The 69005-nt window shown below is 34.4% G+C and overlaps 11 protein-coding genes across 22 annotated transcripts; 7 read left to right on the forward strand and 4 right to left on the reverse strand.

Annotated features, from left to right (window-relative positions):
- Positions 1–510: 510 nt before the first annotated feature.
- On the forward strand, positions 511–4743 carry LOC107635494 (uncharacterized). Of its 2 annotated transcripts, none has more exons than XM_088483794.1 (6): positions 511–1204; positions 1538–1574; positions 2226–2462; positions 2553–2600; positions 3784–4226; positions 4318–4743. In XM_088483794.1, the coding sequence occupies exons 1-6, from the start codon at positions 903–905 to the stop codon at positions 4388–4390; spliced, it is 1140 nt and encodes a 379-aa protein (XP_088339920.1). In that variant the 5' UTR covers positions 511–902; the 3' UTR covers positions 4391–4743. The 2 variants fall into 2 exon arrangements, with proteins under 2 accessions (XP_088339920.1, XP_088339919.1); XM_088483793.1 differs by having other exon boundaries at positions 758–1210.
- Positions 4744–7463: 2720 nt separating this feature from the next.
- On the forward strand, positions 7464–18220 carry LOC107635492 (DNA-directed RNA polymerase 2B, chloroplastic/mitochondrial). Its single transcript, XM_088483792.1, has 19 exons — positions 7464–8660; positions 9113–9331; positions 9425–9558; positions 9656–9722; positions 10797–10855; positions 11231–11348; positions 11500–11613; positions 11716–11847; positions 11935–12351; positions 12790–12840; positions 12963–13033; positions 15332–15416; positions 15619–15771; positions 15860–15934; positions 16052–16141; positions 16462–16509; positions 16786–16900; positions 16988–17091; positions 17469–18220. The coding sequence occupies exons 1-19, from the start codon at positions 7761–7763 to the stop codon at positions 17577–17579; spliced, it is 3063 nt and encodes a 1020-aa protein (XP_088339918.1). The 5' UTR covers positions 7464–7760; the 3' UTR covers positions 17580–18220.
- Positions 18221–18227: 7 nt separating this feature from the next.
- LOC107635493 (SMAD/FHA domain-containing protein) lies at positions 18228–23901 on the reverse strand. Its single transcript, XM_016338978.3, has 12 exons — positions 23371–23901; positions 23041–23126; positions 22331–22410; positions 22176–22231; positions 21607–21655; positions 21280–21426; positions 21028–21123; positions 20760–20873; positions 20460–20590; positions 19953–20197; positions 18899–19735; positions 18228–18810 (listed from the first exon to the last, which is right to left on the reverse strand). Exons 1-12 carry the CDS (start codon positions 23745–23747, stop codon positions 18761–18763), a joined length of 2268 nt encoding a protein of 755 aa, XP_016194464.1. The 5' UTR covers positions 23748–23901; the 3' UTR covers positions 18228–18760.
- A 1146-nt stretch (positions 23902–25047) lies between these two features.
- Positions 25048–28864, forward strand: GUN1 (s uncoupled 1). Its single transcript, XM_088483874.1, has 5 exons — positions 25048–27479; positions 27573–27789; positions 27930–28114; positions 28214–28485; positions 28565–28864. The coding sequence occupies exons 1-4, from the start codon at positions 25432–25434 to the stop codon at positions 28470–28472; spliced, it is 2709 nt and encodes a 902-aa protein (XP_088340000.1). The 5' UTR covers positions 25048–25431; the 3' UTR covers positions 28473–28485; positions 28565–28864.
- Positions 28865–29034: 170 nt separating this feature from the next.
- EMB2076 (Pentatricopeptide repeat (PPR) superfamily protein) lies at positions 29035–32832 on the reverse strand. 4 transcript variants are annotated; one of them, XM_088483877.1, is made up of 6 exons: positions 32671–32803; positions 32513–32594; positions 30750–32404; positions 30299–30548; positions 29915–30120; positions 29035–29446 (listed from the first exon to the last, which is right to left on the reverse strand). In XM_088483877.1, the coding sequence occupies exons 2-4, from the start codon at positions 32574–32576 to the stop codon at positions 30387–30389; spliced, it is 1881 nt and encodes a 626-aa protein (XP_088340003.1). In that variant the 5' UTR covers positions 32577–32594; positions 32671–32803; the 3' UTR covers positions 29035–29446; positions 29915–30120; positions 30299–30386. The 4 variants fall into 4 exon arrangements, with proteins under 4 accessions (XP_088340003.1, XP_088340001.1, XP_088340002.1 ...); XM_088483875.1 differs by having other exon boundaries at positions 30750–32594; positions 32671–32832; XM_088483876.1 differs by having other exon boundaries at positions 30750–32594; positions 32745–32831.
- Positions 32833–33433: 601 nt separating this feature from the next.
- Positions 33434–35098, forward strand: LOC107637367 (putative UPF0481 protein At3g02645). Its single transcript, XM_016340789.3, has one exon. It carries the CDS (start codon positions 33434–33436, stop codon positions 35096–35098), a length of 1665 nt encoding a protein of 554 aa, XP_016196275.2.
- A 1442-nt stretch (positions 35099–36540) lies between these two features.
- LOC107635497 (ATP sulfurylase 2) lies at positions 36541–40248 on the forward strand. The gene is made up of 5 exons (XM_016338984.3): positions 36541–37346; positions 37636–38041; positions 38325–38585; positions 38701–38787; positions 39875–40248. Exons 1-5 carry the CDS (start codon positions 36793–36795, stop codon positions 40010–40012), a joined length of 1446 nt encoding a protein of 481 aa, XP_016194470.1. The 5' UTR covers positions 36541–36792; the 3' UTR covers positions 40013–40248.
- A 3209-nt stretch (positions 40249–43457) lies between these two features.
- LOC107635499 (WPP domain-interacting tail-anchored protein 1) lies at positions 43458–47342 on the forward strand. 2 transcript variants are annotated; one of them, XM_088485248.1, is made up of 5 exons: positions 43458–43626; positions 43787–44303; positions 44718–45781; positions 46421–46525; positions 47026–47342. In XM_088485248.1, the coding sequence occupies exons 2-5, from the start codon at positions 43835–43837 to the stop codon at positions 47224–47226; spliced, it is 1839 nt and encodes a 612-aa protein (XP_088341374.1). In that variant the 5' UTR covers positions 43458–43626; positions 43787–43834; the 3' UTR covers positions 47227–47342. The 2 variants fall into 2 exon arrangements, with proteins under 2 accessions (XP_088341374.1, XP_016194471.1); XM_016338985.3 differs by having other exon boundaries at positions 43497–43626; positions 43776–44303.
- Positions 47343–47897: 555 nt separating this feature from the next.
- Positions 47898–50002, reverse strand: LOC107637369 (F-box protein At5g49610-like). Its single transcript, XM_021122124.2, has 2 exons — positions 49813–50002; positions 47898–49050 (listed from the first exon to the last, which is right to left on the reverse strand). The coding sequence occupies exons 1-2, from the start codon at positions 49972–49974 to the stop codon at positions 47965–47967; spliced, it is 1248 nt and encodes a 415-aa protein (XP_020977783.1). The 5' UTR covers positions 49975–50002; the 3' UTR covers positions 47898–47964.
- Positions 50003–54034: 4032 nt separating this feature from the next.
- Positions 54035–55523, forward strand: LOC107638168 (F-box/kelch-repeat protein At3g23880-like). The gene is made up of 2 exons (XM_021122125.2): positions 54035–55191; positions 55412–55523. The coding sequence occupies exons 1-2, from the start codon at positions 54081–54083 to the stop codon at positions 55483–55485; spliced, it is 1185 nt and encodes a 394-aa protein (XP_020977784.1). The 5' UTR covers positions 54035–54080; the 3' UTR covers positions 55486–55523.
- An 828-nt stretch (positions 55524–56351) lies between these two features.
- LOC107635500 (pentatricopeptide repeat-containing protein At3g02330, mitochondrial-like) lies at positions 56352–63220 on the reverse strand. Of its 7 annotated transcripts, none has more exons than XM_088485481.1 (3): positions 61664–63220; positions 57066–60070; positions 56352–56934 (listed from the first exon to the last, which is right to left on the reverse strand). In XM_088485481.1, the coding sequence occupies exon 2, from the start codon at positions 59839–59841 to the stop codon at positions 57277–57279; it is 2565 nt and encodes an 854-aa protein (XP_088341607.1). In that variant the 5' UTR covers positions 59842–60070; positions 61664–63220; the 3' UTR covers positions 56352–56934; positions 57066–57276. The 7 variants fall into 7 exon arrangements, with proteins under 7 accessions (XP_088341607.1, XP_088341605.1, XP_088341603.1 ...); XM_088485479.1 differs by having other exon boundaries at positions 57066–60515; XM_088485477.1 differs by having other exon boundaries at positions 57066–61010.
- Positions 63221–69005: the final 5785 nt, after the last annotated feature.

Consider the following 69005-nt stretch of genomic DNA (forward strand, 5'->3'; position numbering starts at 1 on the left):
ATTGGTTTTTCCAAAAAAACATCTCATAAAAGCAATATTAGCATTTAGTGAATAAATATTTATTAGATTGAGCTAAATATTTTAATAAAAACATTATTTAATAAGAGTATAAAAGAGAAAAACCTCAGGCTAAAATTTTAATTTTTTCAATACATTAAATGTGTAAACAATTTAAGAATATAATATTTAGTTTGCATTTTTATTAAATTTTTCATTTATAACACCCATAACCAAAAGAATTTAATTTTAATATATTAATAATATAAAATATTTTATATAATTATATAATTATATTTATTTTTTTAAATAAATATTTATATAATTAATATAAAAAATAATTATTTTAACTGATGTAATATTATATATTAAATTTTTATTAAACAAAAACATAAATTTTTATTTATTTGTGTTAATTTACTTTTTTTTAATGAAAATAAAAAAATTTAAATTTATAATTTTTTATGTGAGTATGAAAAGACTATACAATTTGAGTGGGATAGATATCAAATTATGAATAGAATGATGGATGTTGATGAAATTGACTAATCCACAACATTGAAATTTGAGATCAGCAAAAGAAAAAGGTTCAACACAACCCCTATAGGGACACGTGTCAAGCAGTAAGCAGGGTAAGTATCTTCCAAAAACACTCACTTGAGAGCCATGATCACCACCACTCTCTCTCTCTCTCTCACACGTGCTGCCTCCTTTTCCACGCCGCTCCTAACTCTCTTCACAGTTGGCCCCAACACACACTCACACCAAACCTCAGATATCCAAATTTCAAATACTATCAAATTCCCAAATTCGCCAAACCCTAACAAATCTAACATAACATAACATCACATCACAATCATCACGCACCAAAGCGCTTCACTGTAATTAGCTACCTACTTTCGTAAATGGGGGCGGTCACGTCATCGATGGCGGCCAAGTTCGCGTTCTTTCCGCCGAATCCGCCGTCGTATGAGGTGGTGGTGGAGGAGTCGACGGGGAAGGCGACGATGAGCGGAGTGTCGGCCAGGGAAAACGTCGATGTTTTGAAGCTCATGACGCGGAGAGGGAACAGCATCGTCGCCGTTTACATAAGGAACCCTTCCGCCGCACTTACGCTCCTTTACTCTCACGGCAACGCCGCCGATCTCGGCCAGATGTACGACCTCTTTTGCGAGCTCAGCCTCCACCTCCGGGTCAACCTCTTGGGGTCTGTGTATGCTCTTCTCTTCTCTTCCTCCCACGTGCCCTTCACGTGATCCTCCAATTATTATGCATCGTGAATTTGTGATGTGATGGGAATTTGAATTATTGTTGTTATTGTTGTGGTTGTTTATGAAATTGTTTTGGATTTTTGTTTGATTTTTTTAAAAAAAAGTTTCATTTTTATGTTTCTGCTTGCCATGTGAAGTTGTTTGATGTAGTGTGCTTATTTGATGTGATGTGATGCGAATTGAATGCTTGTTGCTTGAATTGGAATTATTATTATTATTATTATGGCCAATTCATGATTTGTTTTTTCTTTTCTTTTTTGTGGTTGTAGTTATGATTATTCTGGATATGGCCAGTCATCTGGGAAGGTATGCTGTTATTGTTGCTGTCGTTGTTGTTGATGTTGTTGTTATTATAATAATATTATTATTATTATTTGTGTTGTTGTTTTGTTGTTGGATTAGCTGCTTGTTTATATCTTAGCTGGATGTATTTTTTCTATTTTTGGGATTGACTTGGTTTTAATTAACCATTCTATTTAATGACGTGAGGTTATTGTGTATTTGGAAGTTTTGACCCTTGAGGCTCGAAGTACTTCCTCTTAGTTGACTGGAATTTCAAATATGTTAGCTAAATTGGATGGAGAAATTATTTACTTTTATTTTACGTTACCCTCTTTTTTTAGTTTACTTTTCTTAAAGGAAGAAATAATGGGAAAATTATAGAGAGTGATCACCCCCCACCCCCCGCCCCCCCCTTTTTTTTTCAATAAGCATCCTCTATTTAGAAACCAAAATTATTAAATTATAGAAGAAAGAAAAAGAGGATTCCTTCTTACAATCCTAACTTGATGGATTATTGGACATTATGTATATATATATTTCCGAAGTTGAAAGTAATAACAATGGAAAAAAGAAACAGGTGGATTAATCAGTGATCATTATGTGTAGTATAATAGCTTGATATTTGTTTTATGTGAATGGGAGAGTCAGTTCAACAATGTGCTATTTTCTGGACAGCCCAGTGAGCAGAACACTTATGCAGATATAGAAGCTGCTTATAAGTGCCTGATTGAGAACTATGGAGCAAAAGAGGAAGATATTATCCTGTATGGGCAATCTGTTGGTAGCGGACCTACCACCGATTTGGCTACCCGTTTACCAAACCTTAGGGCTGTTATTCTCCACAGTCCAATATTATCTGGCCTTCGAGTCATGTATCCTGTGAAGCGGACATACTGGTTTGACATTTATAAGGTTTTATCTCTATCAATGCTGAATTGATTATTCACAATGTTCAATCAAGTTTGCAACTTAGTTTTAATGATGTTTGGATGTTTGGTGCAGAACATTGACAAAATTCCCTTGGTAAATTGTCCAGTTTTGGTCATTCATGTGAGTATACTTGTTTTCCTAATTAAAAATTTAGTTGTGTTGTTGTGTTGCATTGTTATATTGTACGCATGAACTTACTATTATGTAGTAATTTTTCAAATGGTAATATTGATCCTTACGTTTAACCTTCTTTTGGTGACTCATCCTTTATGAGAATCTTTTCTTCTGCTATCTAAGTTGTAGGCCCTCCCCTTTTCGACTAACAAACTTTATGAGATTCTTTTCTTTTGCAATATGAGTTGTGGGCCCTCTCTGATTAAAACTAATATAAATTGTGTAACTTTTTTGTACATACATTCATCTTTTTTGATAATCAATTGCTTGAACCAAATCCAGCTGTATGGCTTTGTTCGTTAATATATTCCTGGTAGCCATGCTGATTACAAAGTTCATTTACCATGTTGTGGATATCCATTACTCCATTTGAGCTTTGTATTAATATTTCTCAATCATTATTAATGTAGTTACGGCAGTTGTGCTATATTTCTTTGATAGGACATGAAAGTGGAACACTATTATAATTTAAGAAATCTAAGAGTTATTTCTGGTGCTGAATAGTGTTCATATCAATGTGTTATCTGTATCAGTCCATCGGTTTAGTATTTAGTACAAAATACTAATGACCGATACTTGTAACATAAATGGAAAATGACAAAATCACTGCAGTATTGCATATCAATCTCCAGGGGAAAATGTGCTTTCTTTACTTTCCTCCGTTCCCAATCCTCACCTAAAACCTTCTTATTTTTCCTTCCTCATTCTCCTTCTTATCTCATCACCAACAGAATCAGATTCCTGCGTGCCTGCCATATTCTTTGTTTCAAAATATACTACCCTAATTGATTCCTACCCTATTAATGTCCCATCAACATGGTAATATGCTTAGTTGAGGTTCTATTACACATTGGCACGTTGATGCACATTTTGGAATGTACTTGTAGCCAACCTGAGCAAGTTTGGTACCAGTAAAACATGTTTTTCCTTCCATTCCTTATTAATAAGTCATGAAAAATTTCTTAATGTATCTGAAGTGAAAATGACTTTGTCAATATAGAATTAATGTAGTAATGAGTTAGAACACTCGTGTCATTGGTCAGCTGTTTTTAAATGTGTCTACTATTTGGATAACGCTATCAGTGTTTCAAGAATGTATATATATTAAGATGTACTGTTTATCTTTCAGGGAACTGCTGATGATGTAGTGGATTGCTCCCATGGGAAGCAACTTTGGGAACATTGTAAACAAAAATATGAACCCTTGTGGGTTAAGGGAGGAAACCATTGTGACCTGGAACTTTACCCTCAATACATAAAGCATCTCAAGAAATTCATTGCAGCTATTGAGAAGTCATCGCGACAAAACTCTGGATTGGGATCTATATCAGATCAACTAGATAAACCTCGGACCAGCACAGATTTTAGGGAGAAACCTAGATCCAGCATGGATCAAAGGGAGAATTCTAGACGCAGTGTTGACTTCAAAGAAAAGCCTAGGGCAAGCACAGACCATAAAGAGAGGTCAAGAACTGCAGATAAGAGAGATAAATCAAGAAAGAGTGTAGACCGTCCTGATAGGCCGTGTAATGGAGCTGAGTTGCCTGAGAAAGCTAGGAATAGCATTGACCGGTTAGTTTTGAATTATATTCAATGTTGCGAAGTCATTTTCTTTACCCTGATTCTGTTTTTGACACTGTTTTCTCTGAGTTATGGTTTGCAGTTTCGGAGAGATGGTGAGATCAGTTGGATTGTGCAATATTGATTGTTTCAGGCCCACGGCAACTCATGCATAAAAGATGGTGATAAAGCTTACACATTGAGGTTGTAATTTTCTCATTAATTATTTTATTGGTTGAAGGGTATGTATTGATGGGAAAATGTTCCATAATGTCCAATTTATTTTTCTAATGAAATAGATCAGAAAAGAAAAGAAAAAAAAAGGTAACTTAGCCAAGTAGATATTGTGCCACTAAGTCTTCCTTCTAGTTCATAATCTAACACCTCTGTTTTTGGCATTCTACCATGGACCTAAACGTAGTGAATTGTATTCTTTGGTGTTGATGAATGATGAAGCTATATAGAACAACGCTTCCCTCGTACAAAAGTGTAATTTTTTTAAATAATATTTGCTTGTTCGGCTTTTGCATATAATCAGAGTTACATCAACATTTTTCCTCATGTAAAACACATTGAAATCTGAAAACAACGCTTTACGCAATCATTTTCGGTGTATCCAAAAGTATTGTTTAATATAGTAGTATTTTCTATGAGCTTGTTAACTGATCGGTGTCAATATAACTTACCAGCTAATTGTATAGCAATTGACCAACTGTGGCTCTCTTCATTTTCTGTCTTTTGTTTTTTTGGTTATATGTTCATTTTCTGTTTAAACGATGCTAACAAGATAATCTTGAACAAAATATATTAACGTGCAAAGTGCAAAGGCTAATCTTAATGTTGTATTCACCGAACATTAATTCTTGTACATTTTATGAAAAATAAAACAAAATAAAATGGCTTGCAATTGTTTGTGATCTAAAATTTAATGTATAGTTTTTATCTGAAAAAAAGGAATAAAGAGGGAATTTAAGGTGAAGATTTACATATACTTGTCTTTATGTGAAGTTAATAGTTGATAATTGTTTGTGAAGTTTATAGTTGATAATCATTAGATGATTTGATATATTTGACTAAATTATCATCTAATAGTTTTTAACTATTAACTTCAAATGAAGATAACTGTATGTGAGTTTTTACCAGAATTTAAATCCAAGGAAGCAAACACGAAGGAAACAACAGATGAGAACAAATATAATACTAAATATTGCTTGTTCTTACTTGATAAACATTGTTTTGGGGATAAATTACTCGAGAACATTTAACAATTATGGTATATATAATTCCAAGATTAACATTTTTCAATTAACAATTATAACTCGGAAAAAATATAATTCTAGTAGGGGGCCTATGCCCTCATGCACCATAACTTTGGTCCATCCGTGGTTGGACCTTGTTTGAATTTCATTCAATGATCAATATTCAATAATATTCAATACAAATACACAATATTGTGTATTCTCATGGATTATGATTGAACACAGTACTGCATATTAAATGAGTACAAATACCTTTTTTATTTCTCTACAGGGATCCCATAAACTTTCTAGTTAATTGAGAATTGGACCAAAAAACAAATGTATTAAGAGCATATATGAACCAACCTATAACATATATAATGAAGTTATTGCCTTGGAAAACCATGCAAAGGAAGAGAGTGCTTCGATCAACAATTTATAGAAAGCAACTTAGCTTTATATAAAAGTACGTCTTAACAAATTGTTGTTTCTTCCTTTTTTTTTGGGCAAGTTACACCCTTACACACACATACTCTCTTTCCCTTCTCCATGAGTTCCATATATCAACTTTCTAATTATGGCGAGAACTTAAATTCGGTGCACCTTTTAGCAACGCAAACATAGTTGCCACTAAACCAAGCCTTGCGGTGCACAAATTGTTGTTTCTATATTAGTATTATCATTGATAAAGAGGCAAAACAAACAAGAAGTTGGAGTATTAATGGTAATGTGTGTGTCTTTTTTATTTTTTTGGGGGTCTAGTAGGGGTGTGTATGGCCCCGTCCGACCCGAAGATTCGGCCTGGTCTCGAATATTTTAGGGGTTAATTTGGTGTGATTTCACCAGGTCTGGGGTCGAGTAAGAGTCTCAAAAATAGACCCGGTCATTATTTCGGGCTGGATCCGGGTCAAGACGAACCTGACTTCGCCCGACCCATGTACACCCTAAAGGAACTAAAATAGATATATATGTTTTAAATTAATTTTAATATCATGTTATATTAATTATAAGTTTATTGTTTTATTTTTAATCACACTTGTTGAATAAAAAAATAGATCAAAGAAGCATCAAATTAGAATTTATGGATAAATTTAAATTCAAATATAGATATCAATTTTTCGGTAACAAATTCTTTCTTTATAAATAAGTGCATCATAAATAAGTTTCTTTATAAATTATTGTTAAAGCTTTTAAGACTCGGTTTTCACCCGATTTAGATCCAGTATAGTTGTGGCCCGAAAATATATGGGTTTCATCGGATTTAGGACCGGATTAGGATCTAAAAGATAGACCCGATATATATTTAGAGTCGAATCTGGATCAGAACAAATCCAATTTTATCCGATCTATAAACACTCCTAAAATCTAATAACAGTCAATGACAATGATTAGTTCCTCTTAAGAGCTTTATGCCCAATGATTGTTTTTGCACTGGTTTGGGCTACTTGCTTGATCCAATCGATTTTTTTGCTCAAAGTGACTCACACACAAGAATACAATTTATCCATTAAAATTAACTTTTTTTTAATCTATTTTTTTTAATCAAAATCTGTTACCCATTGATCTAGTAGTTAGTTTACTAGTCCGCTTAAATAAATGTCTGAAGTTCGAATTTTGTCCCTAAAAAAAACAACTACCAATATATTTGTATATAATAATATATATTATTTAATTTATTTTTAATATATATTTATATTTCATATTATTAGTTAATTTTTCTAGTTGATTTTAGGGGATATCTAATATGATTATAAAACTAATATATAGTTTAGTAGTAAATAATTATGTATTAATAATTTTTGTAGCTTAAAAATATTAAGTACAATTCTCTTATTGTAAAATGGTTTCAAAAGGTAATTCACATTATAAAATGTATAAATTAATATATAAATTACTTATAAGCATTTTTTTATTTTTTTTTGAAGTATTAAAAGAATTTGAATTTTGAAGGGATGAATTTTTAAGTAAAATAATTTCCTAAAATAAAAACTCCGTGTGATTCTAAAACCCCAAAGCCACAAAGGGTTTTTCCCAAGCACTAAAGAAAAAAAAAAAAAAAAAAATCAACGTCTTCCTCAAAATCTTCCGAACAGGACGAACTCAGAAACAAAGAACGAAGAATCAAGCTTTTAGCCTTTGAAGGCGGCGGCACTTTATATTCTCTCTCTCATTTGATATCTCCTATGAATTTCGAACCTCCTTTATACTTGTTCCTTCGAACTTCACCTGTTTCATCAACCCCGTCTTTTTCTCTTCACTTCAATTCCCATTCCCCTTCGCTTCTTCTATTCTTCTTCCCAGCAATTTGATGTGCAGCACCACCACAAGTTCCCTCAACAAGGGTCTCGATTTTAAATACCCTTTTGAAAAACACGTTGTTTTCCAGCCTGCCCATTTGAGCATTTCGTCGAACATGTGGCGGAACGTCGCCAAGCACGCACTTTCCGCTACTTTCAGGGGGTTCCACCTTCGCTTCCACCCTCCCAATAGCCCTGTGAATTCAATCTTCCAAAAAAGGATGGGAATTTTGAGTTTTGCAAGGAAACCAAATGATGTTGGATATGGCAAGTTGTATAAAGGGTATGCTAGTGTTGCTGAGGCGGTTTCTTCTTCCACTGATGTGGAAGATGATTCTCCAGTTCCATTTGGTGTCAAAGAATATGGTAGTGTTGCCGAGACAGTATCTTCAACTTATGTTGAGGAAGATGCCAGTGTGGTGGATGAAATTCGAGAATTGTTGGAGGAGATGAAGAAGGAAGAGCAGAGACATGTTGCTTCTTTTAGGTGGAAGCGTGATAATTCGAATAGGAGGGGCAGTATGACACAGTACAAGTTACAGGAGTTGAGAAGGAGGCAGGTTAAGATTGAGACCGAAGTGTGGGAGGAGGCGGCAAAGGAGTATAGAGAGCTCTTGTTGGATATGTGTGAGCAGAAGCTTGCACCCAATTTGCCGTACATGAAGTCTCTGTTTCTTGGTTGGTTTGAGCCGTTGCGTGATGCCATTACCAAGGAGCAGGAATTGTTCAGGCAGGGGAAGAACAAGTCAGCTTTCGCTCCTTACTTTGATCAGTTGCCGGCCGATAAGATGGCTGTTATCACAATGCATAAGTTGATGGGGTTATTGATGACTGGAAGTGAACGTGGAACCCTTGGCACTGCCAGGGTTGTGCAGGTTGTCTGCAGCATAGGTGATGCCATTGAACAAGAGGTAGGCATATTGCCTTTCTCTTGATAGTTGCATTGTCCTTTTATTTTGAACTGATTGCACAGATATCATGACCTATATAGTTTGAACTGTTTATTCATAATATTATGATTTCCTTTTAAAATGTTTGATAGTGTTGCTATATGTTAGTTCAAAGATAGAAACTCAGGCCTTTTGTAACACCCTTAGAAACCTATGGTAGTGTGGAGGAGGTGCAAAAGGGGATTTATTTAGTATTTTTTGGGGTTGGGGTTGTTGAAGCACTTCTAACTTTGTCAGGTAACTGCTGGCTTTTTTATCTAATTGGAGAAGGATGTGGGGTTTGTAAGTAGTATAGAGTTTGGATGGTGTCTGAACGATTAACTTCCTTAGGCCTCTACTTCTATTTCTGAACAACTGTCTTCCTATGGCCTATGAGTGTAACCTTATTCACTGCTTACTAATTTCTGGTTCAGGTTAAAATACACAAGTTTTTGGAGAAAACCCAGAAGAAAAAAGGTCGTAAAGGGAAGAAAAATGAAGCAGATGATCAGTCTGCTGTTGACCACAAAGAAGGGGAAAAGCTGCGGAAAAAAGTCCTTGATTTGATGAAAAAGCAGAAGCTTGTCGCAGTGAAGGGGATAGTGAAGAGCCAGGATGATGCAAAGCCATGGGGACCAATCATTAAGTCAAAGGTTTGAATAGCCTCACCTACATTCTCTAAATGTTCATTTTGCTCTTTTTTTTCCCCTTTTTCACAAGGTGGTATCCACCCATCCACTTCACAGGTAGGAAGCCGTTTAGTTGAGCTTTTGGTGCAGACAGCCTATATACAACCACCATCAGATCAATTAGTGGATTGTCCACCTGATATCCGACCTGCATTTGTCCATTCATTTAAAACAATGACACATGAGTCAATGTGAGGTTTAATCTCTGCTTCACATGCTTAAATTTAAAATTTCCAGCAGTACTTTATATTGATGCCCTAACTGTTTTTTAAAAAATAATTTACATAGGAAAACAAGCAAAAAATATGGTGTTATTGAATGCGACCCTATAGTTCTTAAAGGTCTCGAAAGAACTGTAAGTATATTCATCATCTTCTGTTTGTTTGGAAATCTTGAACTCAATAGTTCACCACTAGCGATATATTTAGCAGCATTTTTGTTATTGTCATTTGGTAGGTTGTAGAGCCTTTAGTTTTTAAAGGAGAGTTTTGTCATTAGATTTCTTTTTGACTAATAATTTAGTTCCTGAATTGGACTTGGGCTAGAAAAACTTTAAACATGTAATAATGGCAATGCCGGACAGGAATAACCATAAGGTGCAGATGAAGATAGGTAAAGACATATTAGGGTAGTAGAACTGTAGAAGAATGGAGGATATAAGTGAGAATCCAGCTACAGAAAAATCTTTCCAATTCATTGATTTAATGCATGATAATTTCATAAATAATGTTATACAGATAAACTGAGGTGCACATTCGATCCTCTTTGTAAGAAGGCTGTATAGCGAATTACCATGTTAGTACCTTAAATATCATCCTAAAATAAACTAAATCCCTGCTTCTGGAAAGATCCCAAACCTTTGGTTATCGAAAGTAATAGAGTAAGTGTGATTCTGATGAAAAGCTTTTATGGAGATTTGCAGCTTTTTCTGCCGTGTGGTTTTTTTGGTTTAATCATATGGCATATCTTTATCTTTTATGATAGGTCTTTATCTTTAACTCCACAAGTGTCATTCCTTGATTTGCCCACTAAGGGAGATCCCTCAAACATGATGGCTTTATGGCAAGCTTTGTGGTAGCCTCTTTGTGTTGGCACTTTGCTCAATGCACTTGGCATATCAGAAGTTTCTGTTTTAAGATATATTTTTCTTTATGTTTTGGCCCGTGGTTATGACCTATGATCCTTATTATATTCAGATGTGATTGGGTTTACTTCAGTAGAAAACTCACTTACTACTATACTACAGCTCTACTATATGTAGATTTTATTTCAACGAGTTCACAATAGTTTCTTGTGTTTTACATTGTGCGCATACTTTTGTTTGAATAACGCATCCTCTCCCTTCCTTGGGTTTTACATTCATTATTATTATTATTATTATTATTATTATTATTATTATTATTATTATTATTATTTGCTTTTTCAACAGGCAAAAAATATGGTCATTCCCTACATGCCTATGTTGGTTCCACCAATCAACTGGACAGGGTATGGTGACTTGCATCTTATTGTTGCCTTGCTTCCATTTTGTTTTTTCAATTCTATGATTGGTATATGATTTTGAAACCTTTTCTTTAAGGTAATAAATTGGCACCAAAAGATGGTTCAACTCCAACCAATGTAAAAACAATAATTAGCATGCTATTTGGTTTTCCTTTTGATGATTTTTTATGAGAAAATATAGCTCCATAAGCAACTGTCTTTTGCAGTTGGCTTCAAAATGCGGATCAAGATTTTTCCTTATGCATTATCAAGTTACAATTTCAATGTTCATAATAAGTAGGATTTACTGTTTTTCTTCGTTTGGCTGAAGGGCACACTTAGTTTTTGACACTTAGATTTTCCATTTTCTGTACTCAACAGTTATGACAAAGGTGGGTATTTGTTCTTACCCTCCTATGTCATGCGTACCCATGGAGTCAGGCAACAACGTGAGGCAGTTAGGAGGGCCCCTAGGAAGCAACTTGAGCCTGTATTTGAGGTCTGAATTATATGTACTACATCACCCCACCCAGCCACACCAGCACACACAAATGCACGATTGCTCGCATGCACAGTTACTCTCTCACTTTCCTTTTGTCTTGGTATTGTAGTATCTCTTAATGGATTTCCATACAAAACATTTTGTTTAGGCTCTGGATACACTTGGGAACACAAAATGGAGAGTAAATAAGAGGGTACTGAGTGTTATAGACAGGATATGGGCTAGTGGAGGACGACTTGCTGATTTGGTGGACCGAAATGATGTAAGTTAATCTGGTTTCTTCTTTTTGCATTTGGACTTGTGCTAATAAAAGTGTGTGGAGGTTGACTACAGTTTGGGATGGTTTATCAACTTTCTTTTGTAGGTTCCTTTACCTGAGGAACCAGATACTGATGATGAAGCTACGATTAAGAAATGGAGATGGAAGGCCAAATCTGTGAGGAAAGAGAATAGGGAGAGATATTCACAACGCTGTGATGTTGAGCTTAAACTGGCCGTAAGCTTGGTTGAACTTTATGTACCGATCAATTATGAATCCCCATTTATTTTGTGGTAACACAGCCATTTATTCCCGTGAGTGCAGGTAGCACGGAAAATGAAGGATGAAGAAGGTTTTTACTACCCCCACAACGTTGATTTCAGAGGACGTGCATACCCCATGCACCCACACTTGAATCACCTAGGTTCAGATTTATGTCGTGGTATATTAGAATTTGCCGAGGGACGCCCTCTTGGAAAGTCTGGCCTCCACTGGCTGAAGATACACTTGGCAAATCTGTATGCCGGCGGTGTTGATAAACTATCTCATGAGGGTCGTATTGCATTCACTGAAAATCATTTGGATGACATATTTGATTCAGCTGACAAACCTCTTGAAGGTAGTCGGTGGTGGTTGAATGCAGAAGATCCATTGCAGTGTTTGGCTGCATGCATAACTTTAGCCGATGCTTTAAGAAGCTCTTCCCCAGAAACATTCATTTCACATACTCCAATACATCAGGTATTTTCTTTGTGTAAATATAAGTTTGGGATATTGAAATATGCTAGGGATGTCATACCCGTGCTCAAACTGACCCCATTACTTAATTTTCCATTCTACAAACTCATGATAAATAATTGTGATTCATGGTTGAGTTATGGTGTGGGAATTATCCTAACTATTACAAAAGCTATCTTGATTGTTTGCCCAGCTGTTGCGGGAGATAAGACAGGATGCTTTTATATTGCTAGAGTAGAATTCATTTGCAGATTTAATTTGTTGATTGGTCCTCTTTATATGGGCGTACACTTAATTAGTTCATATAAAAATCATTATCTTTTTATGCTGATTCTTTGATGTTTGATATCCATCACCATTTACACTGTAATGCTCACAGTTATCATTATATGTATAATTTATTATGATTATGATGTGTTATACCATGATTTTCTGTATTAGGATGGCTCTTGTAATGGCTTACAACATTATGCTGCCTTGGGAAGAGACAAGGTAATAGGGCTTTGTGGCTTTGGCACTTTGTTTTTTTCGCTCTTCTAAGTTCTTTAGTCCCAAATATTTAATATCAAGTTGGAGATGTCTTCATTGTAATTTACAATTTTATCCCCTTCCAGTTAGGGGCTGCTGCTGTCAATCTAGTTGCTGGAGAGAAACCCGCAGATGTTTACTCCGGAATTGCTACTAGGTGAGTATTTCTGTGCAGTGTAATTGTAATTTACATGTAGATTCAAATTCAAAATGCTGAAGTGGGCATACATGTTTTTTGGATTGCGTTAGGGACTTAGGTATTATGGCGCCCCCAAAGTTCCAATTGAGTAGTACAATATGCTTGATGTTGTATTTAAGTGGAGTGCTTCTTCTTCCTTAACAGCTAGCTTTTAAGGTGTATTTATCCACTTTCCTTGGGTACTTAACAATGGTATTTAGTGCTTAGGTTGTCGGCAGCATGGAAAAGGCTACCTATAAGCTAGATTAAGATAAAACTAGAATGAGACCCGCGCGATGGACGGGACGGTAAATTAATGATAGTATATAATAAATATTAAAAATTGTTATGTTTTGTAGAAATAAATTAAATTGTGTAAATTGAAGTTAAATTTAAAAGGTGTTTTATTTTAAATAATTTGTAGTACAAAAGATTTGGATGTTGGAGTTATACAAAGTGACATTTTTATTTGGTGGTTTGATTTTTGCATTTGTTTTAGTTGATGGACTTAGTCATCTTATGTGGCGCTCGTCCTCCTTTTTTTGTTGGTTGTTAGAGTTGCTGCTTTCTTCTTTTTGTCGTAGGTTCTTGTGAAGACATGTTCTTTATGAATTGTTGAGTTTGATGCACTTTCTATTGTGTTATTTGGTTCCATCTTTGTATGTATGTTCTTCTTCCGAAGATGTGTCTTGAATTTATATGGTTTTCTTTCTCCTTAATCTCTTGATGGGGTGGTGCTTCAATGTCATTATTTTTTTTGAAATGTCATTAGATTTGAAACAGTTGTGCCCAATAAGTTTTTTGCGTCGCCATCAAATAGTACAAAAGAAGTTGTAACACTTTGATCTGAAACCTCTAATCGAATTCTGAACCTAAAATAAGTATCGAGTTAGCAACTAATAATTTGATAGATGAGATTATGAAAAGTATATAGAGTTACCTTATTGTTGGATATTGTGGTGTTTGATTACATATGCCACAAATGTAGTTTTTTTTTTTTTTAATATGCTTTCTTCCGACACTTTTTACATTTAACATAGTTTCATCCTAATTTGTCATCAATTTCGTTTATAGTTGCTAAAATTGTGAAGATCTTTTCGTATTCCAATATTCAATTTATGTTATCATTAGGTATATGGTATTTGACTAAGTATGAATGTATGATGCATGTTGTGATTTTTTTTGTCATACCTGATCATCAGATTCTCATTGCATGGCCATTAGATCTTGGATAGTTATTCGATTTCTAATCGTTCTGCTCTGAAAGAATGATGCTCTATTGAGTAAGTTTGAAACGTGCAGTTCGGAAATAAATTTTGTGCTAAATTTGATGTTATGTGAAGGAATAGTGATAAGAGACTTATATATGTAGTTTAAATAGTATGGAATTTAAATACTTATAATGTAAAATTTATTATGATTAATAATATTATTATGACATTTGTAATATGGATATTTATTACCTTTAGTGAGTTATTTATAAAAATTAATAAATTAATTGTTGCGGTTATAAATTTATTGTATTGTTTATAACGGTAAGATATAATAAATATAGGAATATGAATTCAATGTATTTGTAGGTTACAAATTTATTGGATTCTATTTTAGTTTTTTATTTGTATATTTTATTTTTTTGCTGATTTGGAAATAATAGTTGATTTGGCAAGAATTGAGTGGTTGATTCTAAAGTTGTGCCAAGTAAGCAATATTGCTGACATGGCATCAGAAGGAGGAAAGAAATATCTCAAAAGTAATGTATCTACTTTTATATATTAAGAATAGAAGAATAGATACTGAACACTAATAGCCGACAGCCACTTGGCTATGGGTCAGTGTGAAAAAAGTAAAGCCGCTGTGGATGTCGGGTCTCTAGGGCCGGTGAATTGTTAGGGACTTGTGTATTATGGGGTGTCCAATGTCCCACATCAAGTAATATGGAATGTTTGATGTTGTATTTAAGGAGAGTGATTCTTTTCCTTAACAACTAGCCTTTTTAAGGTGCAGTTCCCCACTTTCCTTAGGTACTTAACATATTGTCATAATTTACCTCTCCTCATTACTCTCTTCCGATAGACAACCTCTACTCCATACTACATTTGTTATGCTCTTTCTTAATCTGCATTTTATTTGTGTATATTGATCATATTCTGATATTTGCAGAGCTTAAAAAGAACAAAAAAAGGTTAAATTAATTTAAGTTTCGGGCTTGAAATTCCTCAGGGAAGAGAGGAAATGCCCAATAAACAACTCAGTCTTACAAATGTCATTTTCATGCAGAGTATTGCACATTATGCAAAGGGATGCTCAGGAAGATCCTGCAATATTTCCCGATGCCCTACATGCAAGGAAACTAGTTAATCAGGTTCTATGCCATCCTTTTGGTGTTACTTGGTGCATAAATGCAATCTCGTGTTTTTTGAAAGAATAAGTTACAATTTCATCTGGAATCTTAGGTTCTTAAGGCATTTGAAAATAAATTTTCTAATTAGCAATTATGGTTCATTTATTTATGTTTTTTGTTCTCGTGTAGAAGCTGATTTTGATCTGATCTCGTATACTGTTAGGTGGATAGAAAATTGGTTAAGCAGACAGTGATGACATCAGTATATGGTGTCACTTACATTGGTGCGCGGGAGCAGATAAAGAGGAGGTTGAAAGAAAGAGAATCTGGTTTAGATGATGACGAACTCTTTGGCGCTTCTTGTTATGCTGCAAAGGTGAGAGGGTGAAAATAACTCTGTATTATAGATATATATTATCCTTGTAGCATAACATGTATTGCTTGTTTAATCTCATTTCCTTCAGGTCACCTTAACTGCCTTGGAGGAGATGTTTCAAGGTGCACGGAATATTATGAAATGGCTTGGTGACTGTGCAAAAGTATGTTACAATCTTCCTTCTACCTAAATGTGTGATGCACATTCTGATTCTTGTTTCGTCCTTTTGTTGTCGTCGTCGTATTAGTAACAGAATTGGTATGACAATGACCTTGAATAGGTAATTGCATCTGAAAATCAGCCAGTCCGCTGGACCACTCCTCTTGGACTTCCTGTTGTGCAACCTTACCGGAAACTTGGAAGGCATATTGTAAGTATAGTAGAATTTCCATGAAATATACTTCTCAGGATATGTTTGGATGGAGGATTTCGGAAAGAAACAGAAAAAGAGTTTAGTTTTTTTTTTTTGGGGGGGGGGGGGGGAATTTAGGGAGTTACTCGATTTAATAAAGTTTCTACCATAATCCATCGTTTTATTCTTTCAATTTTTAAAAAAAGAACTTCAAAATATTGTTTACTTTAAACCTCAATTCGTCATCCCTTACAAAATCCTCCATGCCAAATATACCCTCAAATTCTGAGTTTATGGTTTTATATAGGTTAATGCTATTATTATGTGATGGGTTACAGGTCAAAACTTCACTTCAGATGTTGACATTGCAACGAGAAACAGATAAGGTAAGCTTAACATCATGTATAGATATTTGGATCATTTACTTCGGAGGCAATTAGATTTTATCTATTAACTATTTTATCCTTTGCCCAAGGCATCCCTATTGATTATAATTTATAAGAAGTTATGATATGAAAATAACACCAAGATTCAAAACATAGGGAAGCTAAATAACATTGAAACTATTCAGAAATTTGTACTCCTTCAATGACCTAAATAACAGCTTAGGATTTAAATTTTTAACAATAATATGAAATTGTTTTGTTCTATGAATGTTCTAGGTCATGACAAAGAGGCAGAGGACAGCATTCCCCCCAAATTTTGTTCACTCACTTGATGGTACTCATATGATGATGACTGCGGTGGCCTGCAAAAAAGAAGGCTTGAATTTTGCAGGTTTTTGCTAGTTAGGTTCTTTTCATTCAGATTTGATTTATAATGATTAAAATGCTTACAAGGAATGATTTCTGTTCATACATTTAGGGGTTCATGACTCATATTGGACGCATGCATGTGATGTGGATAGAATGAACAGAATACTCAGAGAGAAGTTTGTTGAACTCTATGAGACCCCAGTACTGGAAAATGTATGGTTTAGATGTTAACGTCATTTACACGATATGCTATTATTTTTAATCTCTGGTATTCTTGGGAATATTTGAGGGGAAATTGATTTTATTATCTTTAGTTTCGTTGGTATTTTCATACTTGCTTGTGTAATTAAATAGTGGATACTTCTTTTGGTTTTGTGCTTTGTTTTCTGAAACCTGAAATCTGGTTTGAATTTCTCAAAAAAAAAAATGACGGGAAAAACCATTCTATGTTTTTAGTAGATGGGGAAACTTATGTGACGAGATGCAAAGGTTGATATTAATGGTTAATTTATTTTATATTTGTATAAATAGCCTCTTTGTAGTTTCTAGGTTACTACTAGATCTGTTAACCTGTTTTTATTTGTGAGCAGTTACTGGAGAGCTTCCAGGGGTCTTTCTCAACATTAATGTTCCCCCCATTACCGGATCGGGGAGACTTCGACCTAAGGGAAGTTTTAGAATCACCATATTTCTTCAACTGATCTTTCTGCAGCCCTCTGTAGGGCATGGACTCTTTCTTTAGGGCTTATTGACTGCATTCTGAGTTATTTCGGCATGTGCATAGTAGCAGACAACAGTTCTTCCGAATGTGCTCGCGATACAGGCCGTTCCTCAGTGGCATTATATATCTTTGAAGGCATCCAGGGTCTTGAGGAGGACTCTTGTCTGGTATGATAATATAAATTCACCCGTTCCACTGGAATTTTTGAGGGTATATACCTTAACACCAGATAGAAGCTTTCGTAGCTTTTGCAACAACCATGATGCTTTAAAGAAAAAAATAGCCAAGGGATAAAGCTTGGCATTGCTAGTTAGTGAGTGTAGTAGTTATTGATTTCAAGAATTTGGGAAGAGATCTGCGAATAAGTTCAGCTCACAAGTCTCCATGAAAACTATGCCAGGGATAGTTGCAAGACCGTCTTTGATATCAAGAGAATAGCGAATGTGTACCTTAGATAAGGTTTTACATGTGTATTTTGTACCAGCTTTCTTTTGTAAATAACTAAATATAAAAGAAACATTCTTTTTTATTATTTTATAACATGTTTAAGATAATTTATTGTAGACATTATATGCACCAAAAATAGAAAAAGAATATATGAGCCCTTTTTAGCTCATGAAATTTCAGAGACCAGATGAAATACTAATCTTTCCTTCCTTAAATAAACATCTTCATGGATATGGGAAAACAATGAAGATTTTTCATAAGCATCTACATTTGTAAACCACCTTTAACATGATGAAATATTGAAATGTCATTTCCCTATCACAATGGAGCCCTCCATTAATCCTCTTAACACCACACACCTACTTCAAATAAACCTTTACAGTGGCAGCAACAAAATTGTTTTCCAAATGACTCCATTCTATACTTAAAAAAAAAAAAAGAAAGAAAGTCACTTGTTAGTAGCATTCTGATATCCTGTGGCTGTACCAATGGTAAAGTGCATCTCAACTTGCCATGTCTGCTAAATACACTACTGTTGTAACTTAAACACCAAGTAACCTCATCGTCATCCTTCCACTTCCAGTTGATAAAAGGACGCAGGTCAATGAGTTGTCCAACCAACTCTGCAGGTTCAATGACTCTTACCAGGTTCTTCCGAATCCTCCATCGATATCCATTATTTCTCGAAATCGGCAACGTTATGCACAAATCTGCTCAGTAGCCATATTTGTCATTCAAAGAAGTTCGTCCATCACCTGATTGTCCTGCACACACGATACAGGAAAATATGAACATTCTGAAAAAATGACAATCCAATCATATAGTAAGGACATTGAAACCAATTATGCTTACCTTCAGGGGGAACCCATGTGTCATCTGTCTGATCGTTCAAAAATGATGGTTTCTCAGGCCCAAGCACTCTTTTAGGCTTCCTCTTCTCCTCATCTTGGTTTTCCACATCATCAGTTGCATACAATCCCCTTTTGTGCTTTAATAATAAAGCCACAGCATCCTCAGCCATTTTTTCACCCACAGGAGCAGAAGTCGATTGCCGAGTGACATCATTACTATTTGCACCCGTCATCTCAACTTGTTTTCTTTTCCTTAAAATCAGACCAGGAGCAGCAGACTGAATATTAGATTCTCTAGTCTTTGCATCATCACCTGAACCCAAAATTTTGTTCCTGTCCTTGTAGTCAACGAACTGGTTGGACTCGTCCGTATCATGCAAAGGGGCTATTGGTTGTTGGTTATCATCTGTAACCCTGTCCTCTACAGCCCCAAGCCACTGGGGCTTTGGAACCGTGTATACAACATTCTCACCCTCCACTTTGTCACTTCCAGGTTCTGACTTGTCCAAATCCATAGTTGCATCTCCAGGTTTCCCTTCTTGTATGGAGTTATCTGCCTTTGCACAAGTGTCACTGATTTTCTGGGTTTCCACAAGTGGTTTCTTGTTATCGACCTTAATACAAGGTTCACTGATTTTCTGGGTTTTTGCTTGTGGTTTCTTTTTTATGTTAGAGGCAACTTCCTGAGATTTGTTTGATTTGGGTTCTTGTGCTTTCAACTCCCTTTTCTTGACAGCTTCGCCTGTTGGGTCAGCAATCTTCAATAAGTAGCAAATCCTATCCAACTCGGACTGAAGAGTTGACAATTCCTTCTCAAGCTGCACACTTTTGTCTTGAACTGACAGCAACAAAGAAATCAGCAAGGATAAGCTAACGTGTGCTAATGAAATGTCCAATTTAAGACTTGTAATTGCACATAAAGTTAGAGTTTGAAGGAACGAGACAACTCATTTTCTAGTATTACTTCCAAACACATCAAAGCACACAATTGCATACAATGAATATGTGCAAATATAAGCAAGCAACCAGAAAAAGCAAACAAATATAACTCTTACCAAGTTGGGATGAAAGTCCAGACATGTAAGCATCAAGGGAATCATCAACTTCATCTTGTTTGGCAGACTCTGATGACATTTTATTCTTTTCAATTATAAGCAACTCTTTCTTCTCATTCATCTCCTGGATAATGGCATCTTTTTTATCCAGAAGAGTATCAGCAGTCTCAATAGATTGGTTGTCACCAGGCTTCTGGCGAGAAGACGTTTTCTTTGTGCGGTCAAAAAATTCATCGTCACCGTCGCTATTCAATGCAAGTAATAGCCATAGTGCTTTTAGTTTTAGTGCATCACTTTATACATATGGTATACATAAACCAAGATAGCACATGAAATATCAGATTTGCTCCACAGTCTAAAAGAGCAGCTTCTCAAAAAGGAGATAAAAGCATGTAAATAGCATTAAGCAGTTCAGATTATGAGTATATCCTCTGTCAAAATTTCAAAAATGAAATCCTCAATAAATCTCACTTTCCTGGGAATTTCCTTCTATTGGTGATATCATACCTGAGATATTCATCTTCATCTTCCACAACACCTTTCTTCTTTCCACGAGATATTTTTCCTGTACGAGCACCTATGCTTTCTCGTATACTGTCATTCAGTGTCTCTTCCAAGTTTTCAAGTTCTTCCAATACCTGCCAAAAAAAAAAAAAAATCAGCTTACAATTGACATGCTTAGACATTAGAATGTACTCAATTAACAAGAAGGGTTGATGAGAACCAACATCTAATTTTAAAAACTCAGGCAATCACAGAATATTTGTGAGATGGTTTCTTGTCTTATTTATTTTTCTACAACATTACCTGTGTTATTCTTTGCTCATTCCTAGCAATTTGAGTCTGTTGGCCTTGAGTCAGCCCACCCTGAGAAATGTCTTTAACTCGTATAGAGTTGATTTCTTTCTTCATGTTTGAAATCTGCACAAAGAAAATCGGCATGAGTATAGGAGAAAGATTAAATCAGCATGGTTAATACAGAGCTGAATTATTCTGGCAAGGTAGCTGAGTTAAGCTCTTCATGAATTATATAATTCAAAAGAAAGATTGTAGTAACAAAATTAACTCTGATCACCTTTTCCATCCTTTTTAGTATCTTCTCACGTGTTTTTTCCTGTTTTTCTGTGAGCTGTCCTTTATATGACTGCCAAGTCACTTCATCCACATCGTCCTGAAAATTTGAATCAAGCCAAGGCATAAATGGTAAACTTGTATTTTCAACAAAAAGCAGGTTCTCAATAAGTAACATATATGTTAGTTCAGAGGGAAAATTCCATAGATCATAATATCATATGCAGTATATTCATGGATATAAGTTTCCACAAACCTCCTCTTCCTCAATAGCATCCTCACCCATGCCCCATGATACACCATCAGAGAGAGATGCTTCCAGCCTTGCTCGTTGGAGTGAAGCTTCCTTGTCTAGCATTACTTCGCGCATTTTCATTTCTCGAATGAATTTTTTGTTGATTTCCTATAAAATAAGAGCACATGAACCACTATAGCAATACACATTTCATCCTGTAAATTATTAACTCAATCATATAAATACTAGGAGACTTCTTTACTTGTTCTTTTTTCATTTTTTCTTTTCAAGATAGACATGGAGACAAAAAAAAAAAGAATAATAAAAAACAAAGAATGCAGATCTTACTGGAGGCATCAACTCAGACGGCCCTTGAAAAATGAACAGGCGAGATGACCTGTAGAAGTGTAGATGTAATAAAAAGATGAACAAATAGATAAATAAAATTTGAGTATATGCATCATAACTCAATGTACTACATAATGTTTGCCAAAGGAAACTGGAACCTAAAACACCACATAAGTGTCATAAGCATACCATCTACAAATGTTTTAGAACTCAGAACTTCCGCACATGATACATAACATCTGATAGATATTGAGGGAAAAATACGGTATGCAATTTAAATTGGACACTAAACATCCTAATTCAACTGAATTTGTTGCACATCACTTAAAAAAACAAGAGCTCCTCAACAAAGCTGCAATTCCTTATTTTTCTAATGGCTTCGTAACTAGGGCATAGGTCCTAATAGATAACTCATAACTAGCAGTCCAGCACACAATTCATTTTAGAGATTTAAACCAATAAATCTATTACAGCCTCAGACGTAATCAGAAAAAAACAGTAAAGACATAGGAGAAGGTGAAAGGGAAAAGACTTATTCATTAGCAAGTGAAAAAGGGAAAAGTACTTACTGGCCAAATCGAATGACATCACCAACATGCAAGTCAACATATGTGTTTTTCTCCACCTAAGACAATAGGAAAAGAAATGGATTTATGTCTGATGGGATTATACTTATACCTCTCTTGTATCAAAAACGGGATTACATATCCATTAACCCTATTACCTGATTCTTGTTCAAAAAAGTACCGTGTGTACTCCCAAGATCATACAGATATGCATCACCATTTCTCTTGAATTGTAGAACTAAATCAAAACATAATAAAAACTCGGTAAGAATCATGGACAAACTTCTTTTAGTAAATATTATTACGCTATTCACGAGTCATGCTAACCCAGTTAAAGGTAATTGGTCACTTGATCCTAAGTCACCTAGTAGTGCCTTTTCCAATTCCTATTCATATTAAGCATAAAAGGCCTGAAGTCAGAAGGAAACTTTTGACCAACATAGCAGTTTATCACAATGAGCTCTATTCAATGAAAGGTGGTTTCACACAAATATTTCTTGAGTCACAAATCCATGACCTTTATCATGTTTGGAATTGAATTATTTCAGGGGAAAATAATTCTTTTTATTTATCATACCCTAAACCAAACACACACACACACCCCTTGTCTTCAGATTGGTCTACACTCTACCATAGCTAGATAGCTAATGTTTCATAATAATAATAATTCACAATATACAAGCCAAATTACTAGCCACACATATAAACTACTGATACAAACAAACAAACAAAAGTAGTAACCAATTTCCCAGTCTCCAACTCTACCAAACCTTCAAATCAACACACTAGCATTCCACTCCTAGTCTTAAAGTTGATAAAATCACTAAAATTTTCGCTGAAAGGGCTAGCTAGTTAAGCGGCATCATACCTGCATGAAACCGCGAAATGGTGGGATGCTCCAGTACAAAATCACAGAGGTCCAATCTCCCAAACATATACGCCCCCTTCTCATGCCTGTGTGGTAACACCATAGCCAAAACAATAAGCTCAAATCTTCCACAAGCTTAAAGGAAAAAAAAAGGAGTCAAATGCAATAAACACAAATTCAATTCAGTTCGATCCCATTCAGCTTATCAGCTAGAAAAACATTTAAGAAAAAATAAACTTCTAGAAGCAATCTTTTCTTTCAGCTGTTAACTCCAAAATACAGTAACTAACTTCCCTCACTAGAGAGAGAGAGAAAGAGAGAGAGACTAACACGTCGTATTTGTCGATGATGGCGCCATCTTTGAGGACCTCGAGGCAGAACTCGTGGCAGGGAGCAGAGCTCCATGGAGGGATCTTGTAGGGAATCGGTATGCCCTGAGAAGAAGAAGAAGAAGACGATGGCTTTGGCGGCTGAGGCGGTTGTTGTGGTGGTCGAGGTTCAGTTGAATCGTCTGAATTGGAAGAAGAAGGTGGTTCTGGAATTCGAGGAGGAGGCATGGCTGCTGAATCGGTTGAAGTAGTAGTAGTAGTTGGTGGCGGTTCTGATATTGCGGTTTCTGGCACGCTCTTCTCATCAGAAGAAGAAGAAGAAGAAGAAGAAGAAGAAGAGGGATTAGGGATTCTGGGAGGTGGGGGAGGCATAGCCATGTTTGTCAAAAACGCACCAAAAAAAAACACACTTCGTCACTGTCTTCTCTCACTGCTTTCGGTTTATGCACAAAACACAGATACAACTATAACAATATAATAATTAGAATAGCAAAAGAAGTTTTTTTTTTTTTTTAAATACAAAATTGAAGGTAAGATTGTAAGAACGAGACTATTGACTATTGGGTATTGACTATGAAATTAAAAAAAATTGGCTCTCAGGTTATTTTATATTAATTATTTTATATGTTAATGAATAATAACATAAATTAAAAATTGAAATAAATTTTTTATAGGTTTTCAATATGCTTTACAATTATGTATAACTAGTTAAAATTAAATTATATCTTTATAAATTTGTAACATACTAACATATATTATATCAAACAATTATAATTTTCACTTAAATATTAATAAAATTAGAGATAATTCTTAATTTAGTCTTTAATTTGCATTCAAATTTTAATTTAATTTTTAAAATTTTTATTGTTTTTATTTAATCTCTAAATTTTATGAATGTAACTCATATTAGTGTCTAAGATAATTTTTGATATATAAATATTAAACAAACACTGATATAGACAGTTAGAATATCATATTCTATTCTGTAAAAATAACATTGTTATAGGGTTTGTTTGGGTGAGTTTCTAAAAAAAAATTTTTTTTATTTATTTTTTTTTAAAAGATCTTATAAAAAAGTAAAAGTAAATTTATGTTTGGGTATCTCATACAAAAAGATCTTTTTATTTATCAAATTATATTTGGGTATAACAATATAAAAGTACTTTTTTGTTTATTTATTACATGAAAAAAATCTTTTTTTTAAGAAAAAAAGATCTTTTAAAAAAAGATGTAAATTACAGCTTCTCAAAAAAGATATTTTTTTATTTTTCTAGTACTTTTACTTTTACTATTAGAAATTTACCAAACACGCTAAAAAATAAAAAAAAATATTTTTTAATTAAAAATTTTTTTTTATCAAAATAATGGCGCCCAAACAAACAGATAGTTCTGACACTAAAATAATCTAAAAAAAACTCTTAAATAATATTTAGTAAAACTTTTTCTCTAAAAAAAAAGTGATAAATCGTTATTTTTATATTATTTGAGTTTTAAAACCAAAATAATATTATCTTATCAATTTTATAGTTATTTATATCAACTTTTTATTAATATTTGTATGTCAAAAATTATCCCAAAAACTAATAAAAATTACGAGACTCACATACAAATTTAAAGAATAAATTGAATATTAACTCGTCAAATTATCTTCACATAACTAGCCATTAAAAAATTGACTAAAAATTGGAAAGGGAGAAAAAATATGCGTTTCTTTAATAACAATATAACAAGAGAGAAAAAGTCTCCAAAGGGTTTCTTCTACACCCATCACATTATCCTATTTCTTCAAACTCTCAGAAGCTGGAACAACAGTGCTGTGTGTGAGTGGGGGCAGGTAGTGTTGTTCATCCAAAAAGAAAAAATCTTGTATTGATTAAAAGGGAGAACTTCAAATCCAAGCCAGAGTCACCTGAATGAAACCACTGTCTCCTTCACTTCAAATCCATTCCAGCACACAGTCACTCTTGTACAATCCAAAACCCCCAAAAGTTTCAATCTTTCCCTTTGATTCCGATACCCTTTTGCTTTCTTTCTTCTTCTTCTTCTTCTCTCTCTTTGACCTATGGCTTCTGCTCCTCCCACACCACCACCACACTGTTCCTCTGTCCCTTCTAGGCCTAATGCTACCAGCAACAGGAGCACCCATAACCATAGGCATAGCAGCCACCACAACAACCACAACCGTCATAACCACCAAAATAGCCGACTGAGGAGGCAAGAACAGTCAAGGTGGAACCATAATGGTTATGGTTCTTTTGCAAATAACTCACCTTTGCCTTATGCTAATGCCACAGGTTCAGGTTCTGGTGCTGGTGTTGCTTCAGCTTCTGCTGTTGCTGCAGCTGTAGCTGCTGCTGCTGCTGGTGACAATGCACCTGCTGCATTTTCATCAGCATTGGGGATGCTCGGTGGCCGGAGGTCCACTCTGGGCCTGGAGTTTTCGGGCAGAAGGACCACACGGTTCGCGGCAAGGATGCGCTCAGGGAGGCTGAGGTACAACAATAACAAGACAAAGCATTCTCTTATTGCTGAAGAGGTGCAGCAGTGCCTTGAAAAGTCTGGTAATGATGTTGCATCTGTTGACAATGTTTTGCTTAGCTATGAGAGTAAGATGTATGATCCTGAGGATTATATTTACCTTATTAGGGAATGTGGCAATAAGGACCTGTACTTGCAGGTATCTAAGACCTATGATTTTGCTATGGGGAGGAAGCATTATAACTGGTTTTACAAGGGGAAGTTGACTAGTACTGTGATTAGTCAACTTGGTAAAATGAAGAAAATTGAGCATGCTTGTAGGGTGTTTGATGTGGCCAGGAGCCAAGGGTTCGGTAACACTGTCTATTCCTATTCCTCTATGATCAATGCTTACGGGCATAATGGGCGTTTTAATGATGCCGTGCGCTTGTATAGGTCGATGAGGCCATTGGGAATGGAACCAAATTTGATTACCTATAATGCCCTGATTGATGCAGGAGCTAAGGGGCATGTGGACTTTAGTATAGTTGCGAAGTTTGTTGATGAGATGGTGGCGAATGGGATCATGCCTGATCGGATTACCTATAATTCGCTTCTTAGTGTTTGTGTCCCAGGGGGTGCTTGGGAGATAGCTAGGGATTTGTTTGCTGAGATGAGGAATAAAGGGCATGAGCAGGATGTGTATACTTATAATACGTATTTGGATGTCTTATGTAAGGGTGGTCAGCTGGATTTTGCCAGACGCATTTTCGCAGATATGTCTGCCAATAATGTTTTTCCAAATGCAGTAACATATAGTATTTTGATGGATGGCTATTCGAAAGCTGGCCAATCTGAAGAGGCTCTTGCTTTATATGATGAAATGAAGCGTCTAGATATTCCTGCTGATAAGGTTTCTTATAATACACTGATTGCAGTCTATGGAAGGCTTGGTTTGTTTGAGGACGCACTATTCGCCAGCGAAGAGATGGAGATCTGTGGTTACAAAAAGGATATTGTAACTTACAATGCTCTTTTGGGTGGATATGGGAAGCATGGAATGTATGATGAAGTTAAGAGAATATTTACTGAGATGAAAAGAAAGCACATTTATCCAAACACATTAACTTACTCTACATTGATTAATGTCTATACTAAAGGAGGAATGTACATGGAAGCAATGGAAGTTTACAGAGAGTTCAAGGAGAATGACCTGGAGGTTGATGTTGTCTTTTATAGTCAACTTATTGATACTCTCTGTAAAAATGGGCTAGTGGAATCTGCTATGGTGTTGCTTGATGTGATGACCAGGAATGGAATCACTCCTAATGTGGTCACCTATAACTCCATGATTGATGCCTTTGGTGACGTTTCAGCTCTCGGGTTTAAAACTTCTTTTCGGGCCAATGACGATCAGACTGAATCTTCAGCTTCTATGCTTATTGCGGCGTCATCCCAGAATCAGACGGGATCTGACAAAGAAGACCGAATCTCAAAGATGTTCGAGCAACTTGCTGTGGAGAAAGCAGGACATGGAAAGAAGGATTTGAGGACCAAACAAGATTTCAGCATATTGTGGCTCTTAAGAAAAATGCATGAGCTGGAAATTAAACCAAATGTTGTCACATTTTCAGCGATTCTGAATGCCTGCAGGTAAATTGTTATCCAAGATTTCTCATACTTTGATATTCTTATGTGAATAGGTCATTGATTAAGACATACATTAATGTGGTCCCTTGGATGCAGCCGCTGCAATTCATTTGAAGATGCTTCAAGGCTGTTGGATGAGCTCCGCCTGTTCAATGACCAGGTGTATGGTGTAGCCCATGGACTGCTCATGGGTTCAAGGGAAAACACATGGCTCCATGCTCAAGCTGTCTTTGATGACATGAAGCGCATGGATAATTTGACAGCATCTGCCTTTTATAATGCTCTAACTGACATGCTGTGGAACTTTGGTCAGGTAAATTTGTGCAACTAGAAAGTTGCTACTTGCCTACATGTCTCATCAGTTTGATGGTTAAGGTTAGAAGTTCATACTGATGCAGCTTTCAACTGTGTTGATCTATCACTCTCATTTTTCTCAATTAATTTTGACCATAGAAACGTGGAGCGCAGCTGGTTGTGCTTGAAGGGCGAAACCGAAATGTGTGGACTGGCGACTGGTCCATTGAGTGCTTGGATCTACACCTGATGTCTTGTGGAGCTGCATGCGCGATGGTTCACGATTGGTTGCTAAACATTCGATCAATTGTTTTTGAAGGATCTGAACTGCCAAAGCTGTTAAGGTATGCACCTTCCCACCCTAAGATTCATTGTTATTATATCCTTGCATTGGATTACTGACGTGACTAATGTGTGTGTTTTATGATATCCTTTATATACAGTATTTTAACTGGTTGGGGAAAGCATAGCAAAGTGCTAGGCGATGGAGCTTTGAAGAGAAAAATCGAAGCTCTTCTGAATGGGATCGGAGCACCTTTCAAGATTGCTGAGTCTAACATTGGAAGGTTCACATCCCCTGGATATTTGGTTGCTGCATGGCTCAAGAAATCAAGCACACTGAATGTGCTTGTTCTGCATGATCGCATTACTGCTTCTGAACCTACTGCTTCTGGTCTAGTATATAGCTTGCAGGCCCCTTGAAAAGAAAAGGGTTGTAGAAGCCGGGGACAGATCCTCAAAATTGCAGAATACAATTGAGAGGATCATGTGTTGGATCTTGTGACCCAATACAGTAAAACACAACACTTGATTCTCTCAATTGAATTCTGCAATTGAGAGAATCAATTCCCCTTGTAAGCATAAAGTAGCACTCTTTTGTAATATATATATATATATTAGGCCTACCTACAGGTTAAATGTCTCTAACCTTCCCCTATTTTGTTTATTGTGGGGAAGGTTCTTGTGAAAATATTTGTTAGAGACAGTTTAAAATAACGAATGATCATTTTATACTCTAATTATCCTTCATTTTAGTCCAATGGATCCATAAGTCTATTAGCAAGTGATTTACAGAAGGAAAGTTTGGCACCAAATGGTTTGTCCCTTAATTTTATTCCAAATGGTCATAGTTATATATAATATTCCTGTATATTCAAAACATTGATATGCTGCTTATTACAATCTAGATGCGTTTTTCTAATCACAATTTGACAGCATATTATTTACATCGATTTGTGAATATTTGAAAGATATTATGCAGATCTACTTCCAACTGCATGATGTATTTTCTGATAACTTCAGAATATAAGGAGTCAACATCTTAAATTGTCGTTACACCCAAAAATATTACAGAAGTCAAAAGTCACAAAACCTTTTCCAAATACATGTACACCCCAAATACTACTTCACACTTTCAAGTTAAACTTGATGCACAATCTCTCATAAATTTTTTCACATAATTTTACCATTAATTAACAGTGGAGATTTATACATGATCAGGTCACAAGTTTCGTGTTGGAAGATCCATTTGAGTAATGCACATATGTTCTTGAGTTATCCGAGGTTGGATCTGTCATCTGTGGTGGTTCCATGGCTAATGCCCCTAGGATTAGGTTCTGAAGAATCACAGGTTTCACAATGTAGTAGTCACCTAATTAGTAACTGCCATCCATGACCTGTAGTAGCATGAACAATTCCAAAAATGAAAAAAGATAAAGTAAAAAGTCATATGCACTCTTCATGTTCATTGTTCAGCACAGCACCACAGAAATGCAATGATCAATGTGAATCTGTTTGAACAGAGATTTCAACTACATTAAATAACCATCAGGAGTATAATATACATTCCTCAGCTGATGTAATACAAAAGATTAGGTTTTTATGTACATAAATGAAAAGCCTTGACGAAGAACAAGCAAGGTGGAACAAGTGTTTAAAATTTAAATTACGAAAACATACAATTTTTCTCATAGTTATACTTGAAATCATTTACTCTACTGATCTGAAGTCGAAACTAGAAGTATGCTACATCCCAATTCCCAAATCCTTGACTTTACACTCACAACTAAGAAGAAAATTTTATTGAATATACCAGCATAGTCTAACAGGAATAAGTAAAACAAAAAGGTATTAAGTGAAATTACCATGTCGGAACGAAGCAGGCCAATGCCAACCTCCAAGTTGGATCTGGTATTCAAGGGATTTCTTCTGCTCAGCTGAAAAGCTTATAGTCTATTTTGAATACCAGAAGAGCCACTGCTGCAGTTAAACCAAGAGGAGCTTGAGTGTAGGACTTCGAGGATATATGAGTGGATTTGGCATAACAAGCTGAATTTGAGATTTATGAACCCTGCAAGAGATAACACTAAGAATATTTCAGAAACTAATTGCAAGGGGCAAAAAATGTGCCCTGGAGTAGGCTAGAACTATTTAATATGCCATTAATATAAAGTTCACTTTACATCCTTCGGCATCAAAGGAAAGATGAAAGTATGCAGATGATAATTTGGAAGCTATACCATACTTACAGAAACATTATGTTGTGTTCGTTCTCTACCGCATTTGTCATTGTTTCTAAACTCTATACTGTAGCTATAGCAACTAACAGTCTACTAGCTACTTCCTTAACATAGAGTGCATCAGTACTTGTGTTCTGATGTCAGGTTGAAGATTTTTCTCTAGCATTTTTGCATAAACCTTGTTTGCCAAATTAACCTTGTGACGTAAACACATCCCTTGCACAGCAGCATTATAAAGAGTGGCATTTGGCATAGTCCGCTGCAAAATGAACAGATATTGGGGAGGTTAAGTGCTTATATCAGATCGGAAAAGGAGGTAGCTCAGTTATACTCAATTTAATTAACATTCATAATTATTTGTGTGCAAAAAAAGACAAAATGGATATGTTCATAGCATTAACATAACAATTTTATATGCTAGTACAATGTAACTAAAAGTTAAAAAATGCTTTTTACTCGCCTTTAATATTTCCTCTAATTCTTCCCAGAGATCTCCACGAACACAACATCGAACCAGGGACAGATAAGTTAATGTGTTCGGAATGCAATTCTGGTCAACCATATGCTGATACACTTGCAGAGCAATTGTTGGCTTCCTTGCAAGCTCACAGGTCCTGATAACAAGATTATACGACATTGTCAAATCAGACATTTCAGAAGCTTCCATCTGCCACAGAATTTCTAGAGCTTTATCCCATAACCGAAGCTTGGAGCAGGACATCAAAACAGTATTGTATAAACGTACATTGAACTGAGACGCTTCCGTTTTTTTAACCATCTCAAAAAGCTGCAGAGCTTCATGATGCCTATTAGCCTTGTTAAGAGAACTAAGTAGTGCACTGAATGTATATGCATCTGGTTTATGGCCCAACAATTTCATTGTATTATAGACCTGATATGCTTGTTTGAGTTCTCCAGCCCTTCCAAGCGAGTTAATCAATGCATTGCATGCAATAATGTTTGGCTTAAGTTCACTCTTCAACATTTTCTGAAAGACATTTGATGCAGCATCCCATTTTCCCTCCTTCGCGTATACACTAACTATGGCGTTCAATGTGTTGCTTTCTGGTACAAATCCATTCTGAATCATCTCATGGTAAGCATAAAGGGTAAGCTCACTCTGACCGCGTCGTGCAAAACTAGTGACCAATAGTCGATATGTAACTTCGGTTCCTACACATCCATTTGCCTTCATATCACTCCACACCCTCTCTATCTCACTCCAATTGCCAACCCTTCTGCAAATTGATATCATAGTGTTGTAAACAATTGCATCAAAATCCTTTCTCACATCGCATTCGCTTTCTAGTTCTCTAAAGAAATTTATGGCCGAGTCACAACCTTGAGCTTTTACCTGTGCCATAAGAATCAAGCTATAAGTATGCCCAGTAGTAATCTTCCAAGTTCTCGTGAACCTGAACACCTTGAAGCAATCGTCAAGCCACCCATGTCTCATAAGGCTAGACATAAGAGAATTACAAGCATGGATATTCGGACAAAGGCCTGATAATTCCATAGACCTAAAATATTCCATTGCACTTCTAATCTTGTTAGTTCTACTAAGCACCAAAATCCTATTAGAAAGAACATTCTCATCCGTTTCCTCCAAATAAAGAGCTCTTTGCTCATTCACAAGTCCCTTCTCTTTCGAAGCTGACCGAGTAACATCGACAATTCGAGAATGCCAGTGCCTAGAACCTTCCACTTCTCCCCAGGGTGGTAAATCCTTCTTGCCTACAAAAGATGCATCAATTCCTTCTCTTCCTTCAACATCATCTTCATCCTCATCTTCATCTTCATCATCATCATCATCATTATTGAGCACAAAAGATTCATCAGCTTCTCTCCCTCCATCATCAATATCATCATCATTTTTGTCTTCTTCTTCTACTACTTTTACTTCTACTTCTCCCCATGGAGGCAAATGATTCTTTGAAACAAACGAACTATAATTTTTTTCTCCTTCTTCAAAATATTCCTCTTCATAACCATTAACATATTCTTCTTCATCATCATTATCATCAACATATTGTTCTTCCTCCTCTTCTTCAGAAAGACCAAATTCAAAACTATTAGCCATGTCCTTAGACAATTGTGGGGACCCAGTTGACCTAACTGAAAGCACACAAACCTTTTGTTGTGACATCATGGAATCAATGTTGCTAATAAGGTTGTTGTGTGTTCTTGTTAAGTAAGGAATTGTTTGAAATTGGGCATTATTACCAAGAAAGGGTTTGTGAATGCAACAAGTAAGAGGCTTTTGACACTGAAATAGCAAATTCAACATAATAATAACAACGGTTACCTGAAATATACATTAAACAAATGTAATTAGTGAAATATAACAAACCAAAACGAAAGGATGAAGTTAAAAGAGGTACCTTTAGGAACGAAACAATCGAACTGAACAGAACAGAGTATACAACATTCAAAAAGCAGAGGAACGAAACCAAACCAGAATGAAAACGCTGCGTTTTGGAGTGAAGAAGAAGAAGATTGAGGCTGAAGCTGAAGTCCAATGCCTACTAAAGCATAGATATTTTAATATGAAGGGGAAATTAAACAATTTCTTATAAATTTAATTGCACATTTAAATTAATTTCTTATATTTTTTTTGCACAATATCATTTAAAATTTTACCTTATATAATCAATTTATTAAAATATTTGAATCTTGTGTTAATATTTTATTGGTTAATATATAGATAATGAATATTATTTTACAAAAGAAAATTATGCACTAACCTTTCTTATATTCCTATTATATATGATATAGAAATATAAATTATATAAACTTAATTTTTATACACTGATAATAAAAATTTTTTTACACAAATATGAAATACCTAATCATATATTGTCACATCATAAAAAATGGTATATCAAAATCACATGAAAAGCATGCATAGTCTTCAAATTTTATAACTTCAAATAAACAGTTAGAAACTAACTATGCTCTGAAGAATAACTTAACATATAACTCATAAACATTGAATCATAGGAAATGCGTTTATTCTTACTCCTAAAGACCATTAATTAATGATAATCAAACCATAAATCTTAACAGTTTACACACTCTTCACAATTACTGAATAATGTTAAAAGCAAGCTTATTATCCCAACTGTACTTAATTTCTCCAAAAACATGTCACATTATTTTAGGCCTTCAATGATGCCAAAAGATGAATCAACATCCAACTTTGATGAACTTAGGTGGGTGATTAAAATCCGCGAAATCCTTGATGAAGATCTAGATTATGGTGATGAGTTATCTGTATCAATCTTCAATGTTCCTAAGACCCTTATGGCCATTCATCAAGATTCATATATTCCTCAACAAGTTGCAATTGGACCTTACCATTATTGGCGCCAAGAGCTATATGAAATGGAGAGGTACAAGCTTGCGGCCGCGAAACGGTTCCAAAATCAGCTGCAAAGCCTTAAATTGGAGCATATTGTTGTCCAATTGATAAGGTTTGAACATAGGATTCGCGGGTGCTACCATAAGTACTTGAATGTTAACGGCGAAACGTTGGCGTGGATGATGGTAGTTGATGCTGCATTCTTGTTAGAGTTTCTTCAAATTTTTGCTAACCATGATGGAACAATGACAATAGGAGTTTCTTCAAGAATGTCTCACTTGTTGGATTATGCAGGTAGAAAATTAGCTCACAATGCAATCTTGAAGGATATTGTGATGCTTGAAAATCAAATCCCATTATTTGTATTGAGAAAGATGTTGGAGTTCAAATTCTCATCACTACAGTTAGCAGATGACATGCTATTTTCAATGTTCATAGGATTGTTTAAAGATCTTTCGCCTTTTTCGCCCATGGAGGAGGAGGACTATCCCCAAATCCTTGTCTCAGAATGTGCACATCTTCTAGATTTTTTGTATGACATGATTGTGCCTAAATTGGAAGAACAATCCGATCCAGCAGAATCAGAGGATCGACATAAAGATGGCGAGCGCCACGAAAATTCGTTAGTGAACTATGCTAAGCAATTTCTATTTGGGGTTTGGAAAATGATTTCAAGATTGGTTGAAGCATCAATAAGTTGTATCAAAATGTTCCTAACATGTAGAGCTATGAAAGTGATCTTTAGGGTGCCTTGGACAATCATTTCTAACCTACCTGGATTCGGAATCATAAAGCAACCAGTTGAGTACTTGTTCTTTAATCAAGACAAAGAACCAACAAAAAATGAAGAAAATGGTAATTTAAGTTCAAATATCAACAAGTCACCCTTAATGGAAGAAATCACAATTCCATCAGTCACAGAACTCACGAAATCCGGGGTTAGTTTCATTGCTGCTAATGGAAACATATCAACCATTAGATTTGATGTTAAAACAAAAACACTCTATCTTCCAAAAGTTGGTTTGGACATAAACACTGAAGTGTTGTTAAGAAACTTGGTTGCTTATGAGGCATCAAATTCATCCGGGCCATTGGTTTTTACGCGTTACACTGAATTGATGAATGGGATCATAGACACTGAGGAAGATGCAAAGATCCTTAGAGAAAAAGGGGTGATTTTGAATCACTTAAAGAGTGATGAAGAGGTGGCAAACTTGTGGAATGGGATGAGCAAGTCCATTAAGTTGACAAGGGTGCCATTATTGGATAAGGCCATTGAAGATGTTAATCAGTATTATAATGGTAGAGTTAGTATTAAGGTTTGGAAATTTGTGAAGGTTTATGTGTTTGGTTCATGGCAGTTTCTTACATTCCTTGCAGCAATATTCCTCTTGTTCTTGATCTCCTTGCAAGTCTTTTTCACTTTCTATAAATTCATAAAAGCATGAACATTTTTATTAGATCAAGTTGTAAGCATATCTTGTATCTTCCTAAGATATCCATTAACCAATAACATGTAAGTGAAATGAGAATTCACAGATTCTAATTTCTACAAATAGTGCCTTGATAAATAGAAATGTTACTTTTAAAAAATTATAATAAAAAAAAAAAGAAAGAAGAAAAAGCACTAAGTTCTGAAAAGAAAGGGAATCTGCACTTTATAGGGGATGATGATGAAGCCAAAATTTTCAGCATCAAGTCATGACTGCAGCCCCAGTTGGCATGGGAATCTGCAACCTGATCTTTCCAATATGTGATCTAAAGAAAAACAGAATCTGCTTTTCTTTTTGGTTTATACAGAATCTCCTCTTTCATATATTATCTGCAAAATTGAATATAAGTCTTCTAAAATGAACCATATGTGATTAGTGATTCAATCTTAACCAAAGGTCATGATGAGCCATATGTTATCTTTGCCCTTATTTGGTAGTAATTAACTTTATTTATCAGTTAGTTTTGTGTTAATTAAGTTATTTAGTGAGTGATCTTGAGAGTTCAACTTCACTATTAACTGATTCAAATCATGTCCTGTAGTAGTTGACTAATAGTACCAGAAAAGCGTGCAACTTTTTCGGTTAAAATAAATGGTTATGTTCATTTCATTCATACTATTCTGCTTAAGCAAATGTCGGGATTCGAATCTTGGCTTATGCATGCAGAAATCTTTTGGCCAGCGGCAAACCCTTAAATGGAGCTCAAATCTGCCACGGATTAGTCCTTGACCTGTCGAGTTGAGAGATACCGTAGAAAACCAAAGAATACGTATTAAATATTATTTTATATCTCTGTCATTAGTATTTGGATTCTATTATCAAGAATTCTATTATATCTCTCAATACAAATTTTTCGTTCCCATAACTCAAATTATAAAATTTTAAGAATTTTTTCCCTTTTAGAGCAGTGCAAAATATAGTAAAGAAGATAAGGAAATGAGTGGTTGAGGTTTTCGCTAGTGTCAAATTTGCTTGGCACACCATGCCAATTGCCACAAGTGCACAGAAATCATTTTGCCTAAATTAGTACAGACATTAATTCAGCTAAGATAATGCCTAAGAATCTGTCATTTTTGCCTCAAATTAAGCTTGTACATTTTTCAATTTGGATGCATGTTTTTGTCTTTTTCAATCTTAGCCAACATACCAGCTGTTTGCACTTTCTCAAAATTATGTGTGTTGAATGATGAACAAATTGAACATTGAATAGTGTTCCCTAAAATGTTACTTCCATGAATAATCTGTTAATAATTAATAATTGTCAATTATTTATATATGTTGATGTGCATAATAGTCTCCCTAATATGGTTTATGGTTTGAAACAACATTTCTCTTTATCAAGGATGGTTAATTAATAAGTTGAAATCTATTTTAATTCTTATATGCATCAAAAGACAAGATCTTTCTTCATTGTGCTCTTTCTTTTTTTTGGTAAGGGTCCCCAAATTTTTCAACTTGCTACTAATTACATGGACTAGTACCTTTTTCTCCTCCACAAACACAAAAAAGGCACAAAGATACCAACTTGGGTGGCTCTAACATGTTTCCCAAATCTAGAGGTTCTTGTTCAACTCTGTTACACAACTACTTCTCTTGTTCTAACATAATATATTCTCTCTCTCACACAGTAATCTCCAACACCAACAACAATGTCTCTCTCCATTAAGTTACATGTAACAACTTCCCATCTAAATTACCTCAACCACCATGCCAAAACCAACACCAACACTAGCACAAGTAACATTAGAACCAAACCAATTTACACTTCCAACCCATTGATCATAACAACTAGTAGGTCTAGAAAAATGAGCTTAGGCTGCTATGGTGCACCCTTTATTAAGAGCTCATTGATTGAGCCAGATGGGGGTGCATTGGTGGACCTTGTGGTGTCAGAGTCTCAAAGGGGTCCTAAGATTTTGGAAGCTGAGGCACTTCCAAAGGTAAAGCTCACAAAGATTGATATAGAGTGGGTGCATGTGATTAGTGAAGGTTGGGCTAGCCCCTTGAGAGGGTTCATGAGGGAAGATGAGTACTTGCAAAGCCTTCATTTCAATGCTTTGAGGTTGAAAGGAAATGGATCTTTGGTGAACATGTCACTACCAATTGTGTTGGCAATTGATGATCAGACCAAGGAGAAAATTGGGAATTCCTCCAATGTTGGGTTGCTTGGTCCCAGTGGAGATTGCATTGCTATTCTTAGAAGGTCACTCACCAAATCTCACATTTTTCTTCTTTTCTTTTCATCATATTCTATCTTCTTAGTGTTCATTGATACCTAATTGTTTCTGTTTTCAATTCTTTGTGGCCATGATATAAGTTGTATATGTGTTTTGTCCATCACTTAATCAATATTATTGTTTTGAATCTAATATATATGCAGTCATTTTGAGAGTATGATTGTTAAAAACTTCACTGCCAAAAGGCTATGTCTTAATAAACCTATCTTTCATGGTGTTACTTGGTATTTCTTAACCATTCAACTCCTTTTGCAGCATTGAAATCTATAAGCACAACAAGGAAGAAAGAATAGCTAGAACATGGGGAACAATTGCTGCAGGGCTGCCATATGTAGAGGAGGCGATTACCCCGGCCGGAAACTGGCTTCTCGGAGGAGACTTGGAAGTGCTAAAGCCTATCAAGTACAATGATGGCCTTGATAACTACAGGCTATCTCCTAAACAACTCCGTGAGGAATTCGACCGGCGAGAAGCCGATGCAGTTTTTGCCTTTCAGTTAAGAAACCCTGTACATAATGGTCATGCCTTGTTAATGAATGATACTAGAAAGGGCCTATTGGAAATGGGATACAAAAATCCAATTTTGTTGCTTCATCCTCTTGGTGGTTTCACAAAAGCTGATGATGTGCCTTTGAGTGTTAGAATGGAACAACATAGCAAGGTGATTACCAATTTCACATTGTTGTTTTTCTTATGTGTGATGCTTAGTAGTATCCATCAGTTTTCTTTTATCTGTCACCGTTATTTTATACTACATTTTTGGATCATATTTATCTAAGAATGTATAGAGGATAACAGTGATAGATAAAAGAGAATTGAAGTATAAAATCAATGTGATTTCATTAAATTTAGCTGCTAATGTGACATCATTATTGACCCTTTGGTCATGCCATTATACTCATCTAAGCACTGTTCTTATGGTAAATATTTTTGTATCTTCTTAGGTCTTAGAAGATGGAGTTCTTGATCCTGAGACCACCATAGTGGCTATATTTCCTTCACCTATGCACTATGCCGGTCCAACCGAGGTGCAGTGGCATGCCAAGGCTAGGATCAATGCTGGTGCCAACTTCTATATTGTTGGCCGCGATCCAGCTGGCATGGGACACCCAACTGAGAAAAGGGATTTATATGATCCTGATCATGGTAAAAAGGTGTTAAGCATGGCACCTGGCCTAGAAAAGCTTAATATTTTGCCATTTAGGGTAAGTAACATTATATTTAGTATTCATATAGTTGAAGAGATCAATTTCATTTGTGTAAATAGTAAACATCTTTTACACATTCAACTTATCACATTCTTTTTTTCTCAAATTGCAGGTAGCAGCATATGACACTAGTGAGAATAAGATGGCATTTTTCGATCCCTCTCGCGCCAAGGATTTTCTCTTCATATCCGGAACAAAGGTATTTCTTTCGATTCGAATCTGCAATTCTGCATCTGCCACTGCCATTGGTTCACTCTTCTTTCTTAGAACTGGCTACAGCTTAAGCAAAGTATCATATATGTTACATATTGGAACAACTAAGAGCATAGAGTGAAGAATAAACCTTCATAGTTTTACTAAAACTTGTTATGTTTCTCTGATTCACCAAGTTAAACACTACTGCATTATGCTAATTTAGTGATCACAATATGATTTTACATTTCACAATTTCTATTCAATTTATACCATGCATGCATGCACCAAATTAATCTTGGTGCATTGTATTAACTGAAATTTAAAAATGTGTTCTAAGTAATTTCTTTGAACACAAGTAATTGACATAGTTCCAGCCATAGCCTGTCCAATCATGTTCTTGATTCAATTCATACTTGTTCTTGTTCTTGATCAAATTTGGAACTTCCAATTCATCAACTACCAATCAAATGGAACCAGAATGTTTTTGATAGTCATAATTAAAGACCAAATTTTATGTCTTATATACATTCTCTCCATCAGAGAATAAAAAAATAATTAACTGTCATTAACTGCCAATGCAATTAACCAAAGGATAGCTACTTAATAATTAATAAATAGTAATCAATTTAATTACTATGTTGGTCCCTATAGTTTTACCAATTTTTTAATTAGGTCTCTATATTTTTTTTCTTTTCAATTGAATTCCTAACATTGCTTTTAATTTTGTAATTAGATCATTTCTAATGTAAAAAGTATTAGAGTTAATTGAATATTTCTCTGCAAATTGAAGATATCTATAACTAAGAACCTAATTAGATCTTTGATTACATATTTTTTGAGAGAAATATTTTGTTAATTTTAATATTTTTAACATAAAAATGACCTATTACAAAATTGAAAGTAGTGTAGGGATCTAATTGAAAAGAAAAAAAAATATATGGACCTAATTGCAAATTTGGTGAAACTATAGGAACCCAATAGAGTAATTAAATCATAATAATACCACTTGAACTAAGTTCTATATTAAGAAAATGGATCTCATATAGAGTATAAAATTGTAACATGTTTTGGTAATAATTTGTTTTGTTCAGATGAGGGCTTATGCAAAAAGTGGAGAGAATCCACCAGATGGTTTTATGTGTCCTAATGGATGGAAGGTTCTTCTTAAGTACTATGAAAGTTTGCAAACTGAAGAGTCACCACAACAGCCTGCAGTGTTATCTGCATAGATTCACATAACTGTTATGTTTTGCATTTTTGTTTTCATATATAAAGGAAGATTCTAGAATCACAGTTTTAGGAGTGCCTTCATGATCAAGAAATCATATCATGAATGGGCAATCATATTTGAATTAATATGTGTATCATTTTGATCTTTGCAAAAGGAATTAGTACTATGCTTTTAAGAATTTTGTTTGTGGTAGCTTCTGTATAAAATGAGTTTGAATTTCAAATTAGTTTTGCATGAAACATGCTTCAAAATAAATATTATTTATAGAATTTATTTTTGATGTATAATTAGTAAACAATTTCTTATATGTATTTAATAATGTAACATTATATCAATAAAAATAATAATATTTTATATTAATCACGTAAATAGTTATTTAAAAAAATATATATAATTAGATGATTGTGTAAAATATTTTATATATTACATTAAAACTAAATTGTATCTATAATAGTAAATTTCATGCTTTTGTCTTAAGGCCATTAAGCATTCTGTAAAAGGAACTTTTGGAAAATTATTTTTAAATTATTTTTTATTAATCAATACTCAACTCATTATTAAATAAACCTATTTAGTCACCCCAAAAAGAAAAACCTATTTGACCTTTTAATTGTTCGTTACTTTGACTTTAGTTCACTTAAACTTTATTAAGACGACACAATATAAATCATTAGGAGTGGCAAAGCGGGTCGGTCCGCCCCAATCCGTCATGCCCCACCTAGGCCCGTCCTATAAACGGAGCGGACCAGCCCGTCCCGCCAATTAAAATGGGTTCAAAATGCTAATCCGTTATGGCAGATTGGCGAGTTAGCGGGCTAGCCCACTTGTCTCTTTTTATTTTTTTGAAAAATAAAATTCATTAAAATTAACCAAAAAATAATAATTAAAAAATCAAATACAAATAAAAAATAGTTAAATTATAATATAATTTTTTTACTATTTTTTTTTATTTTTAACTTCAATAAAATTGTTCAAAATAATATTTGTCAATAGAATCATTTTTATTTTAAAAAATAAGTCACATAATTTAAGCATATATACAAAATTATAAAATAAAATAAATAAAGTTAATAACTAAAAGAAGAATAAAAACAAAAAATGAAAAAAAAGTGTTTAAAAATTCTATAATTATTAATTTTATAATAATAATCACTCTTCTATTTAATAAAAAAAAAGAAAAATAAAAATCTTCGACCCGACAGACCGGCCCGCCCTGCCCCGCCAAAACCCGCCACTTTGGCGGTATGGATTTGGCGGGTTTTTTTTTTATTTGGCGAGCTCCAAATCCTAGCCCGACTTGCCTTTTTTAGCGGGTTTAGCGGATCCGCCCGACGAGCTCGACCCATTTTGCAACCCCTATAAATCATCAACAACTAACCTTCTTTGGCCAATAAGCTTACCTCAAATGGCATAGTTTTCTCATATTCACTTAGAGATTGCGAGTTTGAATCTCTCTATTTTCAGTAAAAAAAAAAAAAAAAAAAAAAAACAACTAACCTTCCTTAAAAAATATGTTAATTAACTAACTAAAAATGTTCCATATATCAACATTAGTTTCAAATTTTAGGATTTTTTTATTTAAATTAAAAATATATAATATTTATCGATTTAAATAAACGTATAAGTATTTACTAAAATACGTTTTGGGTCACATCTCAAATGCAGTGGGGTAAATCACACTAAAAACGTATTTCGGATGCACTGCTACCGTGTTATTACGCCACGTGCTAGTTATATGTCGGATACACCCGAGTTATGAACAAAACTAGATCTCGGATACAATGCATCCGAGATATGGCTTTAATCAGCCTAAACCCACTGCATCCGAGATATGCACATTTTTGTTGATCATGGACAGTGCATCCGAGATACGGACAAGTTGGCTACACTTGTGCCGGAGACCAGCGCAGCAGGCACGTGGTCCGCACGTCCGTAGGGACGGTGGGAATCCTCATGATGGAGACCAGCAGTTGTCAGACGAGGAGGCTGAGTACGCCCGACAGGAGGAGGTACATCAGGATGCCATTCCCGATGCACATGCAGAGCATCCCTCCGATGCATTTTTCGCTGCCCATGAGGCTGACGTTGCTGCGAGGCTTATGCCAGGTACCTCAGCCCCTGCTCACCACCCGACTAATGACAGAGCTTGGGAGCAGCACCAGTTCGACATTGGATCCGATGATATGATAGACATCGATGACATGTTCAAGATCATCGGGGCACCCAGTGATGCGATGGATGTCTTGGCCAGTCGTTATTGCCGCAGGAGAGACGACACCGACATTCCTGGGATGTCGAGCGGTGTTTCCATTCGGCATGGGACAGTTCCTCCAGGGCACTATCAGACTCCTCCTCCACCACCGCACCAGTCAGGTTCTGCTCCGTCACCCCACTATTGGACTCCATCCCTGCCACCGCCGACTCCACCGTCCGGTACTGTCTGGAGATCACCTTCTATGCCTCCTCCCATGACTGTATCAGCTCCTCCTCCGCCACCATACCAGCGTCCACCGCCCACTTCCAGTCAGCCAGTTGTTTGTACTCGTCCATACCGTCCTCCTAGGGTGTCCCGTCCTCGTGGATGTGAGACTGGACACCACTTGGATCCTGCCGCTGGACGGCGTTAGTTACCATTATTGCTATATGTATTTTGCTTATTACTTATGTTTGTAGACTTCCATCACATGTATGACTCTTTTTTAGTATATCCAAATGTATAACTCGACTTGTTTATTCATGTGAATATGTTTTTTTTTTTAAATATTGTTACATTTATAAATAAAATTTATCATGCACACTTGACCGTATCTTGGATGTGCTGTCCTTGATCAACAAAAATGTACATATCTCAGATGTAATGGGTTTAAGTTGATTAAAGCCATATCTCGGATGCATTGTATCCGAGATCTGGTTTTGTTCATATCTCAGGTGCACGTGGTGTATTATAACACAGTAGCAGTACATCTGAAATGTGACTGAAACTATATTTTAATAAATACTTATACGTTTATTTAAATCGATAAATATTATATATTTTTAATTTAAATAAAAAAATTCCAAATTTTATTGACACAAGAAACATTTTGTAAAACAAAAACGAGAAGAAAAAATAGAATCATCCACAAATTAAGGAAAGAAATTCATATTTGAATAGTTTGTCCACAATTGTTAATAATTAATAAGGTGAGTTCTATAGTGCTTTTTACTATGGTGTTTAAATTACCTAACTTACTTTTAAAAGTAAAAAATAAAATATTTAAAGTAAAAAGTAAAATATTTAAAATTTATTAAATATTATCTATTTGTCTTTTTTGATAAGTTATGTACAATTTTAAAGGCACCATAGCATTCACCAATTAATAATTATAGATTGACGTTTTTTTGAAACAATTTTTATTTTTCGAAAATGTATAGTATACTAAATTAAAGAGGAAAAAAAAACATTTTCGGAAGCAAAACGCTGCGTTTTAGAAGTGCAGTGTGTTCGTGTTTCTGTCTTTGATTTTGCAAGTAGGGATTAACCGTACTGTGAATCTTCCAAATTCATGATTTCGATCGAAATCCACTAACTTTCTATCTCCGAATCCCCCCGTTTCTTGCACTTTTCAATCGGTATAGTTCTACTCCATTCAATAGTCTCAGTTCTAAAAATTTGTCATTCAAATTTTTCTCCCAATTTGTTTATTTATTCTATTTTCGTCCCTTCCAACAAATTTTCACTATGTGGCTTCAAAATCTGACATTTTTATTGGGTTTTTGAGTTCGAACTCAGGTTCCGGGAGAAGAACAACAAGTTTTGGAGTGTTCCTTTTTTAGAACCATGGATACTCAGAGTGGAGAAGATGATTATGATCTACATTTTGCTGTTTCCACAATGCTGATGAGGCTGGAGCTGAATCTTGCATGTTTCTCAGAGAAAGTTACAAACTTGGGCATCTTTGTGATGAACTTGGAGACCCTTGAGTGTGAATTGGAGACAATGATTTTGGAAAAAAATGGCATTGATGGAATGGTAATGGACATGGAATGTGCTGAGAAGGGGCTTGAGTTTGATCTGTTGTGTGGAGTGTTGGATTCTGAGGTGAGGGAATTGGGTGTGTTTTTGGGGACCCTTCATGCTGAGATTGTTGAAGCTGAGCAGTTTGTGTCTTCTAGCAGCAGCATTTGGAGGAACCGGTTGGAAGTTTCTGAGGAAGGGTTCAAGCAATCTGAGGAGCAGTTCTCTGAGATTAAGAAGCAATCTACTAATTTTCAGAGGACTTTGTCTTCTTATAAGAGAGAAGAAAGTGGTAAGGATAGAGAATCTTATTGATTGATTTTGTTTCTATTCTTCCTTATTGGTTGTTTACACATTTATCAATTGACTTTTCTTATGTATTTATAGAAATTGTGGTTTTTTTGAAGTGGTTAGGATTTTTTCTTTCATATTTTTGTCTCCTTCCTTATAAGGGGTCCACTTCAATTTCCATATGAAGTTGTTTGTACAATTTCAGAGGGAATTCCTCTCATGAATTAATTTGGTTGATTATTATTTTATCAGAGGAAAAAAAAGAATTAAGAAGAACCATTAAGACCATCGAACTGATTGGCTCAAACTTGTTACTTCTTCATGAATGTGTCAATGTGTGACCAATAAGAATAATTTTTTTTATATAATTATCCGTTTCTGATGTATATTTTTTTTATTGATTTCCATGGAACAGGTAATGCCGAAGAGGGTGTGAAAATCCCAGAGGATGACCACTCTTCGGATGTCAAAACAGGAATAAACATGCAAACAATTGAGCAACAAAGACATATTCTGAGGATGTTGGAGAAATCTTTAGCAAGTGAAATGGATCTTGAGAAGAATATCAATAAGTCAAGACAAATTGAAGAAACGCTAAAGCTTAGGATAGCTTCTTTAGAGCAAGAGCTAATTCATGCGGAGGAAGAAGCTGCTGATGTTTGTGAAAGATGGTTTGAGGCAGACAATGCACGTGAGATCTTGATGGGAATTTCAGTAGACCTGTTAGGCAAGCTCCAGATTTCTCAGTTCAATTTGAATGGTTTAAATCAGAGAGAATCTGAGCTCAGAGCTAAGCTTGAAAGCGGCAATTCGGATAAGGTGTCTTCACTTGAAAAGCAGCTAAAAGAATATGAATCTCAGCTCCTGAATACAAAGGCCTCTGCTGATGAATATCAGAAACAGTATACTGCAATGTGTTCCGAAATAAGAGACATGGAAAACCTTGTTTTTGAGCTGAAAGAAAAACTATCTAATGCAGAAAGTCGAGCTAAAGCTGCAGAATCTGAACATATGTTATCGTCGGAGAATAACTCCGAACTCAATCAAAACCTGGCTCTTCCGAAAGATGGCGGTTGCACATCTGAGAATGTAGAACCACTTGAGAAGCAATTAAAGGAATATGATTTACGACTCCAGCAAGCAGTCGCATCTGTTGAAGCTAGTCAGGAGAAGCAAAGTATGTTATGTTCCACAATTAAAGATATGGAGCTTGTGATAGAGGATCTGAAGTTGAAGGTTTCTAAAGCTGAGATACGGGCTGACAGTGCGGAGGACAAGTGTATCATAATATCCGAAACTAACGCAGAGTTGAATGAGGAGCTAAGCTTCTTGCGAAACAGATTGGAATGCTTGGAGGGATCATTGCACCTGGTGGAGGAAGCCAAAGTGGCAACTGCAAAGGACATCAGAAAGCGGACAATGATTTTCCAGAATTTGATAACACAGATTGCTCTTGAAAGAGAACGTCTTAATAAGCAGGTAAAGCCATGCAACTAACTCATAAAACCATCATGACCTGTCATAGCAGGGCATATCGTACGCTGCTAGGTCTCTTGCCTGCGTGATATTTAATTTCATTATTCATAGCATCAATCAGCAGAAACGAGTAAGATTTTGAATGGTATTGACTGTTCTGTGTAGCATCATAAGTGAACATTGCAGTTTGTGATGCTTTGTTTGTTGTCAGTTTGTGAGTAACAAGTGAATGAGGAAACTCTTTTCCCTCTCTCTCTGATTTTCTACTGTCTTGAAGATTGACCCCCTTTTTTCCCCAAGAAAAATTAAACAAAAAAGAACTTATTTGGTCCATGGAGTTCCATTAAATTTTGTTAAATAAAAATTCAGAGGAACAAAATTTAGTAGTAGTGTACTTGGCTCAAGGGATGTTTGAGTTGATAGAATATTTATTTGTTAAAACATTCAAGTTGTTTAATTGAAGAAGTAAAAAAGAAGAGCAAAAGACTATACCAAATCTGCTTGAATTTTTTTTGGATCAGCAAAGAAGATAGTTTGGTATTAAGAATTCAAGCTTAGCTAAAGGCAAACTAAATATATTAAGTTCTTAAGGTATAGTTCCTTGCTTGTTTAAATATGAAAATATTTGCATTTTATCTGCAGCTTTCTTCCTTAGCAAGTGAGAACAAATTTTTGGCGGTAAAGCTAAAGCAGGCTGCAAATGGTATTTTTCCAGAATCTAATGCTTCGTCAGCGAATGACTATGAGGTGAGTACTTCAGACTTTTTTGAACTTGTTTCTTATTTGTTCATTACCTCTAAGGGGGATATGTCATATGTTGAATAACCTTTTATAATTACAAGTATCTTATATGTGAAATTTGATCAATATATTTTGAAGTGAAAATTGTTTCCTCTAGATATTGCCTCAAGTCATTTTCACTTGCCATAAAATATCATTCTAATGGAAAGAAAAACTCCTGAATATTTGATGCCGAATGTTACTAGGTCTACTTTTTCAGTCCCCTTTCAATGTTTCCAATTACTGTTATATAATATCGTTACTATATATATCGAATAAAAAAAGAACATTGATCTTGTTATCATTATTGTGAACTCAATTTTTTATGTTCATAGCAGTTTAAGATGTGAGCATTGAGAATTTGAGCTAAAAGAATTTAAAAATTTTCAAAGTACAATAATCTCAAGAACCTAGAAAAAGTTGAATTCAGCTACACTCTAATTATCGCTCCTATTTTAATTTCCCAGGCGGACAGGTGTTGGATGAATTTTTCTGCGAATGATAATAAAACCAAGGTTGGGGATTCTCTGCCGGATGCCGGGTCAGTGAGGAGAATAGATGCCGGAGTTCTTGGTTTTAAGTTCTTGTTCAAATCGTTTCTTGTTGTACTGGTTTCAGCTGTGGCTTTTCAGTTTTTCAAGGATGTGAATGTTGATTTCGGTCTATAATTGAGTTATCACTTATCAGAAGGGAATTGGGGAGGTGCCATTGGTAATGGGATTGTAAATTGTGATGCAAATCATTATGTAGTAATCAAATTTTGTTTTCTGGTCTTGAATCAAAATTTTACTCCCACCGAGAGTATATGGATCCTTTCTCTTGATTCCTGAAACTAGTTTTGACTTTTGACAACACATTTTTCTTTCCCAAACCATATGATAGGTATATCCTTTTTCAATCTAAAAACCCTTTTGCATATTAGATGTTGCCAATAAACAAAATTGAAGCAAACATTTGAAAACTTAGGCACCAAAATGAAAATTTATAATATTTATTATTAAGGAGATAAACTTATTTAAAAAGAAATAAACGGATCACATTCCAAATAATATATTGAAAAAATAGTTAGGGGCAGAAGTTAATTCCTCAGCTTGAATGATCTCATAGAATTTGATTTCATATCCGTTCCTCTTAGACACCAAAGAAAAATATCCATTCCTCTTGAATTTTTGTCCCCTTTCAAAATTTTCTCATGAAGTTTTTCTACCACACATCTAAATCATTCATTGCAAACAAAGATGGTCCATATGCATTAGCTAACACAGGATTAATAACAACAGCAAACTGCAGAAAATAATATCATCATAATAAGCCATAATAAGTACAAAGAAATCTCCGCTTTCTTTTATGTATAAAAAAAAATGCTAATACAAAACCAAAAGAAATGGGCGCAGAATGGAACCAAGCTATGCATCATTCAATGGAACCAAGCTCATGGAATGAGAAAACACTGTTGCACCTAGGTCATAACGTTTCAAGCTGCACGCCCAAGTCATCTTTCCGTTCTTAAAATCATAGACAATTACTTGATCTTTACCACGAATTAGCAGCGGCAACACCCAGTCTTTGAAGGCTAGAGGAGTTACTGCCGATTTATCAACTAAAAAATTGGGAAAAGTACTTTCACATTGTTCTTTAAAATCCTCAAAAGACATCTTGTACTCAAGAGTCCATTCTCCAAAATAATGCTGAAGACTCCACACACGAAGACCTAATGTTTTTGTCAGTGAGACATAATGCAGTGTGCCATTAGACTCTCCGATGCATGATGACGACGAACAAGTATCTTTGGCAGCACGAGGCCTAAGAATCCACAACGCTAACTCGGTCCGAACATCAAAAACCAGTATTCTTTTGCATTTGCCGAGCCAATATAAGACACCTCTTAAGTAAATTCCTTTATTCTTCAACAATATCCCGCCTTCACAGGTTGCATTTGACATCTTCCAAGATCTTGTTTCCGACGAATAAATTTGAAATCTCAAGTCAGTAGAAATCATTGGTTGAGCATTAACAACTTTAACTAACTTGAACTTGGCAGAGTTGGTGGCACTGTCAATGGATCCTCCTTCATAGTCAAAAGCAATTCCAATGCTTATGTATTCGCCGCTAGATGGCGGCAACTTAAGACATTGTTTGTTTGCAGGGTTGCATATATATAAAGCTGGTTCTTGTGAAATGCTATAGAAACAGAGCAAGCCATTGCATGATGCCAAGATATGAACATCTTCAGGAAGACCACCTAGGAACATCTCCCACATATTGGTTCCACTTGTCTCCACGCGGATGTAGCTAGATTGGATCAGGTACATATCTGGCTGAACGATGAAACCGGTTAATCTCAGCACACTATTTTGCACATAATTTTTCAGGAATAAAGGGCTCCCAAGGTTGTGTTGCGAATCTTTGCAAACACACTTGAAACGAGTCAATGACTTCACATCCAGCCGGAACAGAATGTTGAGTAATATGTCAGCATCCCACTCCCTTCTCTAAAACATAAAAAAATAAAGCCATAAACTGTGACATACTGAGAGATGAAATAGTTTTGAGAGCGAATACTTTAGCTCCATAATTGATAATGTCATTTTTATACTATGTGTTAATTCTAAATTATTCTCACAACAAAACAGTTCTTCCATCACTTTGAGGAATAAAATAATAAACATACAAAAGAGGTGTTCTAATATCAAATTCGAAAATAACAATATCACTTTCCCATATACTATATTATAATTAACACCACAGATCAGCCAATATATTTGTGTATATCTACATGTGTTACATATTCTTTCATTTAATCAAATAATTAACCATTAAATGATTAAAATTTCCATAGCAAAGAATCAATCTTTTTTATAGTAAAATAATCAAAAGTTGTATGAATACAAGATAATTAAATTTTCAATACGTCAATTTACCATTTTTAGCTAAAAGAGATGAACAATTATATGTTGCATACACACAAACCACAAAAAAAGAAAGTTTAAGTAACCAAAGCAAACACGTATGATATATATCCAACAAACTTTTTCAGCTAGCATATAGTCTACCTTTAAGATCATATTTTTCACTTATTTTTTTTAAGCAGACATGCAAATGTTGGCTTAATAATGTGGATCATTTCTAGGGTTCTTTGCATCGTATGTTAGTTGATACGCAATCTGAATTTATGATTGTGTGTCGATCACAAACCCTAATAGAAAACAATTGCGTGTTCGTTTGGGGTAAAAGGCGGAACTATAGGAACTCACCGGAACTTGAGGATCGGAGACGACGGAGCAGCGATGTGATTCCAAGAGCCGCGAGGTGTCGGTGCGACCGTTGAGGTATGACTTGTCGGAGGAGAGACGGATGGGCTGAGTAGGTGCGGCGGTGAAGTGGCGGAGGCGCTTTGAAAGTGAGTACAGCTCCATGGACGACACTTGTGGCTGATTCTTGGGCGCCAAGTCTAACAAATTATATTTTTAATTTTCATGTTTTTATAGAATTGTTTAAAAGTAAAAACTCGCATACAAAATTGTTGGTATGTAAAGTTAATATTTGAGAAAATTTTATAAATGATTGGATAAATTTGACTAAATTATCATCTAATAATTCTTAACTATTAATTCTACATGAAAATAACTGTACGCCCTAATCTTTACCTTATTTAAAATTTAAATCCAATCTAACTTAAACAAAATCAATTTAAACTAAAAAGAATTAAAATGAGATATTTATTAAATATACTACTTAGACAATAAAATTAGTCATTAATTATTTTTATTTTAGAATGTTTGATTATTTTTATTAATAATTATTTAATTGAAAATATATAAATTAATATGTACAAATAATGGCGAAAGTTAGTGCACTCTAGGCAAAGTAGGGAGTGCAACACTCTTTAAAAGTTAACCTGCTATCAAAAGTAATTAGGTAAATTAAATTTATTTATTATTGTTATTTTTTTTGTCATGTGCTGAACAAACAAACCGGCACTAACAAAAAAAACTAATTTGCTCGTTTAACACAGGACTGTCTTTACACCAGAAAAGTACTCAGAAAAATTTGATCGACTTCCTCCGTTATTCTGTTATTGTTGATGTGATGTCTTCAAGCATTTTCACTGTTTTGTTTGCTAACAGGTGCTTCTACTATTGTTCTGTCTAGCCACAGATTTTGACGCTCTTGAACCCACCCCATCCCACATCTACCATAAATGAACCTTCAAAGCCCGAAAAATTGCTGCCATAGAAAAGGAAGACGCTGTCTGTCGCTACTGCTGGTTGGCAAACTCCAAACGTAAAACTGATTCTGTAGAAGAACCCGGTCTCCATGAAGGCGCCATGATTCTCAGATGACAACGCAATCAAAGCACAAAATACATGACAGTTACAACAAGTCCATTATCTTTTATTTCAAATTATCCTCAACGTGTACCTAATAGAATGAAAAATTAAAATACAATTATATTTAAACAATTATTTGTATTATTTTTATTAATTTATTCAAAAAATAATTAAATTTTGAAACTAATTGGTATAAAATATTACATATATAAAACTAAGAAAAATTTTTATTTGTATAAGAATGAGTCTAATAAATAATTATTTTATTTAATATATAATTAAGAGTATTTCTTTCTTTGCCAACGAATTATAGCTCAAATGACATAGTCTCTATATTCACCTAAAAGTTGGTAAAAAAAATAATACTTTTTTTATTAACTTTTTAAACATTAATTATTTATTTTACATACAATATAAAAATAAATAAATATAATATTTATTGAGTAGACGCAGTTACGTTAAAAAAAAATTTATTGTCGTAGTATTTGAACCAAAGAAAAGAAAGTATTATTTTAAGAAAAACTAATAATATATTTTTAATAATATTCTTAATACAAAATAATAAATTTTAAATATTTTTTTAAATAATATATATTAACTAAAATAATATAATTATCCCAAATAATATATTATAAATATAGTAAAATGACATATTTCAATAAAAAATTGTTAATAAAAACTTATATGAATTTTTGTTTCGCACAAAATAAAATTATTATATGTTTGTTTGCTTTTTACGTTGTATATATATTTTTTTAATTAAATTAGTATAATGCAAAATTTTTTATCATTCTGTTTATATTTAATGTTTTAATTTTGTTTCTCACAAAATAAAATTATATATATATAACACAAAATTTTTTATCATTGTGTTTATATTTAATATTATAATTTTATTTCACATAAAACAAAATTTATTTAAATTTTAATATTATATACATATAATATATATATATAAAATACAAAATTTTTTAGCATTGTGTTTATATTTAATATTATAATTTTATTTCACACAAAACAAAATTTATTTAAATTTTAATATTATATACATAATATATATTTAATATTATTTTTTTTAAGATTCCAATATATCTTTTTTTCTAGATTTAGTACATGAATTTTCAACTTATTTTTTATGTATTATTTATTTTAATTCTAAAGTCCAATAATTTTTTTACAGACATATTGTTTTTAATATTTATATACTATTTTTTTTATTTTGAACTTCAGCCCAATACCTGAGACTTACAAAAAAAATCTAAAACTTATCAAAAAATGATTAACCTGATTAACAGGTTACGTTTTTAAATCCAGACCATTCAAATAAAATATAATAAATGGAGAGTTTAGATTTACGAATTCACAAGGTGTGCAGCACTCCATATTTAGCAAAGAGCGTTTAAGGATGAGCCTACAAATAATATACATAAATATAAAATATCTACTAATTAATTTTATAACTTTTTTTGTAAAAATAACATTTTGTGTTTTTATAGCAAGAATGCTAAAAGTTAGCAATTTCTTATGATATTAGATAAGATAAAATTAGATGAGAGTTGAATAATTTAAAGTACATTAAATTTTATTAAATTAGAATGACATTATTAATTTTAAAGTGACATTATTTTTTTTCAAAAGGTGAATTTTTTTTTTCATTCTTAAATTAATAATATGATTTTAAATTTGAGATATATTATTATCAAAGTATCAAGACAATATTTTTTTTTAAGAAAAACCACGTTAATTAAATTAAATTGTATAGGTGTTGAGGATAATAATAAAAATAAATTCTCTCAATTTTTTTAATTTAAAAAAATAAAATATAATATTTTATTATTAATTTTATAAATGACACTAAAAAAAATATAAAAAAAAAAGAATTGAAGGATATATAATTTCATTAATTTGTCATTATAAAAGTTTCTTGTTCTTCATGGCTCCCACTACTCCTGCTTTTTAGCAGAGATACCCTTTTATGGCTCCACCATTTTCAGTAGCGGCGACATAAAGGGATTACCATCAACATATGCAGGGTTTCTAGAGCTTGTTGAGGCAGACAATGGAAAAAAATAAGGTGATCCTGTTGTAACTGATGTCAAGCTCGATGAGAGAGAAGAGGAGGCCAACGGAGCAAGGGAGAGAGCAGAGGAAGTGAAAGGCTGATGTTGAGGGTTTCGAGGCTGACGAGGTTTTCGAGGCTGTCGAGGAGGGAGTGAAGGCAGTCGAGGCAGGCGTCGAGCACCTTAAGAGAGGTGAGGTGTGAAGTGGAGGCTCAAAGAAAGAGGAGCTTGTTGGAGTTCACTAATAGCTTCTTCAACTTTTTCAATTCCAAACCAATGCTTTCTAGAAGCTGTATCATTTGAAGTTGGCGTTCAGTTTCTCCAATAATCTACAATTGTCAATGGTTTTGGAAGTGCACATTCAACACCATCAACTTCATCACATCAGCGCCGATAACGGTCACATAAGATTTTTCTGACAAGTTTACTCCAATATTATACTAAGTGTAGACAATTGAGTACAAATTAAATAGTTAGGATTATGATTAGAATTATAAAAATCGAATCATCAGAATTAAATATTAAAATTAGACGATCATATTTATATCATCAATATGTGTCGTGTATACGCTAAAGCCACCACAAATTCTCTCTTGCATATTCCAAAAAAATCTTTTTATTCATCACATTCCATCTTTTTCACTTCCAAATTTTTCACAAATCTAACTAAAAAATTTATCTTTGAATTTGAAAAAAAAAATTGCACGAAAATCAAATCCATCAATTTATATGGTGTCCAAAAAAATTGTCTCTACTGAAATCGGACTCTTCAATTTCGTATTACTCTTGGTTCCTCAACAAATCAAACCGTTTAATATACTTAATAACAATTTTAAAAAAAATAACTTCATATTAAAAAAACAACACCAACCCTACCCTCCCAATAACAATACACAACAAACCATTCCCATTCATATATATAAACAAAATTAGCCTAAATTGCTTCAACACTTCTCTAAAATAACTGTTTCCAAAGTTGCATTATTCCGTTATTTTTTGTTTCAAAAGACCTGGGAAGTGGGAACTGAAAAGAAAAACGAAAACGCGGGAAAATCCTCGTCTTCTTTAAACGGCTTGAGGGAAAGGGCATGTGAATCTTCTTCCCTGCCAAGAACCCTAACGAACCAATCAATGGAGCAATCGAGCATGGAGAAGAAGCTCCAGAGCATCAACGACCTCCTTCCTCTCGAGCTGATAGAAGAAATCTTTCTGAGGATCCCCATCAAACATCTTGCGCGCCTCAGGTTCGTTTCGAAGCTATGGAACACACTCATTTCCGATCCCCATTTTGCAAAATCCCATCTTGATCACTCTCTCGCACCCTCCCATACATGCCTCTTCCTCCAAGACAAATCTCAAGCTTACTCCGTTGACCTCGACGCACTGCTCCATGACAATACAAGAGCGATCTCTCCCATTTACAAGAAGGCACCACCTGTATACCATCTTCTTGGTTCCTGCAGAGGGTTCGTACTCTTACATGGCAAACCACAGTTTCTTATACAATGGAACCCGCTCACTGGTTCCAGCAAAACAATCTCATACTCTCATATCGATAATACCGCAACAAGCAATGGTGAGTTCTTTGCGCTTCTATATGGCTTTGGTTACGATGCGTCACAAGATGACTATGTAGTAGTTGTAGCATATAAGGGTAAAGACGGCAAAAACCATTTTGATTTGTGTTGTTTGGGAAGCAATTCATGGATTAATCTTGATGCTGAACTCCCCAAATCATTGAATTTGTCTAAGTTGAAACCTTATGGGGTGTTCTGTAACGGGGCTATTCATTGGTCTACTTATGGGGTCTTGGATGCCATTCTTGTCTTTGATCTGAAGGAAAGAAATTTCTCCAAGATAGAAGCGATAAAAAGAGACATGTTTAGACCCGGTATTGTCCAGCTAGGAGGGTGCCTAGCCTTGTATTTGTATTCGTATGTAGAGGATAAAACTGAGATATGGGTGATGAAAGAATACAAAGTGCAGTCGTCTTGGACCCTACTCTGTGTGATTCCTCTCAATTTCTTTAAGGCTCTGTGCTTATCTGCTAATGGGGATATTATTGGAAGATGTCGTCCTTCAAATAATGAAATAGTGTTCTACATATATAATGTCAGTGGAGTGCTGCTCAAATATGTTTGGTATCGTTATAGTGTGCTTCCCAACCGCATACAGTTTGTTGTGCATGCGAACAGTCTCATGGCGGTCTCTAGCAGCATCAAGGATAAGAAGATGAAAAAGGGTATGTAATGTGTGCTTTGCACCATTTTGTTGCAGTTAATTTTGCCTGCATTATGATTGATTAGAAAGAAAAGTAGGATGGATTATGCATTAAGTTGCAACCAAATGTGAGTTTTGAAGTCCATTAAACCATGTCTTGCAACAATTGAGGTTTTTAAATATTAATATTATTTCTTTTTTAGAGTCTAATGCGGTGAGTTTTACTGGTTGATCTTACGCAGGCTGTCAGAATCAAAAAGAGGTCAAACAAGGGAATGGAAACAGGGGTAAGCAAGAGAACAACTTGGACACTTGATTCTGTTGTAAACAAAATGTAGCATTGGGAAGTTGAGCAGGAAAAAAGCTTCTCAAAACTCTTGTTCTTCCAATACTATTACCTCTTTAAATGGTTCTAAAAGGCTTACATAACTAATTGCCTTTCCTTCTATGCATTGATGATTGATGGAAGCAATGTAACAGGTTGTGCAATGTATACACAGAATATCACACTTTAGTGTGAGATTTAACATGTGAACTCCACTTTGAAAATTGTGGATTTATCAGTTTATCAATTCACTTTTCTGGATGATTTTCTATTTGCCAAGAGTGAGATGTATTGGCACCATTAAGTTCCATTTTCTGCATACAAGTACATAAATATAACCCATCTTGACGATAAGTCAAGCAAAAGTGGATTGTTATTCAGGGTTCAGTTTTCTGGTAGGAAAGTTAAGCATGTTATTTTTTTTGTGGGGGGGGGGGGGGGGGGGATTTAAGAGCTGATAATAGGAGGTGATAAATGCTGAAATGTTACAGAATAATAATATCAGACTTTCCTGCTTCAGCATTATTGTTGCATATCTGAGGTCCTTTGACATAATTATTTCTACTTAAATATCATAAAACTAGTCTTACCCTGTTATTAAATAAACAAGGAAAGGAAAACTCACTCAGTTTTAAAACTAGTACTTCGAGATTTATAGTACATAGAAAAAAAAAAGGTTAAGAAATCAACATGCATTTTGAAATGACAATAACTAACATGATCAGTGAATATGTTGTTGTACTAACTAGACCATTCGTTGAAAACCTTTAGTATCAAGAACTCAGGTGACATTATTAATTTTAGTGACATTATTTTTCCTCAAAAGGTGAATTCGAGATATATTACTCAATACAATATTTAAGGGAAATCACGTTAACTGAATTAGATTTTGTAGGGTTTTCAGGAAACACCACATGTATTAGTTTACACAGATAAAATTTTGATGTCTCAACAGATAAATTACACATTTCTTTTTTAAGAAAATATGTACAGTGGGTGCTGGAATTTGAGAAATTATAATGATCCAGCAAGGAACAGTGCATTGCAACTTTATTCTTCCTTCAAGAGTTAGGGATCCAGGACATGATCCTCAATCAACACAAGAATGTAATTTGTAGATATTCAGGGGCAACAGCACATGGACAAACATCTCATTCTCCAAATAAAGTTCTTACTTCAATGAATCTGTACTTTCTGTCTTGAGTGAGGTAGTACTAAACAAATTGAACCTGTAGAAACATCACTATGGTGGTTTCCTTATCACCAGGTAATGGTCAACCCAAGAAATGGCTGAGTAAAATTCTAGCATTCCATGAGAATGAGGGCTTAAATACAATATGCTAAAGTATCAAAAATTGCAGTCTTGGTGGTCAGCTTGATAACATAGAGAAAATAGGCAAATTTTCATGTTGTTTTAGTCTTTTAGAACATCAGCAAAACCTATGGTTCATAACAAAAAAAAAAGCACATAGGAGCTTGTCAATAGACCAACACAATTCATATGCGATAGCAGCCATTAGAAGCATTACAGGCAGAAACTAAAGAGCTACAAATAATAAACAAAATCTTACCTTATAACTTCCTTGGATTCCCTTCAAGCAACTAAATTTCAGTTTCGAATTTTCTATTGCATTGCCTATAAACTCCTTCCTGCTTGGCTTTAAGTTTATCTTCAAACTCTGGCAATTTCTTTTCCTCTTCCAAAACTTTATAACCACATAGAAGTGTAGAAATATCCATCAAGCTATTGTAGGCAGGGATCAAAATCTTTTCTATATTACCTCACACTGCAACTAATTGCTGTTCTGTGACTGTGAGACCCTCATAAGAATCTTGTTTTTCTGGCTCCTCATCAACCATGAAATCAATTTCTGGAACATATCCATCCCACTTCATCTCATCCACAAGTAGACGAGTTTGCTCATATATCTCTTCAGATCTTGGATGTGCCTTGTCCCCCACAAGAAACGCATGTACCTCATTTCTTACTTCAATCCAGCTACAACCAGGCTCCTTCTTTAGTTTATAATTCTTCATTATATTTCTTATTTTTGCAACCTCACCCCACATCCCCACAATAGCATAGAAATTAGATAAAAGGACATACGCAGAAGAATCTTGGGGGTCCAGCTGCAATAAAGAACTGGCTGCTGCTTCTGCGACTTCTATATTCCCTTGCATCTTGCAATTGCTAAGCAAAGTTCTCCAAATTACATCATCAGCTTCAAAAGGCATGCTTTGAATAAGCTTCAATGCTTCGTTTACTTGTCCGGACCTCCCTAGAAGATCTACCATACATGAATAATGCTCCATCCGTGGGTCTAAACCATAGTAGTTTTGCATTTTCTGGAAGTAATGCAGCCCTCTGTCCACATAACCCATATGCGCACAAGCTCTGAGGACTGAAATAAAAATTGTATGATTCGGTTTCACATTCAAAAGCTGCATATCCTCAAATAATTTAATGGCTTCTTCTCCAAGACCATGGTATGCATATGCACAAATCATAGCACTCCAAGTCACATAATCCTTCTTAGGTGCCTTCTCAAACATTAGTCTGGAATCCTGCATATTTCCACACTTTGAATACATATCTACAAGAGTGCTGGCTATATACACATCTGAATGCAACTGTAGCTTTAAGATTTGAGCATGAATTTGCTTTCCAAGTTCAACAGTAGCCAAATTAGCACAAATATCTAGAACTGTAGCATAGGTGAAGTTGTCAGGTATGATACCCATTTCCAGCATCTGTGAAAAATGCTTCTGAGCATTTTCACTTTGCTTTTGCGATGAGAATCCTGAAAGCATTGAATTCCACGAAGCTGTTGTTTGCCCCTCCAATCTGTAATGAATCTTTTCAGCCTCCTCTAGCATTCCACACTTACAATACATATCAACAAGGGAACTGCCAACAAAACTGTCTAACCCCAACCCGGACTTAATAATTTGTCCATGAATCTCCATACCATAGTTTAAAGCTTGCTGACCAGCACACGTTTTTACAACACTACCATAAGTAAAATCATCTGGTTCCATTGTTGAGCGCAGCATTGAAACAAAGAGTGAAAGTGTTTTCTCTATTTCCTCATTTTGTTCATGAGCTGCAATGATTGCATTCCAAGAAACAGCATCCCTTCTTTCCATCTCATCAAATATTACACAAGCTTCCATCAGATCTCCACACTTACCATACATGTCTAAAATGGCATTTGCAACACAGATATCAAACGTTAAACCACATTTGACTGCTAATCCATGTAGCTGAATCCCTTCCAACCGGCCTCTGATTGCTGCACAAGCAGTCAAAGCACCAGACAGACTAATCTCATCCAAGCCAAGATGTGACCTCTGTAAAGATTGAAAATTTTCTAAAGCTTTAAGACCTTGGTCTTGACGAGCATATCCAACAATAATGGCATTATAAGATTGCCGAGTAGGATTGGGCAATGAGTTGAAAAGCTTTCGTGCATCAGACATTCTGTTGCATTTTGAATACATGTCCAAGGTGGCAGTTCCCACTATAGTATCATATCCAAAAGAAAATTTTAAAGCATGACCGTGCAATTGTGTACCTAGTTTGAATGCAGCTAATCCTGCACAAGACCTAAATGCACTAGCATAGGTTGATTGACTCACCCCTATACCAGCTTTCAGTGTATCCTTAAACAGTTTTAAACCCTCAATAAACTGATCATTCTGAACACAGGCTGCAATTACAGCACTCCAGCATACCAAATTTCTTTCGGGCATTTCATAGAAAACTTGAAGAGCATTGTCTAGCTTCTTACACTTTGAATACATATCTACTAGAGCACTAGCTGTTACAACATCGTTATCAAAACCCATGCGAATTGCAACACAGTGCACTTGAAGACCTAAGCAATAGTCTCCAATACCTAAACATGCTTTCAGAACTACAGCAAAGGTAGCATAGTCATGTGGAATTCTCAGTGATCTCATCCTAATAAAAATATCAATTGTCTTTCGATTAGTGCCATTTTGTAAATAGCACGAAAGCATAGAGTTCCAAGAAACCACATCTCTCTCTGGCATTGAATCAAACAAGTACTGTGCAAACCCCACGTTCCCAACTCCAGCATAACCAAACAACATGGTGTTCCATGAGATTATATCCCTTTGTGACATTCTGTCAAACACATTGAATGCATAGGCCATATTGGAACATTTACAGTAGAATTGAAGCAAACAATTGGTAACATAGATGCTAGGCACAAAAGCAGTTACTATCATTTGGGCATGGGCTTGCTTTCCAGGATTGAGGGCTCTGAGAGAGGAACATCTTTGAAAAATGTGGGAAAATGTTAACTTCTTGGTTGGGTTCATTGGAATAGCAAGGGATCAGTAGAAAATGGGCCACGGCTAGGAGAATCAAGACATCATTTGCAAAGTGCCGCAGCACCAAGTCTCATCGGAAGTCCAGTGACTCTTTTATGCGTTGCTTCTAGCGGGACCAACCACAGGTACGTCTAAGCTCTAAACGGCCATGGAAGGAGCTTGACAGCAAGATTCTGAGAACCGGACCGGTCATCGAACCGCTCTAGTCACTGGTTCACTGGTCCAACCAGTCCAACCGTGATTCAACCGGAAAAACCGTTTTAAAATAAAATAATAAATAAAGTATAAATAAACATCCTAAAATATAATTATAATCTAATATAAATCTTAAAATATCTTCCAAATTTAAAACACTGCATAAAATGTCATCAACCAAAACTATATGATCTTATCAAAATACAAACTCAAAAATTAAATAGTAAAAAGAAATATCTAAATATTAAATTCCAACATGAAAATTTGTCATCAATCATCAAAATTCGCAAAAACTTGTTAAGTACTCAACATTAGAAGCCATTAATTTCAACTTTACCAAAATACAAGTTCATGAACAATTAGGATAACTCCTGGTCTGGAGCTGCAGGGCACATTCTTCACTTTAGTACACGGTTTATCAATGATGACTTTCCAAAATTAGGGTATCCAACTATTCCAGCTCGAACCTTTATACAGTGACATGAATAATTCACTTCAACTTAGTTATATTCATTTGAAACAAGTACTAAAGAGTGAGAACTAGTGTAAAACTTAAAAAGAAAAATAAACTTATTTTTGTAAATGAAAAACGCAAGAAATAGCCTAAAGATTATACACAGCAATCAGATAGATTATTTTGGTTATGCAATTTATTGATCCAAACTTTCACTCAAACAATGTGTTTCACTATATTTATATCATTTAGGAGTTATAAGAATGCTGCAACAAAGAAAGAAGTACAAAATTACTATTTAAATTATGTTTTCCATGTATAGATATTAGCTAAGAAAAGGAATTCTTTTGAGCAATAAGAGAAATTCTTTTGCCAAATAATTATTAAAGGAATGACACAACTAAAATTGACACTTAATTGTTACACGAGGAAGCAGTCCTTTGGCTTTGCGTTTAATATTTACATCGGCTGCTAATTCCTTTGCTAACCGGCCTACCTTCATTGTACCCTTTGCAATACATGCAACACAAAATTAAGTATGTGGCATGTGAAACTTCCTAACAAGAGGTCAAGAGCTAGAAAGAAATTAATTTATAGCAGCAGCAGCATAACAAATCCATTCTAAGCCATAATTTCAACAATAACAGTTACCTATTCCATAGTCAAGTGCAAAACCTATTCACAAGAGGAGAACCTGTTCGATTCATATCTTTTTCTTATTCATTAGAAAAGACATACTTAGTAATGCAATGCAGCAAACTGAATTACCCAGGAAAACAATATGTCACTCACTTTCAGCTTCATACACGATTGTTTTTTAAATACTTTTTAGTGATACAGGTGCCAAAAACAGCAATCTCCTCTTAAATAATACCAAAGCCAATTCTTGATTGAATCCTAAATCCTAAATAAAAAAAATATTGCTGATTCCCAATTCTTGGCACCGTATCTGGAGGTAATCTAACTGCCATGCTGTTTAATAACATTAGTAAAAAACTATTAATCAGTAAAGAACCTGAGCTAATCACAAAACATTCATTAATCAATAAAATCGCAACACACAAAACCAGAGCTAATCACAAAAACAGAACATAAAAAAGTAGAAAAAAAACGAAGAACAACTGAACAACCGAAGAACAAGCGAGCAAGACATTCACTGACCTTCGAACACGACGCCCACAGACCCTTGATTGATGGACGACACCGACCAGACGACGGCAAGAAGATGAAGCCGATGGCAAGAAGATGAAGCCGATGGCAAGAAGATGCAGAGAGTAGGGGACGGGGAGAGCTCGCGGAAGAAGAGGGCAGGGGAGTTGGAGACTTGGGGGCAGTGACTACACGGACGGACGGCGGCCGAGCTCAACGGACGGACGCGGCAATGGCTCGACGGAGAGGCGGCAGTGGCTCGAAAAGAGTAGCTAGGGTTGGATAAGGGAGAGTGAATGATTCGGGCAAGCAGAACATAGGCTGAGAGGAGTGAGAAGTGAAGTGGTTCAGTTCAGTAATCAGTAGGCCAAAGTTGCAAACGACGCCGTTTCCTTCAAACCGGGCCGGTTTAGCGATTTTTTATCGGTTTTTGTTTCAGCAGTTTTCATGCCTGACCGAATGTTAATACCGCCGGTTTGTGGTTTGACCGATTCGACCGACTAATCCGGTCCGATTTTTAGAACATTACTAAACAGAGGAATCTGGAAACATGTCAGGTTTGGAGTTGGTTTTCGGGTCGGATTTGAATCATGGTTGTAGGACTTCGAGTCGGATCTGGGTATTTCAAGCCTATCTTTAACCAAGGTTCTGAGAACCGAACAATTTATTAAACCGCTCTAGTTACTAATTCACTGATTCAGCCGATCTAACCGTAATTCAACCGAGAGAGAGATTTGGGAGTATGACGCAAAATGGCGTGCCATATTTCTCAATTCTCATCTAGTTTATCACCGCAGTGTCTAAAACAAATTTACAAATAAACAGCTCATATTGATAACAATGAAAGAACTAGCCAGCAAAATCTGTATAAAGTATAAACACATAGAAGCAGCGACATAAACAAGACCACTTCGTTCACTACCATAATAATTCAAAACACAAGTTCTTGAAGAAACAGTCGAGGCCCTAAAGTGCAAACATCTACAGAATACATAGCACAGTATTTGAATGCCATAAATTTATAGAAATCATAAATCAGATCAGCGCATAAAAGGAAAAATCCTTATAAACACTGCCACTAACCTTCGACAGCCGTGGAGGGTGACGGAGAGCGGCGAGACGACAGTGAGCGCCGAGACGACAGAGAGCAGCTCGAACACAGAAGCCACAGGAGGATGGACGTCGAGCCGAGGGTTTGGGTTTGGGACAGGGCAAAGAGGGAATCCTCGGAGGCGCCGACAATCACGGACGGCGGCGGTGGAACCGTTGAAGAAGATAGGGTTTTGGTTTTGGGTTTGAGGGCTTTGCTTTTCCCTTTCTTAGCTGAGCAGTGAGCAATGAATGTCACGAATGAGGGGGGTTGGCGGAAGAGGGGGCTCACGCGTGTTGTTTGATTTTTTTTTTTTTAATCAAGCAAAATAGGGTGGTTCAGTAAAAATCGGTCCAGTCCAATCCAACTGATCCATTCTTGACCGGTTCAGTGATTTTTGGCTGGTTTTTAAATTGGCGGTTTTGGATATAGGAGTGGACTGTTGACATCGTCGGTTCTCGATATCTTTATAACAGACATATGACCAAAAAAAAAATTTTGATCAAACAAATATTATTGATATTAAGTATTGTATCGTATTGAAATTAATTAATTTGACTACTCTTTTTTATTTTGGTTTCTCAGTTCTCACGAATAGTTTGATAGGTCAAATATTAATCCGTCGCAGATCTAAGCTCTATTTACAAATTTGTCGTTGAAAATTGAGTTGTTATATACAAAAGACGAGATTCAAACCCTCTAATACTTGCTTAACCGGACTAATGAATTAATTACTAGCTAAATTTAAGTTGGTTTTTTTAATTTGGCTTATTCTTTATCTTGATTTTTTGTTTACCAAAGATACGAGACTCAAACCCACAACCTCTAAGTGAGTATGAAAAAATTATGTTATTTGAATTATAACTCATTGACTTCTTTATCTTGATTATTGAACATAAAAGTAATTTTCCAGGATATATTATGATGCTTTTGTTTTGATTATATGAATTATTGGTTTACTTGAAATATTGTTTTACAATAATCTAATAATAAAATTTATACGACAAATTCTTTGGTGCCTATAAATTTAGTGTCGAATTTGTCGAACTTACCTTTTATGATACATTTTTAATATTTAAAAATTATTTATTTTTATATTTTTAAATTATTTTTTATCTTTTTTTTATAAATTATATAATTATATATAAACACCATATCAAACACTAATTTATAATTAGGTTAGACGTATAACACAACATTAGTTTTCATTATTAGCCAATTCTTATAGCAAATAATAAACCAAATATTTTATAGGCTAGCAATCATCAAAATCAGAAAGTGTTGGAATTTAATTTAAAGTACTTAAGAAAAAGCACAGAATCTAATTGCTTTTTTATTAGAAGACTGGCATGAAGCTATAAGCAAGGGGAAAAGAAAGAGACCATAAATTTCCCCTTTCTTCTGAAAAGACATTTTTTGATTAGATGGTCAAATTTATCATCTTCTAAGAGACTAAGACCAATAACACCATGAAAATTGGAGAGAAAAAAAATGACCCAAAAATTATTTTGACCTGCAAAATACTTTTTGGGATGTATTGGATTATTTAGAATACTTTTTTGTTTTTTTTTTATAGTTTTTGTGTGTATTTTTGCCTATTTATTAAAAAAGATTTCTATGATAAAAAATAAGACCATATTTTTTACTATGGAATTTTATCAATTAGTTTGTAGCAGTTGCTAATACCATTGTTATGGCTACAACAACCTGAAGCCACTGGCTTGGTGGTTCTCCAACAAAAATAAATATCTTCATCCAACTTGTGTTCTGAATTATGAAAAGTTGAAAAATACCTAGACAAGGGAATTGAAATTAAGCCCTTGCACAAAATGCCTTAGTATGTGACTTCTTTTTCAAGAAACCAGTGCCACAACTTAATGAAAGTACAATGATAACAATGAAATCATGAGAATTGAGATTAAATAAAAGCATAAAATAAATAATAAATGAAATTCAACATCCTTAATAGTACATCGATTCGAACACTAACTCTAATATTATTTTTGACATTCTGAATTAATTTTTTGATGACAAAGACAACAGCAAAATCTCTCACTCACGTATTAAAATACATCTAAAAATAGTATATAGATTATAGAATTTTATAAAGCATGGTTTATAAAAAAAGAATTACAGAAAAAAAAAAGAATTTAAATAAAAGAGTAAAGTATTATTTTTGTCTCCAACGTTTGGGGTAAGTTCTATTTGTGTCCCTAACATTTAAATCGTTCTATTTGTATCCTTAACGTTTATAAAAGTGATTCAATGTTATCCTACTATCAATTATACTAACAAATCAGATTATATTTTTCAATTATTCTCACTTGGATGTGTTCGATTTTAATATTATACCCACTATTTGTGTTTAGATTCAATTATGTTCCTAGAAAAGTGAATTGTGTAAATGTTGTCGGAATTAGTTTCAACATTTGATGAGTTATTTTTCGAAATAGATTATCAATTCTATCCCAGACATTTGTATTCTAACTTCAAGAAGAGATTTTTAAAACTCAAACTAAAGCGCTCATGATGTGTAATTGACGGCAGGATAACATTAAATCACTTTTACAAACATTAGAGATACAAATAGGACGATTTAAAGGAACACAAATAAAATTTACCCAAAACGTTGGGGACAAAAACGATACTTTTACTCTAAATAAAATTAGAGTGTAAGACTTGATTATAAATCTTGGATTCAAAATTTGGAGACATACAAGTAATCACCCTTCCTCAATACATGTCATGTCAATATCCATGTGAGTTATGGACTTATGAAAAATGTCTCCAAGTAATAATCATACCCTAAGTTTTTTTTTTTTTTTTTTTAATGTAAAAGTCAGAGTCAGAGTGGAATCATCAATAGTATATCTAAGAATGTTTCTGTGCCTTTACCTGAATGGTTAATTTTTTGTGTCATTTCATTGATTGGTGGAGATGTCAAAATCTTACTTTATTACATAATCATAAAAGAATCTTTTGAGAGGCTTAGAATGAAATGGTTGTCACTTTTTACAGCAGTAAACGTTACATAAATCATAGGAAAATGCAATCAACATACGTATACACAAAAGAAATAATAGTAATAAAATAAAATTTAATATGTGCCAGATCTTAAGCTAAAAAATTTAGATATGTCATAAGTGTGTGTTATATGCATTGATATGGAGGATGGGGTGCTATATATAGATGTGGGACAGTAAAAATTAGACCATTCGAATTCTGTTAAAAAAAATTGAATTACCAAATCGGATGAACCGAGTTGTGAAAGAGAAAAAATTTAAAATTTACCGTTAACTAATCGAACTGTCCGATTAGTTTTTTTTATATATATATAAAAGGAAAACGGACCCTCCGAATTGGTATAAAAAATATTTTTTTTGAATATGTGAGTTGGTATAAAAGAAAACGGACTCTTAGTATTCCTGTATTCAACTTCTTTGGTCCGAGTTGTGCTCCCCTGACACCACATGTAAGTAAAGCTCATGTGTTCTCCATAACACTTCAACACATCAACCTCTCCTCCATATTAAAAATAAAAAGCCCCAGATCTTATGGTGGTGGATTTTATTACTTTACCTATACATCTACTTTTTCAAGATTTATTTATTAAACAATATTAACAATTGGAGATATGGAAACCAAAAAAATAAAAAATAAAAACAAAAGCTTGTCATTTTCATCAATGGGGGAAGGATTAATTAGTCCTATCTTGATTCCATAGAGTTTCAAATTCACAATTAAAGGGTGCACTCATTATCATCATTCTCTCTAGAAATTAAAAAACCCTTTGCTATGTGTGACCTTTGAGAGTGACTTTGGTTCATCATTTCTACCAAGTACGGCTCTCCCAAAAGATTTTTCCTCCATTTTATTTTTTTTTTATAAAATTTAATTTTTATATATTTTGATCAATATATATAAAAAGGTTTTAGATAATTGTTTAGCCATATATTATTGCATTTATAAAAATAACTATATTTTATATTAACTAATTAAATTATTATTATTATTATTCTAACAATAATTATAAAATACAAAAATAAAATATTTTAAATTAATTTTTTATTGTCTTTCTAATATTTTTTTATATATATAAATGGGTAAGTAGTGGGGACTAAAAAACATTATTACTTGAATGATTCTATGTTTGAAAATGAGGATATAGGAAGAAGGGTCTCCCTCTCTAATAAGTTAGTGCCCCTCCTTTTATTTTGTTTGTTTTAGATTTATGTGATTATTATAGCTTTAGCTTAATAAGCTTCTTCCCATGTTGTTATGGTAAGCTCCTTTTGTCTAAGCTAAGAGGTGCATTATGCCCCCACCACCATCACCATCTTAATTAGCACACCCAACACATATGTGAGGCTAGCCTCAACCCAACACAAATCTTTCTACAATCCATAAATTTCATCTATTTTAACCCTACATAAATCCAATTTTTATCGTACATTGTCATAATTAACTCATTAGACTTGTCTCTAGGACTTAAGAGCTTGTTTAGGTGAATTTTTAAGAAAAAATCTTTTTTCGAGTTATCTTTTTTTAAAAGATCTTATGGAGAAGTAAAAATAATTTTATATTTGGATATCTCATATAAAAATATCTTTTTATCTATCAATTATGTTTGGGTATAACAATATAAAAGTACATTTTTGTTTATTTATTACATGAAAAATATTTTTTTTCTAAGAGAAAAAGATCTTTTAAAAAAATATGTAAATTACAGCTTCTCAAAAAAATGTTTTTTTTTTTATTTTTTTAGTGTTTTTACTTTTACTACTAGAAATTTACCAAACATGATAAAAAATTAAAAAAAAAAATCTTTTTTCATTGAAAAAATATCTTTTTTTTAACAAAATAATGGCACCCAAACAAGTACTTAATTATATGAGTATTTGTAGAGAAGTTGAGTTAGCTAGTAAAATTGTTATACTTATTTATTCTCTAATTTTTTTATCTGTTTTAATAGGTGAAAATTCGCATGTATGTGAAGTTGATATTTGAAAACTGTTGTTGATTTGATAAATTTGATTAAATTATTATTTATCAGTTATCAACTACCAACTTTACATGAATACATAATTGTACGAGTCTTCACAATTTTAAAAGAATGCTCGTTAGCTCTATTTTCTCTCTCTAACTCTGAACTAAAATTCTTGTATTGTTTGGAGTAGGGTTGTCTTGCCATTAAATTTATAAGACAACAGTAAAAATTTATATTAATATTTTCGATTAATGTAAGGTTCTACATTGGTTGGGGAGGAGAACGAAACATGTCTTATAAGGGTGTGGATACTTCTTTCTAGCATGACACATTTTGACGAGTAAGTGTGGGGGGCTTCGACTTTCATCTCTATCGTCAAAGACAAAACTGTGAAACTTTATATAGCAAAATGGACAATATCGTATTAGCGGGTGGTCTGGACTGTTACAATTAAAGTATATTTTTACAAAATTTCATTATTGTCTACCTACCTAAGAATTAATTTAGCCCACTAATAATATTTCATAATTGTCTGGATCCATCAATTTTGGTTGAAAAAGAAATAAAATTAATAATGATTATGTAATAATAAGCTTATCCATTACTAGAGATTATTAGGCATTATTACCTCCTTTCAATGAGTGCTAGCTTATTAATCTCATAGCCATGCCAAAAAAAAAAAAAAAAAAAAATCTGGTCAAGAAACCATCAAGGATTATGAAAACAATTTTGTGTGAATGTAGATTATTGCAGAGACACATCCAACATATAATGTTGAAGGGTAGACACAAAAAAACAAAACCATAGAAGTATATAGATTGAGAGTCTATATGAGACAAGAAAAACAAAATCCTCATAAGGGGTGCATATCGAAGCATATCATATCATATAATAAAATAATATTTCTATGGTATGATCACATTCTTGATATGTTGGTGTGTCGTCTTCTCTTTATGGATCGGAGGGTAAAGGAGGAACTCTAATATATAGCTTCTTAATTAAATATTTCTCCTTCTTCATCTTATTATTAATTGCATGGTTTAATTTATTTAATTTGCAAGTTTCACATAAACAGATATTAGGGAGAAACTATCTAGCTAGTTTAATTTCTTAATCTTATAATAATGTCTAAGAATTTATTTAGATTTTTACTATTTAAGGACAGATCATGTGTATTATAATTGATCACAAAATACTTTTTATATTTAAATTGAAGTGAAATTCTTATTTATTTATTTATTAGAGCAATTCTTAATTGTTAATTCTACATTAGGATT

This window comes from Arachis ipaensis, chromosome B4 (assembly GCF_059453495.1).
Source record: "Arachis ipaensis isolate K30076 ecotype BB chromosome B4, ASM5945349v1, whole genome shotgun sequence".
Lineage (NCBI taxonomy): Eukaryota > Viridiplantae > Streptophyta > Magnoliopsida > Fabales > Fabaceae > Arachis > Arachis ipaensis.

Coding starts and splice junctions, on each gene's coding strand:
- LOC107635494 (XM_088483793.1), top strand. CDS start 903: ATGGGGGCGGTCACGTCATCGATGGCGGCCAAGTTCGCGTTCTTTCCG. Junction 1,575..2,225: donor ATGGCCAGTCATCTGGGAAG/GTATGCTGTTAT, acceptor TTTTCTGGACAG/CCCAGTGAGCAGAACACTTA. Junction 4,227..4,317: donor GCTAGGAATAGCATTGACCG/GTTAGTTTTGAA, acceptor TATGGTTTGCAG/TTTCGGAGAGATGGTGAGAT.
- LOC107635492 (XM_088483792.1), top strand. CDS start 7,761: ATGTGCAGCACCACCACAAGTTCCCTCAACAAGGGTCTCGATTTTAAA. Junction 9,332..9,424: donor GACCAATCATTAAGTCAAAG/GTTTGAATAGCC, acceptor TCCACTTCACAG/GTAGGAAGCCGTTTAGTTGA. Junction 9,559..9,655: donor ACAATGACACATGAGTCAAT/GTGAGGTTTAAT, acceptor TAATTTACATAG/GAAAACAAGCAAAAAATATG.
- LOC107635493 (XM_016338978.3), bottom strand. CDS start 23,747: ATGGCTATGCCTCCCCCACCTCCCAGAATCCCTAATCCCTCTTCTTCT. Junction 22,411..23,040: donor CATTTCGCGGTTTCATGCAG/GTATGATGCCGC, acceptor GTTTTGATTTAG/TTCTACAATTCAAGAGAAAT. Junction 18,811..18,898: donor CACATGGGTTCCCCCTGAAG/GTAAGCATAATT, acceptor TCGTGTGTGCAG/GACAATCAGGTGATGGACGA.
- GUN1 (XM_088483874.1), top strand. CDS start 25,432: ATGGCTTCTGCTCCTCCCACACCACCACCACACTGTTCCTCTGTCCCT. Junction 27,480..27,572: donor GCGATTCTGAATGCCTGCAG/GTAAATTGTTAT, acceptor CCTTGGATGCAG/CCGCTGCAATTCATTTGAAG. Junction 28,115..28,213: donor GAACTGCCAAAGCTGTTAAG/GTATGCACCTTC, acceptor CTTTATATACAG/TATTTTAACTGGTTGGGGAA.
- EMB2076 (XM_088483875.1), bottom strand. CDS start 32,576: ATGTTGAATTTGCTATTTCAGTGTCAAAAGCCTCTTACTTGTTGCATT. Junction 30,549..30,749: donor AATTAGAGGAAATATTAAAG/GCGAGTAAAAAG, acceptor TTCATTTTGCAG/CGGACTATGCCAAATGCCAC.
- LOC107637367 (XM_016340789.3), top strand. CDS start 33,434: ATGTCACATTATTTTAGGCCTTCAATGATGCCAAAAGATGAATCAACA.
- LOC107635497 (XM_016338984.3), top strand. CDS start 36,793: ATGTCTCTCTCCATTAAGTTACATGTAACAACTTCCCATCTAAATTAC. Junction 37,347..37,635: donor TGCATTGCTATTCTTAGAAG/GTCACTCACCAA, acceptor CTCCTTTTGCAG/CATTGAAATCTATAAGCACA. Junction 38,042..38,324: donor GAATGGAACAACATAGCAAG/GTGATTACCAAT, acceptor GTATCTTCTTAG/GTCTTAGAAGATGGAGTTCT.
- LOC107635499 (XM_088485248.1), top strand. CDS start 43,835: ATGGATACTCAGAGTGGAGAAGATGATTATGATCTACATTTTGCTGTT. Junction 44,304..44,717: donor TTATAAGAGAGAAGAAAGTG/GTAAGGATAGAG, acceptor TCCATGGAACAG/GTAATGCCGAAGAGGGTGTG. Junction 45,782..46,420: donor GAGAACGTCTTAATAAGCAG/GTAAAGCCATGC, acceptor TTTTATCTGCAG/CTTTCTTCCTTAGCAAGTGA.
- LOC107637369 (XM_021122124.2), bottom strand. CDS start 49,974: ATGGAGCTGTACTCACTTTCAAAGCGCCTCCGCCACTTCACCGCCGCA. Junction 49,051..49,812: donor TCTCCGATCCTCAAGTTCCG/GTGAGTTCCTAT, acceptor TTTATGTTTTAG/AGAAGGGAGTGGGATGCTGA.
- LOC107638168 (XM_021122125.2), top strand. CDS start 54,081: ATGGAGCAATCGAGCATGGAGAAGAAGCTCCAGAGCATCAACGACCTC. Junction 55,192..55,411: donor GGATAAGAAGATGAAAAAGG/GTATGTAATGTG, acceptor GATCTTACGCAG/GCTGTCAGAATCAAAAAGAG.
- LOC107635500 (XM_088485481.1), bottom strand. CDS start 59,841: ATGAACCCAACCAAGAAGTTAACATTTTCCCACATTTTTCAAAGATGT.